Raw genomic sequence first — 72,089 nt, forward strand, 5'->3', positions numbered from 1 at the left:
ATTAGTCAAGACTCTGTTTTGTCTCTTAGTCGGGACTCTGTTTTGTCTCTTAGTCAGGACTCTATTAGTCAAGAGTCTGTTTTGTCTCTTCGTTTGGCTTCTATTAGTCAAGACTCTGTTTCGTCTCTTAGTCAGGACTCTATTAGTCAAGAGTCTGTTTTGTCTCTTAGTTGGGACTTTGTTTTGCCTCTTAGTCGGGAGTTTGTTTTGTCTCTTAGTTTGGCTTCTATTAGTCGAGACTCTGTTTCGTCTCTTAGTCAGGACTCTATTAGTCAAGACTGTTTTGTCTCTTAGTCAAGACTCTGTTTTGAGTCTTAGTCAGGACTCATACTGTCATACACATACTGTTAGTATGGAGTCTGTTTTGTCTTTTAGTTGGCACTCTGTTAGTCAGGAGTTTTATCTCTTAGTTGGGACTATATTTGTCTCTTAGTCTGGACTGTGTTTTCTATGTGTAGGTGTGAATGTGAGTGTGAATGGTTGTCTGTCTCTACACGTCGGCCCTGCGATGGACTGGTGACCTGTCAAGGGTGTACCCCGCATCCCATATCTTGCACTAAAACGCATCATAGTCTCGAGTGCTACCCCACTAATTGTATATTTTTGTCCTTTTCCAGAAGCTGAGAGCCTGCGGAGGTGGGCTTGGTGTTCTTGTCTTGTCTGATGCCTGTGTACCCCTGGTTGGCCTTCTTGCTGCTGGGGTGTGAGTGTGCCTGCTTGCATGATTGGGGTCACCCTTTTTTGGGGCCCTTATTCTCGGAGCCGCCTCTCCCCTATGGGATCTCAACTCAGGAATTCTCTTGCCCCTTTTGGAGTTTGGAGTCTTGCCCCTTGTTTCTGTAATATTGTTTGGATGGCTTTTGATACAAATAAAGGGTTTATTTTTTATGTCGAGAACCATGTCTCCTGCCCATTAGTAGACAAACCTAAGTGCCTTAATTGATAGTGGTTTGGAAAAAATACATGTCCTTGGGTGAGTCCCAATGTGGCGTTGTCACAATTCTAACCATGTAGAATGAGACCAACTTATCACAATACACCCAAAGATGCCAAACAACTATTAGCAGACAGACGTCCAGTTTACTTATAATTGTCAAGTGAATTGTAAGCTTATTTTAATTTTTTGCCCCAAAATAGGTGAATTAGGTGTTTCCATCAACTGGATGGAGTGAATAAACTCAGAAGCCATTAAACAGGATAGAAGAAAGCAGAAACACGGTACAGAGATCTTCTCTGGAGACTAGATGACAATAAATGGCTCATTTGTCTCTTGCAACAGAACTTATTTGTTATCCCTTTTTGATATGTTCTCTGAACGCAGCTTGACAAGATGTCCCTCCGTGATCGTCACAAACGATAAACACCTACACTGTCTCTCCCCTCTCTCTGTCTCTCTCTTGCTTGCTCCAGCTGCTTTATGCACTGCGAAGCGGCAATATTTATTATTACGAATATCATTTGTAATAATCACCAGGATAAATGACTGGTTTGGCTATCTGAATGCCTCATTTAGAGAAACTTGGCTCTCATGTCATAGTTATAAATTACAGGCAGGCCTGTGTTTCACCTGAGGCTCTCTCTCCTCCTGTCTCCACTCCTCTTCTGCATGCACACACACACACACACACACACACACAGTTGTCGCATGTCGAACCTACGGACAAAGATGTGCAGGCGACATCGGCTCAAAGGACAGTGCTTTGTATGTTTGCACTAAAGTAAACTAAAAGTACTACTACAACCTAAAATTACACCAAAATTATTCACCCCAAAATGCATACTCTGGGCCCCCATAGGCCCACCATCCTATTGCGCCACGCCCCATCAAATACAATTTGAAGCCACTATATTACTCACCCTCAAACTAACAAATCTGGGGTCACACACATACTGTACATTCTGGGTAGTTTGTCTAAATTCTTTATCTAAAAATACACCAATGAAAGTTGTCTGAAGCAACAAATGAAGATGACCTAATATGTTATTACCAGTCAGATATCTCTGGAAACAGAATTAGAGCCAGTCATTGAACAGTTGTAGTAGCAATCAAGTTTTAAACTGGGTCAGAGCCCTCTTGACAACCAAACCCCACCCTGGTGGAGCTCAGGTGGCTAACTTGTACTTACACTTTTGGATTAACACATCTGCTTTCAGACACTGTCTCTGGCCAAAAAAGTGTAAAATGTCTTTTCTTTGACTTTTCATAAGCATGTAAAAAAATAAGGCAACACATTTGGCTTATTAATGAAAACACAAGTACCTTCAGATCCCGAAGCTGCCTCAGTACTGAGATACGTCTATTTGTAATTTTATCTCACTTTTTTACTTAATCACTATATCTAGATAATAGTTTTCAAATAGACTCATAATTTCCATTATTCTTGTCTTCAATATTCAACACAATGAATTACAGCGGTAAGTGAACTTACTGCGCTCTGCTTTGGTTTTGAGTTGGATTTTGTAGTTACTGCAATTATTATTATTATCATTATTTCTCTGAAATAAAGCAAAATTTAAATCTAGAACTTTGTCACAAGATAAAACAGACATCAAGGAGTTCAATTTTACACTGTAAACCCCAACAGTACTACTAACTTATAAGGACTGAGGGCACAATAATTAAAATCTGTTTAATAGTTGAAAGAACTTATAACTAATCAGTGATGTGAACGATTAATCTAGTTCTAATTTGCTGTGGCACAGCACTTATGAGTAAAGTAATCCCCATCAATGATCGCTTTTGAGTAAACGCTACGTACACGGACGTCATGATGTCACGACGTTGTGAATCTGCTGCCCTGACCGACGTACATTTTTTTGTCCAAGATGGCTGCCGTGTGCGAGAGTCCCCGTCTCATCTTCGTTCATGGATTAACTTGTAAGTAAACCAAACAAACTTGTCAAAACTGCTTTGCTTGTTATAACGTTGCATGGGTATCACAAATAATAAAGTGTTTGATTGTTAGACTGCGCTGTTTTTACATTTAGGGTACCGAGCAATGGCCGCGGTGATTCGCGCTCATTTTTGAATTGCGGCGCCTGTGCTGCCGTTAACGATGACTATGTTAGCTAGTAGGGCCTACCTCTTTTCAGTTAGCAGCCGTAGCGTTTCTTTGTGTGGCGCTGATATTTATGTGAAGCGCCCTTATCTGGTAAATATGTTTCTTCTTCTTACATGCACCCGAATGAACTAACATAGGCCCAGTAGCTATCTTAAGACGAACGAACGTTAAGTTGCAGCTAGTTTAGCCATTAGCCAACTCAGTAACTTTTATGCACTTCAGTGCTAGTTACGTCCGTGGTAATGCATGGACATGAAGTTGGTTAGCTTATGCAATCTGCAAGCTTACATTGAACCTCCATTTTTTCTTTCCTCATAGGCTGAAGTGGATGCAGAGAAGCGAGCATGCACACAAATCAAGGTAACTGAGATTTAGCTTGTGCTGCTCCCGCTCCATAAATGGGCTAACATTTTATTATTATTTGTAATAATCAAGTCTGTCTGTCTGTCTGTGTGTGTGCATTTGAAGATCCATGTAATTGACTGTATATGACCTACAGTCACTTATATCATCTGAGAACAACTTTATTGGTAAGTTATATTATACACTTGAGATTCTGGGTTAATAAATTGTAAAGCTGTTGTTGAGTAGCCTACATAATTTAACTGGTTTCTTACTGCTTATTGTATCTGTTTCCATAGGATCAAGTTGAGAATATTGACCAGCACTGACCTTTTTCTTTGGTAAACCAAATGATTTAAACTCACTTGTAGGAGAATTAATTTAGTTTGAAAGTAAGCACTTCAAATGACAGAGTGGAAGTGCAAGTTAGGTGCTGTGTCCTCAGACACCCAGACACAGTTATTTAAGCACTACATAGCCATTATTCAAGAGTTAGTCCTTTGCCATGTCTCTACACCTCCTGCATTTGTACATTTCTGTAATTAATGCACTGAAAATTAATTTATCGCGGTTTCACAAAGACACGTGTAGAGCTGGTGCAAGTGAAGGAGCACAAGCAGGACACAGTTTTTACATGTCCCTTGTGTGATTTCAGACCGCCCTTCTCAGAGGCAACACTGTCACACTGATGACTTTTGCCCTGCGTCGCCAAGAGATCGTTCAGGGGGATCAAATGGTGAAGGAGTTCCTACAGAAATGGCCGGCTCTTCGGATGGAATCGTAAGGTAAAACAGGCTCACTCTTTCTCATTTCTACCAATCTTTACACATCTTTCTCAGTCTGCCCTCTCTAAACATGTTTCATCACAATTAATTTGTCCTATTGTGTTTTTTTACCCTCCAGGTCGGGGGGGAGTTCCTGCCTCAAGTGGAGGAGTTTAAGTATCTTGGGGTCTTGTTCACGAGTGAGGGAAGGATGGAGCGTGAGATTGACAGGCGGATCGGTGCAGCGGCTGCAGTAATGCGGTCGCTGTATCGGCCCGTCGTGGTAAAGAGAGAGCTGAGCCGAAAGGCGAAGCTCTCGGTTTACCGGTCAATCTACGTTCCTACCCTCACCTATGGTCATGAACTTTGGGTCATGACCGAAAGAATAAGATCCCGGATACAAGCGGCCGAAATGAGCTTCCTCCTCAGGGTGGCGGGGGGATAGGGTGAGGAGCTCCGTCACTTGGGGGGAGCTCGGAGTAGAGCCGCTGCTCCTCCACATCGAGAGGAGCCAGTTGAGGTGGCTCGGGCATCTGCATCGGATGCCCCCTGGACGCCTCCCTCGGGAGGTGTTCCAGGCATGCCCCACCGGGAGGAGACCCCGAGGAAGACCCAGGACACGCTGGAGTGACACCCGGCTGGCCTGGGAACGCCTTGGGGTCCTCCCGGAGGAGCTGGGGGAAGTGTCTGGTGAGAGGGAAGTCTGGGCGTCCCTGCTCAGGCAGCTGCCCCCGCGACCCGGTCCCGGATAAGCGGAGGAAAATGGATGGATGGATGTTTTTTTATTTTGTTTTGTAGGTTTGTGCAGAGTTCCACCGCATCACAAACGTCAATCTACGGAACCAGTTTTATGCTGAGCTTGACCGGCACACACCACAACTGTTGGCCATATACAGACAGAAGGCAGAACACACTGGCAAGATAGCAGAGGCGCTGCATGACATCCTACATATTTATGACCTCCAGGTGAGTTAAAGTTGAACTTGGTCCAAATCAAGTTATACGGACAACAGTGACACACAACAAAGTTCATCATGTTCAATTTGCTTGTCCTTTCAGCAAGAACAAGATGTCAACATGAGACGCACTGCAGCCCTACGTGCCCTCCCGGTATACCTGTGTGAGGAGGACCCACCGTTCTTCAAGACGTGGAATGTAAGTATGCACTGCTTTCGCAGAACTGTTTGTATCAATGAGGTGATATTGCTTGCTTTGTATGGATAGCATTATTTTCAACACTAAAAGCTGCCTAACTATACAACGCAACCACCTTCCAAACCCTGTGTGGAGGTGTGAGTGTGGATGCATATGGATACATACAGTATGTGGTATAGAAGCCCTGTAATCCTTAAGTTTAACTTCCCACAAAGCCCTGACCTCACTTTGCCCAGAGGGCTAATAATTTGGTTGACCTTTTGACCTTACCACTCATGAAATAACACACACACACACACACACACACACACTACTTTCCTACCTCCTCTCTTCCTTCTTTCCTCCCTCCCTGCCCCTCCCTTCATTCCTTCCTTCCTCATTTTTTCTTCCTTCCTTCTTCCCCTCCTTCCCTTTTTCTTTCCTTCCTTCTTCCCCTCCTTCCCTTTTTCTTTCCTTCCTTCCTTCCTTCTGTCCCTCCATCCCTCCTTACTTCTTTCCTTCCTTCTGTCCCTCCATCCCTCCTCACTTCTTTCCTTCCTTCCTCCCTTCTTCCCCCTGTCCTTCCTTCAGCTTCCTTCCTTGACCCGATGACCGCTGGAGGGTTTAAAAGACCTATATGAGACACATTGACATACTTACATGTAAACCTACCTGTTGGATGGTGACTAGTAGAATAATCAGTTGAAATACCTACCTAATACTTAGCTGTTGCGTCATGACCTGTGAAATAGTAATATAATGCAATTGTCTAGTTCCTGAAAGTTAACCTTGTATAACCTGCATATTCCAGGAGGACGACTCGCCTGAGCCAGACATCACTGACACGCCTGTTGCCCTTGTCACGGTGGTCTCCGAGAGCACTACAAGTCCAGTTGACTTCAGTCCTGCATCCATTGCTTGTGGTAGAAGATGGGCTTGTGATGAGCAACATCCCCAGGTTGGCTAAAGCATTTGCATTGTTGTTTGGTTTGATGTTTGTATTGCATTTGGACTACCCCAGGAACTCATTCACACTTTTACCTTCATCCAGAAAGTGCTGATGGGTCTTGATGATGGTAAACTACTCAAACCCTGCCTACTCAATCTAAAAAAATGACCTGTTACTGAAAGAGTAGACCACATTACACTTTGTTTCTATGCACATGCACACGTCTGTATGCACATACAGAAGCGTGTTTTTGGTGCCACGTGTCTTAATGTGACAGTATGTTGAATATGCTTTTACCCAAAGCATCTGAATGGAAGTTACACCTGGTAGGCTGTCTAACCACAAAATCTACCTGTTCATGTTTGCACTTTAAAAAAAGATTACAGTTTTAATTGTTAGCAATTGTATATTTCTGTCATTTATTCACTGAAAATTCCTTTATAATGTGTAGAGCTGGTGCAAGTGAAGGAGCACAAGCAGGACACACACTTTTTACATGTCCCTTATCCACCAAATGGTCATTCGTTCATGGTTGCATTTTTAAAAAGTTAACAACTGTAGATCGGAATAGTGTGAGATATGCCCTTTACAATAATGTATTTATTTCTTTTTTATTTTATTTTATGAAAGAGCTCTTGGTCCTTTGTTGTAAGACTAATGCTGGTCCTTTGTTGTAAGACTTATGCACAAAGGCCAGTGGTATTATTTATTTCAGTTTTATTTATAAAAAAATAAAATTAAAATTGCTTTGCAGTTTGATGAGCTGTAAGATCCTTTTAATTTGTGTACAAAGTCTTGCCAGATGTTTTACTTTAAGCACTTTAACATGCTCAGTCATGTCATGACATGTAGATGGACACACACACACACACACACACACACACACACACACACACACACACACACTCATATACAGACACCTTACCCGTTCAGGAGGTGACTGAGCTGTTTAATGTTAACATTTGCAGCAGGGTTTTAAAGAAATATTGCTGTAATTGTTCATACTTGTTTGGATAAACAATGTTAATGCAAAATAAAAACAAACTGAAATTGTACCTGAAGTTGTGTGTGTGTTTAATGTAAAAATTGAGTATTCAGAACATAAATCAATACAACTTTCATGAGCTTATGAGTTATGTACAAGTATGTTTTTTTGAGTAAGACTGAAGTACAATTTTAAGTTTGTATACATACAAGTTTTAATAACTGCTTAAAATACCTTTTAAGTACAGTGCACTTCAATTTAATGAAAGTTAAATTTAAATAATTTAAGTATGAAAAAGACATAAATATTAAGTTAAGGAAAATTAAAAAAATTATATTGAACTTAGAATATAGATTAAGTCAACTGATTACATAGTTTTTAAGTATAATGTAACTCAAAAAATTGATTAGGTTAACTTAAAAGTTTTTATGTAATCAGTTACGATATAAATTTGGAGTTTTCTGAACTTATTCGGGTTTACAGTGTAGTTATAACTCAAATTTGGCCAAAAATGTAGTTACTGCAGTTAGGCTTTGTAGGGCAGAATAGCTGAAGGGTTCTGCATTTGGGCCAATGCGTTCCACCTTTTTATCTCTCCACATGGACTCTTTACCTGAATTCAACCAAAGCCTGCTTGACCGTGATTGGTCAATATACTATTCAGAACACAAACCACAACACTTTCCACGCCAATACCCTCCCATGTTACCAGTCCATTTTGTTTGTCTGTCTGTCAGCAGGACTAAGGGACTGGCCCAATTTTCACGAAACTTATTTGAAAGGTGTAGCATTGGCCAAGAAAGAACCCATTAAATCTTGGAGCCGATCCACAACACAGGGTATATACACTCATTATTTTTCACTTAAGGAAACGGCCTTGGTGGAGGTCTGCACTTTTCAGGTGCTCTTCTAGTTTTCATTTGAACAACTCTACTGAAGAAATAGTCCCTTTTTAAAATCAGGCCACATTGAAATATTGAGTAAAACAATAGTCATAAATGGCAGAAAATATATAGATTGTATTTCACAGATCAATCTGTGTAAAGTAACTGTTGCAAAACAGCAATGAATGTAAGGGGATAAAATGCTTTACAAAGCCCACAGCCAAAGCTATCCTGGACCTGTGTTCCAGATAAAGAAAAAGAAAAGCTGAACTAAATCAGGAGTAAAATACTGTATAATAGACTGGCGACCTGTCCAAGGTGTACCCTGCATTAGCCCAATGTCAGCTGGGATCCGCTCCAGAACCCACCCACCCCCCCGACCATGCAGCCCAGGATAAATGGTTGACGATGGATGGATACTGTATAAAATTAATAAAAGTACAAACCATAATAAGAACAGAGAACGTTTGCAGTGAAGAGTGTGGATCAAACATATTTACTAAAATATAATTTTCTTCCAAATCCTCCATTGCAGCCACATGTTCTACAAATCTGGTCCAGTGACACACACACAAATGTTTTATTTTATTTTTAGTTGCGTATACTTTCTCATCCATCCCATCCATGCGCCAAATTTCCATGTGATTAAATTATTCAGTGGTACAAACTACAATTAAGCTTTATTAAAAATTATTAAAAATTCTCGCCAGGCTCCGCAGTTGTGCAATAATTTATTGCCTGCTTGTTTTTCTAATTTGCATCATTGATTCTGGTGGTGTTTGAAAAGCAATGATGATCCCTATAACTACCCTCTCTCTCTTTCTCTCTCTCTGTCTCTCTCGCGCGCACTCTCTCTCTTTCTGATAGGGATGGGATGTATTAGTGCACAAGGAGGGGGAGACGAGGGGGCTGGACGAATGGCGTTTTCCCCCCATCGATAGATGTGCAAGCATCTGATTTTATTTGCATGTGTTTATCAGCTTTATGAGTCATGGGAATGTGTTGTTGTTTATTTATTTACTGAACCTTTGAGAAAGTCCAGAAAGTAGGATAAGAGAAATTCATGCCTCATTATCCCCAACTAAAAAAATAAAAACCTCCAAAGTTATGAACACTTTTGAACACTAAAATAAGGGATCACACTCGTATGCACCATTTTGCTTAAGATGGCATTTCCATATATTAAATATACATGTGGAATTTACACTTCAAAGTTAGGCCCATTACGTGAGCCATTAGTTGTACTTGTAACAGCAGATCCCTATGCCCAGGTTATGAATGATTTAACAGCAAGTTAGTGTAAACTAGATTACATATTTTGTCAAAGCACACGTCTCCTCAGCATTTTGGAAACGAGGGGGTGTCGAAAAAGGAGAGATGGACGGACCGTTAAAAGGAAAACAGAGGGAAGGGATGACACAGAAAGAGTTGGAGGGACAGAGAGGAGAGAAAGACAGTAAGTGTATTGCCTCTCTCCCTCTCATTGCGTCTTGAATCCTGAGCAATGACTGGCTACTTTAGCAATTAAAATCCAGGGCAAAGACACAGCAGCTTGCTTTAGCCCAGAGACTGGCCCATTCATCATCCCAACTGCCATAAAATAGCACTAGATGGATTCTTTGATTTTAGCTTTGGAAGAACATAAATCAAAATCTAAACCACGGCCTGTCACAAGCATCACCAGAATTATCCATTTGAGAGAGAGTAGAGCTTGAGGAGGGTGGAGGGAGAGAGAGAGAGAGAGAGGGAGAGAGAGAGAGAGAGAGAGAGAGAGCAGGATCTAGTCTCAGTTTCTCCTCCTGTTTGCAGACAGACCTTCACACCCACCACCTATCCCCCTGTGTGACACCCTGGGTAATCTATAAGTGTCTTGTAATGAGGCTTTTTCTACAGTCCAACACCAACATCTATCAAGCATTACGGAGAGGAAGCCTAATCTGGGAGGCTTTGTCATTTTTTTTTTCATGTTATTTTGTGCTATCAACAGAGACAATATGTATACCAAAGCAGCACTGCGTTTGCAGGAATTCCTGTCAATACTCCAATTAGCACAAATGCATATTTAAACTAATTTAATGTATTTTCAGGTTTATTAAATATTTCCCATTAAACAACTCTAACTCACCACAACTGTAGCTATATCAGAAAAACTAAATCAAACAAGCTTAACTAATATGAACAAAACATTACCAAATAATCTAAATCAATTAATGTTGTGACAAATTATACTCCAGAAAACACCTGAATAACTCAATGAAACACAAAATTACTAGCCATACAACTAAACTGCAGTCTCAATCACATTAATATGTGATATGTGAACAGCAAATGTGGGCCACAACAAAATATATTGATCGAAATGTTATTCATAATAAAATTTATTTGGAAATGTATGCAAACTGGTACACTACATGTTGTTTATGAAAATGATGTGGATCATATGCTATGGCCGTCATAGTCTCCAGTTATCAAATTAATCATCTGTGGGTGTTTTAGCATGTTAAACCTGTTTCTCAAAACTTAAGTTTAAATACAAATAATTTGCTTCGGCAAAAACCTCAACATACTGTTGACCATTTCAATAATTAACCAAGGCCACTATCTCCACAATGACATGCTCTAAACACCTAAACTCAGATGCGTTCTGTATGAATGTTTTGTGACTGGGCAGATTTGTGAATTTGTTCTCACATTATGTTGATAAAAAAACAATGGGGTGGTTTAATATATTAATAAAAGAGCAACATTTTTTAGACAGTGATGTTTAGTGAAGTCTTGTCACTGACCCACCACTCTGCTTCTTATTACTCATGACTCATTGCTTTTGTTGGTTGGGTTGGTTATGTTTAGGCATTGTAAGTTAGGTCTACAATGAGAATATCAGCCAACCAATGCCTTTGCCAATGTAAAGGAAACAAAATATTGCAACACAACGTCTTTTGAATAATAATTAGCCATTTGCTTCTGAGAGTTTGTGTTTTTGAAGTAATGGGTATTCAGAACAATGGGCGGATGGCGTATTTTGTGGACGACTGAGGTTTCGGAATAATGGAATGGAACACCCACCAAAAGACAGAAAAAGTTGACCAACATCTACCACACATGGTACTACGAATGTCAAGGTCCTGCTCTTCGCACAGCCAACCTTCTTACAATTGCCATGCAGTCCATAAATGTAACACTTAAGCGTAAGAAGTTGAGTTTGATCTATACGGCAGCATTCTCTTCGAAACATCAACATGGTGTTTACCTCATGGTGGAACAACACCTTGCTTCCTTTCCCATTGTTTTGATTTGTTGAAATAGAAATCTGTCTGCAATCATCAATTCCACCAAATTAAAGGTAAGTCGCTTCAAACAGTCATTGTCAGTGTCCAAATATATCTTTATAAAAAAATAAATTATATGAGAAACATTACATCATCGTCATTAGCTTCATGACTGAAAAGCTTGAGATTCTGAAGCAAAACTGATCTGAAGATGTTGAAATGTGACCAAAATAGACCAAACAATGGGGCGTTGGAAACTTGTCTGGTGTGATTCTCTTCGGAATGTAGGTCACTCCATCAATTGATACTGAGAAATCAAACAGTGAGACATCCTGACACAGGATTTCCAGTTAATGAACGATGACTGTTGTTTACTGTAAAAATAGTTACATTTCATGAAACTAATAATGAGCCACAGGGGGAAGAGTAGCTGTACTTCATCCTCTCCAAACCTGATATGGAGTCTTGAATCCAGTCATGATTCCTTGGTTGGTGTCTGCTGATTCCACATTTCCACATTTAGCTTTTCACTATTAGGCCACTCATTTGTAACCTCAGCACACAAGCAGACCTCATGGGATACTGCAGAGAGAGGTCAAGGTTTGAGAGAAAGAAGAGGAGCGAAGGAGACATTTGTCATCTTCTCATCATGAGGTGTTTTTCATTAACATCTTCCCAGGAATGTTCCCAGCTTCATTTCAGTTCTCTAGGGTTAAGGTGAGCTGTCTACATTCAGGTAACCGTGAGGCTCTGAAAGGTCAGCGTGGCATACATTCACCAACTGCATATGTGTGAAGCTTCAAGATGTTTTTCCTTAATAAATGTATGAACTCAGCAAATATTCACTGACTGTGCATACATAAAAATGTGCAAAATGCAAAATGTGCAACACTTCCATACTTGATGCCATTTGGTCAGGTTGTTCAAAGTCCTGAGTCTGTTTGACACATCCACCTGTGTGTTTACATCACGGTCAATACACACATGGTGTAAAATGACAAGCAGAAAGCAAGAATGTCACTGTGACTCCGCATCGCTTGTGACCGTCATTTACCCATTCTCAATGTCCCATTCACAAAACATAATAAAGCTCAAACCTGCGTGTTTGTGCTTTATTACTTCTCATAATAATATCACTACCAACACCAAATGCAGATGGAACCCAAGGGCCTGGTCTGCTCCTGATTTCTGCCTAAAAGTCTATTAAGGCAGTTTTTTTCTTGCCAGTATCGCTGTAATGCTTGCTCCTGGGTGATGTGGGGACATAGCATGAGCATATAGTCCTGCTCTATGTGTAAAATTTCCTGAGATAACTTCTGTTGTGATTAGACACTATAAATACAATTTAATTGTTTTATCTATTCTTTTATTTGCCCTCTTTTGTCTGATTGTAATTTATGTTAAATTCAAAATTCAAATGTTATAGAGAGAAACCTTTTTGAACTCACTTGAACAGTCACTGAATATTTGCGCCCCTAAAAATGGGTGGACGTTTATTGTGACATTATCTTATGTCTTTTGTTTGTCCTGGGTTCTCCTGCCTAATCACTAACTCTCCTGTCCATATCCTGTTACTCTCATCTTCCTGCAATGAACATATTCACCTCATCTGAGCTTCCACGCCCATTTCCACACCTGGACCCTTTGACCCTCATCAGCCAGCCTCTTATCCGGGCCCAGATTGTCTAGTGTTCAACGCCGAGCTGTCTACCTGACTGCATACCTGACACCTTCCTCGTTGAACACTTTAAAGTAATTTGCCTGGCTCGGTTTTGTCTCCTTGCAAGACTTGGGTTTGTTTGACCTGTCCACCAGCAGTGGTCTCTCATATTACGTCACTGGTTTAGAGCACAGAATGGTCACGAAGACTTGTTTGGATTGCAGTCAGTACAGACTACATGGCGTACAAATGACATGCAAAAAGCAAGGAAGGTGTTCTTTTTGCACGCAAAATGACTTAGAAATGATTGTGTCATTCATACGCCAAAAGGTGAAAGTGTGCTGTGTATGTTGGACATATTACATTTCCTCACCTGAGTGCTATACTGATAGACTTGCTATTCACATTCGGCTCTCCACAGGCTTCACGACATCTGAAACACCTGATGATTTTCAGCTCAAATTCCTGTTGTACAAGTCAAATGTGAATGAGTGTAAAATGCTGAGCTTACTGTTGGATGACGATCATTTTACCTGTCATTGTGGTGCTGTAATGTCTGTTTGCTGTTTAGCAGACGCACACTCGTTCTTCCTATATGAACGAATGCCACTTCCTTTAACTCTGATCTTAAAGTGTTTGGTATTGATACAGTTTATCAAAGTCGAAAGATCCATCCGCTTCCATCAGTCCACAGTCCTGCCAATTCCTGCCGAGTGCCTGCCGGGTCCCAGGATTAATCTTGGAGGGATTCGTTTGATTTGTGGTCCTCATTTGTATGTCTGTCTGAGAGAAAATGGAGGACAGCTGTCAATGCAGAGACATTTGTCTCTGTCATCTCCTCCCCTCCTCCATCCCCGTTTCTCTCTCTCTCCGTTTTTTCCTCTGCTTCTTTTCAATTCTCCACCACTGAGCACAACACTAAGGGATCTAAAAAAAACTGATAACTCCACTGTCACACCCACTTAAGAGCCGATTCAATCAAAAATAAAGCAACACATAAAATAACCTATTTTAATTCCCCCAATGCGATGAGGACATTCAATTACCTCTTCGAAAAGGTACGTTTTTCACGGTGGCGGCAATTAAAGTCTTATTTAATGTTTAAAGCATATATTACTTTCCTTTATTACAGATCTCATAACAAAGTCAGCAGTCGTCAAGGTGCAAAAAGCCCCCCATCCTTTTGTTTTGCATTTTATTGCAAAAGCTCATCAAAGTGGGAGATGATGAGAAGAATGTGAGGAACTGAAGACAGAGTGTGTGTGTGTGTGTGTGTGTGTGTGTGTGTGTGTGTGTGTGTGTGTGTGTGTGTGTGTGTGTAAGATTGTGAGGGGCCAAGAAGCAGCTCCATGGTACCATCTAATGTTTTTAGTTTAAAAGCCTGTTTTTTTTCTTCTAGAATGAGCTCATGTATGTTATATTATTACGGCAGTTATACATGCCATATTACGTTATTAAAAAAAATGCGTGTAAGCAAAACATGTTTGTTCCAGTTGCATATGCTTTATACTTCACAGCAAATACATATGTGGCGGAAAATAATTATTTATAGAGCAATTTTCAAGCCATAAGCATAAAGTGCTTTCAAGGGCAACAGAAGAGAAACAACATGAAACATATGTAACTCTACACAATGAAACATATGTTACACACACATATCCATATTATATGTGTCTGTGTGTGTGTGTGTGTGTGTGGTGTGTGTGTGTGCTTGTGTGTGTGTGTGTGTACATCCATGCACAACAACCCTCTCAAAGGAAAAGCCATTTTTTAAAAGTAAGTTTTAAGACAAGAACTTCAGGTCGACATTAAATAATAATTACACATCTTGATCGATAATATAGACTTTTGAAAAAACAAATCTCAATATACTTGAAAGTGATTATGTACTTTAAGAGTAATGTGGTGCCTTATACAGCTAATCACTTACAAAATTTACATAGATAAAATAAAGTGAAAATAAATACTGATGAACAGTTCAAGACAATATGATGAAAACACTATCTAGTAAAGTGCATTTATATTCATGTAGAAAAAGTTGTGTCTCCTTTGAATCCTGAGACTACTGATGAAGAAATGTTAAAAAAAGAAAATTAATTAATTAAATTAAATAACAGGATAAAAAAGTATTGCTGTTTTGTCCACAACCTTTTACAAAAACACACAATTATTTTCCCCAGGTGCTTTTATTTTTAAGATTTTAACAGGATGTAAAAGACAGGTGCACATGGACATACAATCATGTGAATGAAGTTTAACACACTGAGGGCTAGATTTACTAACACAATTGTGCCCATTTGAGGCGCAATTCTTTTGCAACAAGCGTGCAAAAACATGGAACGATATTTACAGACAGGGCGCACTTGGGTAAAATCACAGATTACCTGCCACATGAATGGAGAGAGGCAGGTTGTGCTTTTTTTTATATGCGCTCGTGGGAGGGTGGTGGGGAAAGTAGGAGTTCCCCGCAAAAAGATGGGAGGATAAACATTAAATTCACAATGTGAAACAGCACATCTTCACACTAAGACCAGAGGCTTTAACAGCCAGTGGAAATGGAGGGCCAAATCTCAAACACCAGAGACAATTATAAAACATCCTTGACATGACAAATATAATACGCGTCAAAAACTGTAGGATTCCAATAAAATGGGGAAAATGTACCTTTTTCCCTCAAAAATGAGTTGGACAATGGAAAATAAACAGTTTCCATCAACATGAAAAGTTTAAAAAGAGCATAAGAGAGTCAGAACAGATAACAAAAAGTCCACGTATCAAAACTGGGAATGTCTTTGAAGAAAAAACAAGTCTATTAAAGAAGACAATTCTAATATTCCACAAAATATGGCCAATATTTTGAAGAATGAATAGAGGAGGTTAATGTAAACAAGTTACATGATTTAAACAAATGTAATAAAATAATGATGCATGGGTGATGTTGGAATGGAATCTAATCTTCGGATGCCTGCTTCTTTCTTTGGCTATGTCACTTATCAATTTTGGTTTGCTCTCCCTTTGTCCAAACAAAAAGTCTAAGATGATAATAAAGTAAGAACATGCTCAAAGTTATAAAACAATGAATGATATAAAACATAATCTGTCTTTATCCCCCCCCCCCCCCCCCCCCCCCCGTTTGTGCCAACACAGCAGTGAAATCGCAGCATTTTAGCAAAGTGTGAAAGTGTTTGTTTTTTAGGAGGAATCGCTTCTTTCCTTGGCCCGGGGAGCAAACACGGGGCTTGGCTAGCACCTCTCACTTCATTGGCCCAATGAAATACAGTGTTCATTAGGCCATTGATCAACTAGTCTCATCCTGTCACAAGATTACAGCTGGCCAGCGCACCCACCTACACACACACACACACACACAAACACACACACACCTCTGCGGTGAGACACGGGGCTGGTAAGTGGGGTCAGAGGTGGCTTGTAGTAATCCATCTAACCAGCGTGACAGCGGCAGCTAATAAATCACTTATTCATCGTTTAATCCATCGTCTGTCTCCACCAAACTCCCAGAAAACAATGCCTTCACAAAACAGGCTCGCTGCTGCCGAGCGAGCCAGCATCCATACAGACAGGTGCACCGTGGCTCTGGGCCTGCATACACAGCACACACAAAGGGCATACAGAATTACTCAGAAGCTTTGACTTTTTCACCAATGGCATCAAGTCTCTAAATCACAGCCCCTCTTGCACACGAAAGTAAGCTGACGTAAATTAATGATAATTTGTCCTGAGCTGATCCTTTGGTTGTAAAGTGTCTTCAATAAGCCACAAATCTGCATTGTTTTAAACAATCGGAACATAAATACTGGTTGATGGCCGATTGAAAAGCTGTTTTACTGAACATGAACAATATTGTGCTTGTTTGAAGTGACGTTGAGGATTACCATCTGTTAAATACCCTCTGGGATCTTACAGGTAATTGCAAACAGATGCCTTTTTCTTTGAAATTGCAACTTTAAGCGCAGAAAAAGACAGACAGACCAAAATAAATGTTGCACTGCCATGAAGTTGAAACACAGACGGCGCAGATTTACTTGAAACATGTGCGCCGCAGGTTTTATTCAATTTTTTTATTTTTTAGAATGCGAAAGTTATGAATGAAGCTTTTAACAATTTGGTGTGGCCCCGCCTTCAATATAAGTGGTGTTGAACGTGACACACCAGAAAAAACAACAACAGAAAGGCATACTGATCTACTGAAAGAGGGAAAGGACTCTGTTGGTGTGTTTAAAAAAAAAACTGTGTAAATGCACACTGTGTAAAGAAGGTATTATCACTTTGAAGTCTCATCAAAAGAAAGAAAGGTGAAGTTGCAGCCATTCATGATTTTACAGTTCATTGGTGGTCAACTTTCACTATCACACACACAAATGATCACCACCTGTTCAACTCCAGATGCGCCAAATGTTCTTTACCACCCTAATGTGTTCTTGCCCAAGTGTCCCGAAGGATGAATCTCACTTATGTGGCCGATTTTCTTTTTTTTAAGCAAAGGTAATGCCCTCTAAAGACTATATAAGGCCAAATGTATTGATGTGTGGAAATACCCTGGCACTCGCTCAAGAATTGGAGCGATGCAACCAAAGAAGGCTGCAAGAAGAAGAAATTCAGCAGTTGCCGTGTTAAATTTCTGTTAAATACACTTACATAAGTGTATGAACAAAAACAACATGCAGTACCTTGTACCCAAAACTGATTATATGATACATGTGCTTGTTTGTATGTTCTCAAATATAAAACTTTGCTTCGGACGAATAATTAGTGGATAGTGAAAACAATGAGCTTTTTTCCTATGTTAAGTGCCCTTGACCACTCATAAACTTTTAGCTCGCCTAAGAGCAAAAATGAGAAAATCCCAGAAATCTGTTGGTACTGAAAAAACAAGAACAACGGGAGGACACGAACAAAAGTAAGGAAATATCTTTGAATATCTCTTCCTGCATGAAACCCAATGTGTCACATCTGGGCCTTGACAAACAGACCCAAAGGTCCAACTAAATGTGTTTCTGTACTGGCGAAAGAACGCCCTTGAGTTAACAGGAATTATGTTTAACCGGCATGAGACTTGAGTTCGAGTTACTTCCCCTCACAGTTCACTCATGTATAAAAAAAAAAACCTCATCTCGAGACTTTTGAATTAAGGCTGCATTCAAAACCCATCGCTCCACTCCACCTCTAAAAACCAACCTCATTCCAGCAGCCTTAATTTGGTCTTCCTTTCTTCATCTCTACCCATCGCTTCTCTTAATTCACGCCTTTTTCCAAAGCATGTTGTCTCACCTGTCACGAGAGAGAAAGGGGAGAACGGACGAACGGGCGGGCGGACTGAAAGGGAAAGGATAAGAGAGGGAGGAAAGAAGGAAAAAGGAAGGGGCTGATCGTACAGTTTAATTACCAGCCCTGACTTGTAAGTGCTATGGTGGGGAACTACACGACCCAGCTACAAGAGACAGCTCAGCTCCATCCCATTAGAGTGGGAACAGAAGGGTACGCTGCTGCCTGTTTCCGCTCGCTGTCCTACAATCCTTCACTCCGCTCTGGCCTCCCCATTCGCTTCCTTTGCCTTCGTACTTGCCTCCTTTCCTTTCCTGTTTCTTGACACTCCCACTTCTATCAGTTAACTTTGTTTCACAGGCATGCGGAGTACATAAAATAATTGCTTGCGAGATAAGGTCTCACTGTGGCATCCCCTTGTCTCTGTGATTGAAAGTCACTGGGTTAAGAACATGAGTAAGAGGTTAACAGTAATAAAAATAGCTATTATGCATATATTCCCTTCCGACGTGTCACTCCGAGAAAGGGAGAGGGAAAGAGAGAGAGAGAGGGAGAGAAGGAGGGAGGGATACTGGCACCTAATTACAAGGAGCGCACTTGGCTGCTTTTATCAGTAATTGGACTATATAGCCCTTCATTATAATTTACTTTCTCCCCCAAACTGTGATAATGCAGACAAGCAGAACTGAGTGGGCCTGTTAGTGGCCCAGAAACTGACACCAGTTAATGGTTAATTATAATGACTAAATTAAAGGAGTGACGGTGAGAGGGCACTGGATAAAGCTCAGGCACTTAATTTAACAGGATCACTATCAGAGAAAACTCATGAGTTCAAGATTGGAAATGGAAGCGAGACAGCAAAAAAAAAAAAAAAAAACAGAGGTGAAATTGGTAAAAAGGAAAACAACGTAGAATTTATTTTTGTAGGTTTGTATTGGTCTCTTTGTCAGAGCAGGGAGCTGGAGACTTGAATGTGTGTCCAGGGATTAAGGGACCATTAATTGTCTGGTTTAGACTGTGATTGAAAACAGGAGTGAAAACATATTTTCGTTTAGGTGTCCACTCGACAGAATGTGTCTTGCTTTAAGCAATTACTGCTCTGGACAATGTAACACGCAGACAGACAAAGAGATGCGTATGTGTTTGTGGCAGGCGGGCAATAAACACACTTGCAATCTAACTTTATTGTAACCCATTGAACTCTTGGCTGTTTTTTTCTTATAGTTAACTCCCTTACTTTTGAGAACTGTGGCAGTTACCATGTTCTACGGGGACAGTAATGATATTATTATAATGCATAACTTTAAAACCTTAAAAGTGATAGTGCAGTTCCAAAAAATGCCTGTTCATAGAGGGCCGCATTCACTGATCGCAGCTTTCTTGAGAATGGTGCTTTGCATCAAAAGCTTTCATATCGGCAGTAATGCAAAATTGCAACAGTTGCAGTCCTTTTTTCAATAAAAGGTTTAAATAGATTTGCACAGGCAGTTTTGAGTTGTTTAGGGGTCCCCTTTTCAAGAGCTCACCCTGGACATTGAACTTCTTTGGTTCTTCTGGAATACACATGCTAAGCTTGAAGTCGAAAAAAGTTGTCTAACTGAGATTAAGCCGACTGATGATGGTCAATGATGCTCAAACTCCTGAATGCATTGCATGTGTTGAATGGAAGATGTAACATCTGAATGTGGAGAATTTAGAGTTGTTGGCCTATTGACTTATTATGTCCCTGATCAAACTGTATTTGATAAACATGTTTAATCAAAGAAAGTCTTTGTTGGAAGAAGGTAAGGGTGTATGGTTGGGTCAAACACAAGACTTTCACTTTTCAGGAGACCAACGTTTGGTTCCTTTGTCAAAGAAAAATGTACTTCTTTGAACAAAAATCGTGATATTTTACTGAACCTAACAAAGTAGATTTGTTGCCTAAATCGAAACATCATTAAGAATGCAGTTCCAAAACAGCAAAGGCCTCAAGTGGCTAAAACTATAGTTGATTTATGCATGTTTAAAAATGTTGATATAAAAATGCCTTCTTGATTCTGAAATATTTCGAGTCAACACATCTGAAAAGTACAATACCCACATTTTATTCTGGCGTGAATGTTTGAAAATGATAAAATAATCAACATAATTATATTCATTCATTTAAATTAGTGTAACGTAAATGGTGTGAGATCAGGTTGTTTTTTTCACAAACCGTCATCTGATTTGTGTTTAGATTGAATACATTTTAATGTGTTACAGAAACAGAAGTCATACCGGCAATGATGAGACAAGACTGAATGAGCAGAGAGGGAGATGTTGACTGTTGCTATATGGAAAGATTGTATCTAGATTGCAGATGATGTGACCACGTAGATACCTTTTTTTCCATGGATTTTTATTGATTTTAAAATTAGTGTTTTTTTTTTTATTTGTTTAACAGGTGGAAAGTGAGACACACTTTGCCTCTGGTTCAAAGGAACCATTGATGGAGCCAAGCTTTACATTTTGATGAACCTTCACCATGGAAGGTCGTTGCAAGCACTTTGTCCGCAGTCCACATGGACTCCAAGCACCAGGTTTACTTTTGACACTGAAGAAAACATCCAATCTCAACGCTTCTAAGGAAATAGCTGTTAGTTATGATTAGAAGAAGTGCCTTTTTATGGGATTCCTTAGCAGATTAATGGACATTTATCTCCGATGACATCAGAGAAATGGCTGGAAAGGGCTGATGGCACTGATTCTTGCAGTCTGTGTTTTATATCTGTGTCGTGATTTGACTGAGTTATGCCTTTGCGACGAATCAAAGTTAGTGCAAAACCTGTTGTTCCCGACGTGGATCAGTTCAGAGTTGAAGTGCAGCCTTGTGTCACAGTTGTTCATCACCACTCCTCAATCTGTCCGCACGCAACGAGGAAATAACAGCATCCACAAGAGGAAGTCATGCCGTCCTCTCTTACACGTGCATGCTAAGCATTCTGAGAGTCAATAAGAATCTGAACTGTCAGAGGACCTGACAGGATTTTTACCAGCAACCTCACCATTGATAGCAACCCACTCAGACACGACTCCCTGTCACATGCGGAATATCAACTAAGATGACACTTGATGTGTATTATCATAATCGTGCGATTACATGTGTATTTCAGATTTCCCTGCTTCACATGTGTGACACCGTTAAACTCTCAGACACTCTCCTCTTCTCTCCTCTCTCTCTCTCACACACACACACACACAGTAAATCTGTAGCTTTGTGTTGCTGTCTCATGCGGTCCCTCTTGGCTTTGCCTTAGCCGAGTGGCTGCCCCGCTGATCCCTTTGCATCACACATCTTTGGCACACTTTGCTTCCAAGGTAATCATCATCATCAGCATCTACTTCAGCACCACACATCTTCATCTCCATCATTAAGCTGGATCAGAATCATCATTTTACACCCCTTGTGAAAGTGCAGCCCTCCTGGTGGCATTCACACACACACACACACACAGCGCAGCGGATCATCGCTGCAGCTCTTTGGCTTCGGCTCTCCTTCTAAAATCCCCTGCACCATCAAAGGGAACGGCCTGTCTGTCAGTCATGGGGGCGATTATGGGACTGAGTGACAGGGGACGAGTGACACTAAGCGGCCGGGCTGAATGCACCTCCGTCAGGCCTGGCAGGTCTGGGTGACACCGGGGGCTGGGCCGCGTCCCTCACGTACAGGGATTAGCCTCGCCAGCTGCCATCTCAGCGCCACTCTGCTCTCCATCACACTAAGTGGCAAACACACACACAGGCTCACACATGGGCAACAAACGAGGGTGAAGAGCACACAACAGTACAGCAGCTCAATATGGTAGGTACACAACTTCCTGTATGGACGCATGTGCAGGCATGTTACAAACAGAAAACACCGGGTGTAGTGCACAGTCACATGTACATGTACTGTAAGCGTACTTCACCTGTCACCCCAAAAACTATCCCAGTGTCAAGCTGCAACCATGCCCACTACCCTCCACATAATCCTTTCCCTCCTGCAGGAACGGCTTTCTCTCACTTTCAGTTGTGCGTTTCAAAACTTTTGCAAGAGCAGCTTGTCTACATGGATAAATACAAGCAGCTCACACTCAGCATGTGTCAAGGGTCAAACAAATATGCATAGCCTATGCACAAATACACCACGGGAGAAGAAGAAGGCAGCATACATTATTAATCCCTCTAGCAGAAATGTTTTTCTATGCTGCCTTTTTTTTTTTAAAGCTGTTGTTTTACACAGGTCTGAAATGCTCACATGCACAAACAGATGCATTCATGTATGGAGAGGTTACTACAATGCAGCCCTGAGCAGGTGGGGGTCCGGTGCCTTGCTCCAGGGCACTTGGTAGTGCCTATGAGCTGAACTGGCTGGTCTCCAGCTTCCAATATGCATTCCATACTCTAGCTGGATTTGAACCTGAAAACCTGCAGTTCCCAAGTCCCCACTGAACCACTGCCAGTCCGTTGATGTGTGGTTGTTCGGTCAAACACAGGACTTTCACCCAGGAGCCTGTTGTTTGTGTCCTGTTTGAAAGTTATGTTAAAATTTAAGTTATGTAACTTTGTAACACCAGTCATGTTATGTAAGAAAATCTACTAAGGGTATGTATTTACTGTTGCTACATTTATATAGAGCTTAGAAAAGCTCTATATAAATATAGTGCCAACTAGCTACTCACTTTCACCCATTCATACATTCATACACTGATGGCAGAGGAGCCACTTGCACATCAGGATCTAACTCATTCATACACATTCCAATTCAGTATCTTGCTTTACCTCTGAGCCACAGCCGCCCAATATTAGTGTTGTCATGTAAACAAAAACCTTAACCATGTGGCATTGTGCATTTCTGCAAGTGTGATGTCAGGCTGAAATTATGAAACATATTTTTGGTTTTGGAGTTGCATGGTGGTGAAGTGGGTGCACTGGGTCCCGGTTCGGGTTCTTTCTATGGAGTTTGCATGTTCTCACCCTGTCAGCGTGGGTTCTCTCCGGGTTCTCCGGCTTCCTCCTACAGTCCAAAGACATGCAGGATGGGGACCTGTCTGTCTCTACATGTCAGCCCTGTGATTGACTGGTTACCTGTCTGTCTCTACATGTTGGCACTGTGATAGACTGGTTACCTGTCTGTCTCTACATGTCAGCCCTGTGATAGACTGGTTACCTGTCTTTCCCTATATTTCAGCCCTGTGATAGACTTGTTACCTTTCTGGCTCTACATGTCAGCCCTGTGATAGACAGGGGGTACCCCGCCTTTTCCCAATGTCAGCTGGGATCTGCAACACCCCCCCCCCCCCCCCCCCACGACCCTGAAAACAGGATAAAGCTTGTCCGCTTGAAATGTCCACATTCGAAGTATCTGTTTGGGGATAAGTACCATTATTTTTCTGTGGACTTGCTTGTTCAAACTGTAGCTAATATACCGGTATGAAGTGTGAATGATTTCAGTTGAAGTCAGACACTTCATATACACATATATGAAGTATATTCACAGAACTGTCATATAGGGCTGAACGATTTATCGTTTTCTGACCGAAATTGCGATTTCAGACAACGCGATCATGTGATCGCCAAAGCTGCGGTTTTTGCAGTGCTCCTGACTCACCCAGGATCTGTTGTCAACTATTTTACACATGCCGTCTCCCGACCATCCTGCCAAGCTCACCAATCAGACTACTCATGAACAGGTCACGCTAACCAATCAGTATTAACCTGCTCCTATTTGTAGGCTAATTAGTCAGAAATTACTTCAACTGGACCAGAAGCGGAGTTAGGGGATTTAATCGCCAAGAAAAACAGCCCGTCCGTCATTGGGAGTATTTCTGGTTTGAGGCTGCAGACGTGCACCAGAAACGGGTACTGTGAAAAACCTGTCGCGCTAAAGTTGCAACATCCACCGGTGATATAATCTCCCGCGAGAGGGTGCATTTCACGGCAGGGGCGCTGATTACGGCACAACGCCGGCACTTGAAAAATCACCACAGACATTTGCATGACGCGTGCATGACGAAAAAGTCCGGTGAAAAGTCCGGTGATGATCAGGCCCACTGTAGCAAACAGACTACAATTACAGCATCTTTTGCCAGTGTAACTCCGTATGATAAGAGCAGCGGAAGACACCGGAAAGACAGATTTAAAAACCTCCTCCGCACGCTGGACAGATATACGATTCCCTCCCGCACCGACCTCTAACAGGTTGCCGTCCCGCAGCTATACGCGGAGTGTAAAGAAAAAGTGGTAAGCCATAAATGAATGACCCACCTATTTTAATTTCTGACATATTTTTTAGAAGGGTCATTTTATTTCAATAACAGTTTTTGTATTTGATTTACAATTAAATTATTACAGTTAAGGATTTTTGCAAAAAAAATTTAAGTTAAGACAGTCAAAGATGGCTCTTTTAGTTCATTTGTAATAACTGCCATTGGTCAAGGACTTTAAAAAATGAACATGCATGTTCCTTGTTAATAAATTCACTTGGAAGCAATTTTTTAGTTTTCATCCTTGCATTAGATTAATAGCATTCAATTTAATGTTACTGTACATTGTGAATATTGCACTGAAGCTTGATTTGAAGGAAATCGTGAATCAAATCGAAATCGCAATATCTGCCAGAAAAATCGCAATTAGATCTTTTCCTAAAATCGTTCAGCCCTACTGTCATATATTCCATCCTATTAATTTAGTGTCTTTCAAATGTCAGCAAGTTGCATATCAGTCTGTGTGTGTATATGTGCCTTTTTGTACATGCAAGCAGGTTATTGGTTTCCAGCCAAGTGCCAAGGAGCAGAGAAGTTACATCGAAAAAAGTAAATATACAGCTGGTAAACCATTTTTATTTAAGGGAAGCCTGAGGGACCTGTCATTCAAACCTCAGCTTATAATATATAAACTCTATAACAGTTCTCGCTCTCACCTCGTCAAATACCAAATGTTTGGGTCTGATACCAAATGAAATGGACCGGCTGTGGGTAGAGGTAGAGCAAGTCGTCCTCCAATCGAAAGATTGGCATTTCGAATCACAGTCTACATGTCGAAATGTCCTTGGGCAAGAAACTGAATCCTAAATTGGCTGTGCCATCGGCATGTATGTTGTGTAAGGCTGTATACTGTCCATGTTTTCCTGAAGATCTTTTTTTGGAAAAGACACTATGCATGTAACAAGTGACGTAGTATACTGTTGTAATGTTCATGTTGCATTAAAAGAACTTTATTGGAACCACTAAAACACAAGCGAAGAGGTAGAAGATGCAATAAAAAAGTCATGGAAACAGATGTTGTGATTACCTCCTTCCTCTACTGTCGACATACTGCCACATCTGTCAAGTGTCTCTATTCCACCGCAAAGTTAAAAAGAGCAGAGGTGTCAGGCACGGTTGTAACTGCAACGTCCCCGGTTTAAGTCCAGACAGGCTTTCGTGTTGAATGTCACCCTCTTTCCTGTCGTGGTAGGGCCTGATAAGAACATCACATTGTACAGGCGAATCAGAAAGGGCAAATTCATTCATTAAATGCCACAAACAACACATCTGTGACAATGTATCCAAATGACTTGTTGCTGCAGATGTTTTCTCTCAGTCGCGCTCAAAAAAAGATGTTACCTTGATGCTAATATTGCTTTATCCTTTTCACTGACATTTGGATGACACTCAAACGAACACTGAAGAGTGCTTGAGTATTGTTAATGGAGTTGATGAAGGTTTTTTTTTCTGTCATGATTGGACAGGGATGACACCTTCCACACTGAGCCATCAGCAAGCCTCATTTCACCTCTCAATGAGACGGACCATAATGAGCAAGGTTGGAACCTAGATCACTCCATCCCTCCCTTTCTCCCTGTCCTCCTTTACCTTTTTCGCTGTACGCCTCACATCCCTCATTAACACCCACATACCATACAGTACACAGCCCTCTCCTTCTTCCTCTTCCCCTCCCATCCGTAACCTCTCTAACCTGGCAGACTGCACACCTTGGGCTTATTCAGCAGAGTCAAATGCCAGTCCCTTTCTCTCCGACAGCCACTCTTCTGCTCCCGTGCACTCACATTCACACCTCGCCTAGCTCTTGGAAATGGGATCGTCTGGGAATCTGAGTCTGCCTTCCCCCAACAGGATAATTGAAAATGGGACTGCAAGGGCAAAAAAAAAAAAAGAGAGAAAGAGAAAAATGCCACGTTTTTTGCAACCCCTCCTTACTCACATCCTGCCTGTTGATGTATAACTGAAACCCAACCAGTGGTGTTACAGGAAAAAACATGCTTGTCAAATACCGATGATTGGTTAGTGGCCTTACGCTTCAGTATGACCCTCTATATACCCCTCTAGCATCGGATTTTGGATGCCTCAGTGACAGAGTGACAGTTTCCGCTCGTCACATAAATGTGTTGAATGTTTACTTAGATTTTAGGTTTACATATACACAACAAAACCACTTGTTTTTGAAAGGATCTCTGTTTGGGTTCAAATAAGTTTGTTATGTAAAATGACTGCACATTAGTAATGTCCAGAAGTTTTGCAACTATACTATGGCAGAATATAATTTACTTTGTTTCACATGTGACACGAACAGCCGTCTACTGAGTGAAAGTCCTGTATTGAGAACTGCATTTGCACCCAGTGTAAAGTAGCAATCTGTATTTGAATGTCTAATCTGCTTAAGGAAAAAATACATTTTTCTCCGTAAATTGCTTTTTTTTTCAGAAGTAAAATTTGGAAAATTGCTGCATTACTTTATTACAGTTAGCCAACGCACCTGGGATAAATTATTATATGACACTATGTAGCGTTAATCTTTGGCATCTAGACTCTGACCTCATGACTACCCAAAAGGAAACACTAAACTCTGCACAGCAGATCATAATTTCCCCCCAAGGGCAACTGAGGATTTAATATACACTCAACAAAAATATAAACGCAACACTTTTGTTTTTGCTCCCATTTTTCATGAGATGGACTTAAAGATCTAAAATTCATTCCAGATACACAATATTACCATTTCTCTCCAACATTTTTCACAAATCTGTCTAAATGTGTGATAGTGAGCACTTCTGCTTTGCTGAGATAATCCATCCCACCTCACAGGTGTGCCACATCAAGATGCTGATCTGACATCATGATTAGTGCACAGGTGTACCTTATACTGCCCACAATAAAAGGCCACTCTGAAATGTGCAGTTTTGTCTCACAGCAAAATGCCACAGATGCCACAAGCATTGAGGGAGCGTGCAATTGGCATGCTGACAGCAGGAATGTCAACCAGATCTGTTGCTCGTGCATTGAATGTTCATTTCTCCACCATAAGCCGTCTCCAAAGGCGTTTCAGAGAATATGGCAGTACATCCAACCGGCCTCACAACCGCAGACCACATGTAACCACACCAGCCCAGGACCTCCACATCCAGCAGGTTCACCTCCAAGATCGTCTGAGACCAGCCACTCAGACAGCTGCTGAAACAATTGGTTTGCATAACCAAACAATTTCTGCACAAACTGTCAGAAACCGTCTCAGGGAAGCTCAACTGCATGCTCGTCGTCCTCATCAGGGTCTTGACCTGACTCCAGCTCGTCGCCGTAACAGACTTGAGTGGGCAAATGCTCACATTCGATGGCGTCTGGCACGTTGGAGAGGTGTTCTCTTCACGGATGAATCTCGGTTTACATTGTTCAGGGCAGATGGCAGACAGCGTGTGTGGCGTTGTGTGGGTGAGCGCTTTGCTGATGTCAATGTTGTGGATCGAGTGGCCCATGGTGGTGGTGGGGTTATGGTATGGGCAGGCATCTGTTATGGACGAAGAACACAGGTGCATTTTATTGATGGCATTTTGAATGCACAGAGATACCGTGATGAGATCCTGAGGCCCATTGTTGCTCACTATCACACATTTAGACTGATTTGTGAACAATGTTGAGAGAAATGGTAATATTGTGTATCTGGAATGAATTTTAGATCTTTAAGTCCATCTCATGAAAAATGGGAGCAAAAACAAAAGTGTTGCGTTTATATTTTTGTTGAGTGTATGTTGCAGTGAAATTTTGCCATATGCGTGGAGCAACCATCACATTGACGGACTAAAAAAACAGGCACCATGTTTAAAATGATTGGTATTAGCTTTCAAAGCAAACAAAATATGATTTATTATATTATATTTGCTCTCAATCTACCAGTCAATCATCGTTCCTACTCTCACCTATGGTCATGAGGGATGGGTCATGACCGAAAGAACTAGAGCGCGGGCACAAGCTACCGAAATGGGTTTCCTCAGGAGGGTGGCTGGCTACTCCCTTAGAGATAGGGTGAGAAGCTCAGTCATACGTGAGGGACTCGGGAGAAGAGCCTTTGCATCGAAAGGAGAGCGCTGAGGTGGTTCGGGCATCTGGTAAGGATGTCCCCTGCACGCCTCCCTAGGGAGATGTTTCAGGCACGACCAGCTGGGAGGAGGCCACGGGGAAGACCCAGGACTAGGTGGAGAAATTATATCTCCACACTGGCCTGGGAACGCCTCGGGATCCCCCAGTCAGAGTTGGCTGATGTGGCCCGGGAAAGGGAAGTTTTGGGTCCCCTGCTAAAGCTGCTGCCCCCACGACCCGACACCGGATAAGCGGTTGAAGATGGGTATGATATTATATTCAATTACATTTTATTTATAGAGCCAAAAATCACAAATTTGCCTCAGAGGGTTTAACAACATGTACAGCGAACAACATCCTCTGTCCCGGGACTCTCCATTGGAGAGGTAAGATTATACTGACAATGAATCACTACTGACTACATGTATGTGAAATTGGTTGCTCCTAGTAGCAAAATATCACCAGACTCAGCAGTTCCTCTCAGCTCTACAAAATGTTCCAGTATCTTGACTGCTTGTGGTATCTTTCCTCTCTCAAAAGGATTGTTTTGGTTGCAGTGGGCACCCAAAACCCTCTTTACAATTCCTGCCCAGCCTAAAAAGCAGACAGTGAACACAGTGGAGCATTAAACATCTAAAGATACAGACATTTCCTTGAGGAGTTTGAGAGACCAAAGACAAAGCTATATATTGAATATTGTTGAGTAAATATTAATACATATTGGTTCATAAGCGCAACTCTAGATAGCTAGCTAATGTTGCTTCTTAATATTGGCTGGATGCGTAAATAAACATTTGTTTGCTAACACATTTCTCTCATTTACTTCAAAGTTAATCATCAGTGTTGCACTTACAGGTTCTTGCTACGCCCCCAAGTGTCTGAAGATCCAGAATGGTCAACTACCATCACCTGAGGTCACCATCAGAGAAGTCTGCAAGAGTGCAAAATATTTTGAAAGCATCAAACTGAAAACCTCTGACAGTGGCACCGCTAGCTCCAAGCTAGATGATTCTGAATTCAGAAACACCATCTGCCCTTAACTTCAGGCCTCCCACCAGATTCCCTCGCCCCAAATTATCATCCGATTGTAAACAACGGACATGTTAGCACTTATAGTTGTCAAGCTAACAGCTTGCGAAAGACTCCAGTGAAGCACAGGTAGACCGGTAGACATGTAGGTAGGTTGAACAACAGGTAGCCCATCAAGGTAACCCAATCCTTCGGGCTTCATGAAATTATTATTATTAATGTTACCAGACCGTTGTATGTGTTTTGTCAGCGCATGTGATCTATTGATTGTTGTTGGCATGTAAGGACCATTTCAACATGTTTAACAAAATGGTTTCTACTTATACATTGCTGTAGCTTTAAGGTCCGGTCATAATGAAGGCAGAATCAAGGTGTAAATGCAAAAACCTAATATCCAGATGCATACAATATACATGTTCATACCAGCTTTATATGGAATAAAAGAGTCCAACCTGTTTGTTTTCCTGAAATTGCAGACTAGAAGAAGGTAGGGAGCGGAAATTAGCAAATATTTCAATTTTCATTGCAGACCGTTTTTTGATTTATATCAATTTTGCCTCCCATCAGGTGCCGTATCATAGAGGAAGGTAATAACCCAGAAATAACCTCGTTATGGAGACAGCACTGCGGTCTGGGCACAATGAACTCAGAGCTGAAGAATTAGTGACCTGGAAAGTGGCAGGGAGAGTTAATGGCATTAGCTACATCAGACACACAGAGAGAAATGGGGGTGGGGGGATCATTGCCGCCATCGCAAAGGAAGGACCCATAAAAATTAAAATTAAAAGAAAAGAAAGGATTCTCTGATGGCTCATTGTCCCCCCCCCCCCCTCACACACACACACACACACACCATGATGGTGCCTTTTGATATCAAGAACACAGCGCTGTTATGAGTATTTTACCATCAGCATTATTATTCTCATCTCTGTTTGAAATAGAAGTGTAGCTATTCTTATTTATTTTTTTTGTCTAATTAGTGGGAAAGGGGGGGGGGGGAGAAAAATGTAAAGTAGGCTGTTAATGAATTATTTCCTTTCATGTATTTTATAGCTCATCTTTTGTTGTTTCGCAGATTTGACGTGCACACACACTTCACATGTACACAGTGTTTTTACCTGCTGACAGGCTGTGTGTGCTGTGTAAATATCTGCGTGTGTGAGTCCACACATGTACTGTACAAGGCAGTGACAAGATACGAGAGGAAGCACGAGTGTTTGCTTGTTTCTTTGCAAGCCTCTCAGGCATTAACGAGGGCTTCTGCGCATCGCTAACGTGTAATCGTTAAGTTTTAACATGAAAAGACAAAATTGGGATAAAAACTGATACAGTCTGGGATGAGAAAATGATGATCCGATTATTAGCAGCTGTTCATCCTGCGCTCTTTTTGAAAAAGAAGATGTAAAAATAAACAGTCCCACATGTCTGCTGCATGTGTTATTTCTCCGGAAATGATTTTAGGACCAGGACGAGGACAATTAACAGCAAAAAAAAATCTGGATATTACAAAGTAATCACCTCTTTGATATCCGACATCAATACAACTTTGGACACTTTGATATATGAGCCTGCCTTGATGAGCCGAGTGAATACATTAAAAATATGTTAAATTAGCATTTCAAATCAGCGGCACTCAACTAAAAAAGAATATACAATAAAGGAGAAATACGGCTGAGGAGTGTGTGTGTGTGTGTGTGTGTGTGTGTGTGTGTGTGTGAGGTGGGGGCGGGTGTACAAATTAGTGGTGGGGTTGATGAACAAAGAGACTGGCCTCAGAACAAAGCACGTGTTTTAGCCTTGTGCCTTTCACCTTCTCCATTCATTTTGAGGCCAGCCGAATCAAAACGATCCTCCGGGCCTCCTTTTTTTTTTTCTTGATTTCTTCATTGCTCTCATGCAAGAAAAAAAAAATACTCTGTCTCTAATTAATATGACCTTATGAATTTTTAATAAAGCCAGATCCCTTCTTTGAAAATGCAGTGGGGAGCCTTGAAGTACATGTGTCAGTATTTGCACTTAGCTGCGAGGAAGAAAGAGGAGAAAATCTGACTTTGGTTGAACTAGTTTGTGATGAATAACTGATGTACATTTTATCCTATTTCCTTCATTTTGATTTTCTTCACTCAGCGCATTTGTGTGTCTTCAGATCAGATGATTGACAGATCAAGACTGTTCGGGTAAAATGATTGCTATTGCCTGATTTATTTATTTTTCGGAGATGTAATGCCATGCCAAGGAGGAAGTTAAGATTTCAAACTGTTCAAAGTGAATTTCAGATGAGGTGTAATTCAATGGAAAATATAAGATGTCAGTCTCAATTCTGGGCCGTGAGAAGAGAGGGATTCTCAACACTCTGTTGGCTCGTACGCGCTCACATCTAACTCAGGCTGCGCTGAGGCATCTCTCATTTCTCTTCCTGTTCGTTTTTTTCCCTGTGCTTTCTGAAAAAAACAAAACAGAATGCAGACAGCTTAAAATCAGCAAGCCGTTATCACTCTTTCCAGTTTTTTAATAATGTACAAATTTTCTTAAATCTACTTCAAGTAACTTTAAATGTCTGCTTATTTTGGCAGCCCCCACTGAGAAAAGTAGACTGCCTTTAGAAAACCTCTCATTTTGCTGGAACAGGGTCTGAGTTGCCCTACACAGTGCTGGTTCTGGTTCTCCCTTCCCTCTATTGGTCCCAGCAATACAACCTTGGCCTCTAGCCGTGTGGTGTTGGTGTATGCCCTTAGTGGGGCACAATGCTCTGCTCCTGGCCCCCTGGAGCTCCGACTGCATGTTCAAGATGGCAGTATCTCTGTTCGCTGCCCTGCTGGACTCTGTGCTGAAGGAGTTTCTTGAGAACCTGCATCATGACGCCTAATGCTGTGCAGAATCCAACCTGGTGGCACAGATGAGGAGCATTCAGGATAATTATTTAGAAATAAACTGCTCGCTGACGATTTTACTTATGGATCTCAAAGAGGCGTCAGCATTAAATCAACAATGAAAAAGTTAATCACAGTAATGTTGAGCTGATATATACTGCACGTACATGTCCTCCAGATAAAATAAAAAAGATTTGTAGTTTCTGTGTTTTCCACAACCGTTACAAATCCCTGTTGAAGAATGGATTTGGTTGGCAGGTTCAGGCACTTAGACAAGGTTTAGGGAACCATCGTGGTTTGGCTTGAAATGACAACTTCGGTTAAGGATGCTTTGTCGTCATGGTGACAGCTGTTACGACCCGGCTCATGTAGGGAAAAGGGAGGCAACATAAAACAAGTTGTGAGTGGTTCCAAAAGTTATTTATTAACAAAATGAATAAAATTGGGAAACAATAAATGAAGCAACTGAGAAGGGCCGACAGATGCTGTTTAAATCAATAAACAAGGAAAACAGAAAGAGACTCTAACTTAGAGGTTTTTTTTTTAAAGATTTTTTTGAGGCATAGACGCCCTTTATTAGCAGTGGATAGATCGGAAACATGAGGAGAGAGAGGGGATGTGACATGCAGCAAAGGACCACCGGCCGGGATTCGAACCGGGGTCGGCTGCGTATGTACGTTTGTACATGGTATGCGCTTAAACCACTCCGCCAACTGCGTGCCTTCTTGGTGAAACAAAATCAAAGTAAAATCTACCTTGCTCCCCTAACTATCCAAACCAAAACACAACCAAACAGCACCCCTAACCTAGTGTGACTAACAACGAACAACCTACGTCTAGTGTGCTTCTACATACAACAATAACCAACCACAGCAATACCTAGCCCAGTCTACGAGTGCCACTATTCACAACATACAATTCCCTGATGCACAGACAAACGTCTCTCTCTCAAGCCGGCTTCTCCACTACCGCACCAGCAGGCTTCTTGAACGTTTCTGTCGGCGGACATGCTCCGCGCCGATTGGCCACTCGCTCCCTCCAGGCAGTACCCCATTCGTCACCTGTAATGAGAGGACGCACTCCAAACGCACACACACGCGAGCCACACAAAAGGGGGCGGGCGCGGTTGCGGCCCTAACAACAGCAATAAACACATGATTAAGTTTAAAGAACTATAGTGAATAACTTGAACAAAAGATGTGTTGTATCGGGGCGTTCCCTAAATCTAAGAATGATGCTGTGTTCTCTGTGGGAGGATGGTATGATAATGATATTCAGGTTGAAATGTTGCTTTTTCAAATATCAAAAGCGCACCAACCACACAACAGTGGTAGGTATTTGGCTGATAGGGTGTTTAGGGAAGGACAGCAAGTGTCTTAAATCAAATTGATGTATACTATCACTATATGGTTATGGCATTCTATCTAATTATGATTATTAATAAATTGTTTTCTAGGTTTGCAATCATCACAACCACCGTCAAAGTCTCAATACTACTCATTTTTATTCCTGAACAATTAAATCCCAAAATGTGCAGTTGTTACGTTCTTGATGGAGTTCAGGCCGCTGTGCAGTAGTCTGTATTAAATTTGAATTCTAAATCCTGCTTCTCATCTCAGAAGTCTTAGGCATGTTCGAACAAAAGAGCACAAGCTCTTGTCACAATCACATGACAATCACATGTATTGGCATCAGCTTTGTAATTGGTGCTTCACAATCACTTTAGCTCATTCAAAGCTGTGTGGCCATCAGCTGATGAGTAACATCCAATTCTGTTGTTATTTCACACTTCTCATCATCTCTTTGTTGATAGCTGTTAGCTGCCTGCTAAAAAAGTCTGCTTCACACACAAAAAGAAAACTACAACTTTTCTCTCTTTGTTTGTGGAAACCTGTGAGGTCTCTGTCTTTATTTATAGTTCATATCATTATTGTTTTTTTTCACACTATCAAACATAACCATATGTGTTGCTTGTATTTGGGTGAATGGACCATATCTTTGATGGCAGCTTTACTACATTTGTTTAAGAAAATAGAAAAGAAAAATATCAGTGATCAGAAAGCTTTTAAAAAACACTTTCTCGTCAACGTTCTCTTTTTTCCCCTCTATTTTTCTTTGGGACCTGACACTAATGGTCTCTTACAGCAACAAAGAGTGTGTGGGGGGCCTTTGGCTTTGGAGAGTCTGTTAGGATAGCTGCCTTTTAAAACAGAAAACATTAGTAATAGCTAGAAAACCTCCACTATTAATCTACAGCAGGCTCCAGCGTGGCTGACTTGGCTAATGAACATAGCGCTCGGTTTATCTGTCCGTCTCTCTCCCAACCCTGACGGAGAAAGGTTAAAGGTCAAATGGCTTAATGCTGCATGTGTGGGAGGTGTGTGCCGGGCATCTGTCTGAACAGCCGGTCGTAGAGAGAGTGTGAACAGAGAAGGAGGGGAGAAGGTGTGATTTACATGTGATGTTAGCTCCTTGGCCACTGATGCATCAGAAGACAATGGAGAATCACACATTCATCCTGATACAGTGCAATACATCTTGATTTTATGATTTAATTAAATATTTATCATGAACCTGAAAGTAAAAATGAAAATCTAAAATGCTATTTTTTTCTCTTACCTGTCAATCCAGGTTGTTTTAGTGTGAGTAGTTGTGGATTTGAATTCAATTCAATTTCCCACATAGAGCAGGACTAGAATACGCTCATGATTTTCAGAGTTAATTCATTTTTAAAGTCCCAACATCACCCAGGGGCATGCATTACAGCAACAGTGGCGAGAAAAAACTGCCGTAAAATACTTTTTGGGCATGAGCAGTGCATACTCTCAGGCTCCATCTGCATTTGGTGTTGGTAGTAGAATTAACAGTGGGAATATTAACAGTAGTAATATTAACAGTAGTAGCCCATGGTGACATGCACAGGCATGTTTAGATGAATCCATCGCAACCATGTCACCATAGACCAGAAATCAGTCAATGATGAGTAGCATCTACACTGTGTCTCCATCATCGGGCCAGGCAGCAGTCGGTGTCAGTCAGGACTTCAGCGCTTACTGCCGGACAAGAAGGCACAGCCAGATTCACAGGAATAATCCCAGGAGGAGTCGAGTCAGTAACAGTAGAGATGCAGATTTGAATCAATTTATTGAATCAATAGTCGGCCGCCTTAATAATACTTGCAGTAAGCATCAAACAGGACCGGGCGGGAACTGCCAGACAAGAAAGCACAGCCAGACTCCCAGGAATAATCCCGTGAGGAGACGAGTGTAGAGATGCAGATTTGTTTTAGCCATTCTCTCCAATATAATGGAACTATCTATAGATGGCAACAAAAAATATATTTGAAAACTGCACAAGCAAAGTCTGTTTTCAGGACCCCATTAATTAAGATAACTTGCAGACCAAGTCTGAGCAGTTTCATGTAGGAAATATTTTCTTTCTATCGAGCACCAAAGGAAGCATCCCACCAAAAGACTCACAGACTCATGTTTGTAGTTTATAGCTAACCGATACACCTAGGTCACCTAACACCCTAAGCTCGCTATAATGTTACAGCTCGGTCGGGGAAGACGCTGTTAATGTTTACATCTCACGCTGTCATGGGCACAAGACTCTCGTCCATAAATTTCCGTAAAAAGTATGGTAAGGAAATAGTTCCTCCTCAAAACTGCCCATAATAACGTCTGTGCATAAACTTGAGTTACTGGGTTTTCTGGAAAGACACGTTGCTTTTGAGTTTTAAAAATACCGTAATTATTGATTCAATTTTATTTGGCACGTTGAGCACCACAAGCTGAGTATCATCTAGCTCCAACACATTCCAACTCGTCACATACACAACGCTTTGTCAGACTACTTGGCTTGGGGAGCTCAGTGTACAGTCACAGTAGGCATGTGGGTAATGTTGGGAATTCCAACAAATAGACTTCAAAAACACGTAAATCAGTCTCCTGGTTGAAAGTCCTGTGTTCATTTCACACATCAATCTCCCTCATTGTGTACAAGTTTTCTTGGTCTACATCCTACGGCATCATATTCAGGGAGCATTTAATCTGAGCATGTAATAATGGCAAAGATGAGTTTGCACTCTAGTTAGTTGAAAGCTCATACAACCTTCAGTGTCTCGGGCTGCTTGTTCTGTTACATTCAGGAGAAAGCAGACATTTCTATCTCCAACACTCAGTAACTGACCCCTAAACAATCTAGGTTGATAAACTGCACTACAGGTAAGAGGAACAAATATGAAGTTTTAAGTCTGGGGTTCCTTTAACATCACCTCTAGTGCACTGAAAACCTTGGTTGCCCTGCAGCTTCTTTTATATCACGAAAGGAAAGTACCAGTGAGATTTTCAGTGTGTGAGTTCACCTATAAAATAGAGCTTTAACTGAATGTGTGAGATAGAGGCATGTGTCAAACCCCCCACCCCATGCATGGTAGCGCCACACAACATCTTTTTGGACACATCAGAGCTTTTTAGTGTAAAAACAGGGGTACAAAGTACAAGGCAGCTTGGCACAGCTGGAATGGAACCCTCCCACTCCCACACACAGCCACCATCACCCACTCACCCCTCTCTGGCACTCTCTCTCTCTCTCTCTCCCTGGCCTTATAATTGATTTAGGGGGCAGGCGATAAAGATCGATGTCAGTCCGCCTCGGCTGCGACACCAAGAGAGTCGAAGTGGCATCATGTGATGGAAGATGCCAGACTATTACAGAGGCACAATCAAATATTTGTAGCATCCGGACACACTTGTTATTTATTCATGCTAATACAAGTATATTAAAGAAGCTAAACAGGGTTAGTGCTCCATCACTCACAAGGGGAATCAGCCGAAGCATTTATCAGGACCTCGGGTACGACTCCCCTCGGCCAAGTCTCCCCTCACATACAGCACGCTAACTGACAGACTGAGGTGGATAATGGGCCCTGATTTGTATGCATGGGGTTGCCACTGTCATTTCTTTATGGTTGGTTTGCAAATAATGCATGATTTGGGACATGAGCGAGGAGACTTTTCCTGTATGTGCGGGTAGCCACAAGCATGCACGCAAACACACACACACACACACACACACACACACACACACACACACACAGAAGGTATGTAACACACATTCACATCCATGTGTGTACACTCACGTTTTATGCACACCCCTAGTGGGATTCCTCTGTGGGTGTTTTTGTCTGTTATTGACGACACTCGCCGAGAGAGCGTCTTCATTAGGCAAACACTGATGCTGATGTGTGTGATGGATATTTGTAACTATGAGTGTGTGAACAGGAGCAGCCGCCATTTCTCAACTGTTTTACACCATTAACAGCGTCTCCCCACCCTCTGTCAGCGCATAAAACCAAGACTTCAGATATATTATGTTTTAATACCCGCTTATAAAGGAAAACATAAAAATGCAAAATGCAATATCCAGGAGCTGTCACTTTGATAAACAAAGCTGAATATTGATCTGTCTCTAAATTGGAGCGTGCGGGGGGTGGGGGGGTGGGGGCAATAATGTTAGATTCCCAGTAACATGAAATTACATGCTGAAACAGAGTGCGTTCTGCCTTGGCCTGTCACCATCCAGCCGCACAGCAGTTTCTCAAACGGAGTAAAGCAGAGTCCCACACAGCCAAAAGGAAGCTGCAGAATAACTTTACGCTGGAGCACAAACAGTAGTTTTCTTCACAAGAAATCCACGATGATGGACTGAGGTGTGTGGAGACAGATGTACGTGTGGAATAAACCAGTTCATTAAATTATCATTTCTAATCAATAGTGAAAATAGCTCCAGAGTTTTGAGAACATATACCTTTTATTCATCAATATACAAGATTGCCCATGACGTTGCAATGATTTGCAAATGTCTTGTGATCCTGTGATCTTGTGAATGCCAAACAAATGTTATGCATGAATTAATTTCACCTGGGTAATTGGGACACATAATGTAAGCATTGCACCTGGTCAAAACAGATTGATGATTCATTTAAATAGGAGTGTGTCTGAAAACAAAATATTAAAATTTCATGGGCAACAGTGTGGCAACTATGTTCTGCAGTATTTTTGGAACATGGCTACAGGGATTTGCTTCCATGCAGCAAAAAGAGCATTAGATTGATGCTGGACACTAATGTTGACCAGTTATGTTAGGATCTGCAGCTTTCCCTGTGTTTTTTCCCTTTGTTTTCCTCATGCTCCTTCTTCTCTTGTCTGTCTGTGTTCCTGTGAGGCTGGGTGGGGCCCATCTACTGCCACTCACCTGCCTGTTCAATCACCACCTGCAAGCCCTCAGCACTGATTGCCATCTCCTCCTGATGCAGTATTTAAGCTGGTCTCTTACTCCACACTTGTTCATCATTGTACCTCCAGTGGTAAACTCTCGGCCACAATTTAGCAACTGTTTGTATAGAATTGTGTAGAATAAATCATCCATAGTTTGAATCATAATTTGAAGAGTTTCCCTGGAATATGTATTTGCATTAATCATGCAATGCATCAGTATTTCCAACATGAGGTTGACATTGTGAATTCATCAAACAGTTGACTTGGGCAACAAAGCCACTTAATTAGCTTTAGGAATAATGTAATCATAAGCCTCAAACTAAGTACGTCAACCAAATAAAACATAAACAAAGTATAAAATAGGAATATTCCTTAAAAATAACTTGTTGGGACCAAAACACTGGTCTCCTGCTTGACAGTCCTGTGTTTGATTGACCTGCCTATCTCTTTTTGCTCCAGTCCAACAACTTTTCGGTCAGCAAGTGATGTCTATGAGCAACGCCCCTTGGTGGGGTCATAGGCCTACGTCACTCGACTGACCAATGGTTGCAATTTGATCAGTCAGATATTTACTAACTCAGTTATATGGCTCGCCCTCTGGTCCAGCCAAAAAGGAAGAAACGCCAAGGAGAGCAACTGAAGAGGGATGCCTTTCCCAGGATGAACAGAAGTGCTATATGATGTGTGTACAGAATAAACAACAATGACAAAAAATTACGTAATCAATCCTTATGACAGAAGTGATACATGCAATTATAGCAGTAATAGCAGTAGTAACAGTATTGGCAGAAAGAATAGTCGAAAAAAAATGACAGCAGCAATGGATAGAATATAATGGTAATATTATCAGAAATAATGATGATAATAATAGAGCAGGAATAAACCACTGCACTTACTAGGAGAGAATGCACAGATACTCTCAGAAGTCAAGTTAGTAACATGCATCAATGACGCATGAAATCATACAGAGGGAGAGGAGGAGAGGGGAGCTGAGTGTATCTAAGAGGTCTCAGCTTAACTAGGGGTTGGTCTGAGCCAGCCCTAATTATTAGTGTTATCTAAAAGGACAGTCTTAAGCCTACTCTTGATGCTACAGATTGAAGCTGGGAGCTGGTTCCACAGGAAGAGCGCTTGGTATAGGAAGGCTCTAGACTCTAACTACATTGTAGCTAAAGGGTGCCGTGTGCGGCGTATCAGACGCAGTGAGACATGACAAAGTCTTGCGAATGGGCTAGTTGGATGATGTTTAGATGAAAGCAGTGCAAGTTCTTCCTCCACCAAACTCAGAAAATAATTTCCTTAAAGGGGAACTCAAGTCTTTGAGCTACAAAATAAGTGAGCATAGCAAACCTTTGAATCCTAACCTTCATCTCAGCTTGAGGCAACCAAATTGAGGCCACGTAAGTCTCTGCAATCACTGCTAACCCTTAAATCTCGAGTTGCATTGTAGTGAATGAAGACACCAGGTTTTTGGACAAGGATGAAGAACGCTTGGAATTCATTGCAAAATTGGCGGAGTAAACTGTTTGTGATACCTTGTCAGTGTGTTTAATGAAGTGGGACATTTTGGTTCTATGTAGGTGTTTGTGTTTTTTATACAAAAAGAACATTTTTAATTATTAATGTCAGTTTTGCCTTTTCAAATGAGTTATTGGATTGAACCCCCTATGGGTGAGCTGCATTGTAGTACAAAGTTCCATAAAAGTTAGCCATGTGCAGCCTCCTACTGTCTTTATTGAACTCATTAAGCTTAATATTCACAAAGTCTCCCTCAGTATTAAATACTCCAGCATGTGTGCATTAGCCATGCTACCACCAGATTCAACACACCACCCTTCAAAATAAAAATGAGGAAAATTTTTGTGCAACGTTTAACAAAGCTTCATAGGATGTCACAGGTAGAGGCAAATCTTACTGGCTTTGTGAAACACAGATGTCCTGATAGATAAGAGAAAAAGTTTGCAAGTTTCAAAATTAGTTACCATTAAGACAACAATTCTCTGCCCCAAACTCAATTTATAACGCTGTTTTCACACTTTATGATGATCACTTTTCCATAATTTGAATAATAATTTGAAGACTTACCATGAAATATATTTGCATTAATCATGCAAATATGACAGGCATGCATCAGTGTATCCAAGCAGCACATTACAATGATAGCTCTGACGGTTTGGTTTTGCACATCTGAGCTTTGCTCAAAACTAACCTCCATGTATTTTGGTCTGACACCAGTTTTTGGAATGTCTTGTTCTGCTAGACTATCTGAGTCGATTTGTCAGAAACATCCGAGGTGAAGCGATAACAAACTGCATGCTAACTCCCATGCTTCCCTCTGCATGGAAAAAAATCTCCCTCTCTCTAACAAGGCGTACAGGCCCATACCTAGAGAGTTAGCGCTTCATGTCTTCGACAAATGGACTTACACCTCTCGCTCCATCTCCCGCTCTAGCAGAGCTCAGGCAAGGCAGGCACCCGTCTACTTCCCTCCGTCTCTCTCTATATTAAATCGACCAATCAGGGGGTGTCAGTCATGCATCCCAGCTCGCGGCTGACAAGTTGGCAGTTGCGATGCAAGAGCGGTTCATTCATTCCGATGACACACTGCCAATATCTGTATGGTGGAAGCCGCACATCTCTGCCTTTTTGCTCTTAGTCAGTGGAAACAGATTCTCAGGCAGACAGCGAGGGAGAGAGAGGGGCATCGAACCGAGCAGAATTAAAAGCTTTGACTGTAAGTTTTCAGATCCGGGGTGTCTGACTTGCCAGTTTGAAGTGTGACTGATAACGCAGGAGGAAAGGAAACAGCTTGTCTTCCTGCCAGCAAAGCTCAATCTTTAATGTCCGTGGCTAGCAAAGTGTAATAGCGTGCTTGTGTGTTTTGGCTTGTTGTAGAAACTTGGGGGCATATTGATGTAGCCAGGAGGGTGCTGAGCCAAAGCAAGGGTTGCTCACTGGGCTTGAACTGTTACCGGAGGGGGCCCTTTGGGGCCTTGGAGCATCACCAATAATCACAAACACAACCACCATGAAATCAAGTCAAAGTCTTTGGAATTCAAGGATAAGCAGCCACGCTTTACTCTCTTCAGCTTGTTCCAAGCTCTTTCACTGTCATATTTATTGACACTTCGAATGAGTCGCTATATTTCCTCAAAGCTGGAGTCACCTGATTTCAAACGATAATGGCTTCTTAATGTGAATAGCTCGTATAAAAACAGCACCTTATGTACGGTATAGGAACATCAGAAATAACAATCTCCTGCCCACATCTGGGAAGCACAAAAAAGTTGAAAGCCAGTGTCACCACAAGTCCATGCCGTTTTAGCTGTGAAGTTGTGCAACAAAGAAAACAACACCTATTCTAAAACGTCTGCGTCTAAATGCTGATAATTGTGTTTTTCAGCACAGTATGTTTTTAGAATCCACAATGAGTTCAGATGCTTTGCCTCTAATGAGAGACCTGTCCCTAGTGGGTCAAAGCATTCTGGGTAAAACAGCTAATTAAGTGGCAATTAACCAGTGCTGTCTGCCAGGAAACTAAACATAGTCGGGGCAATTTAGTTGGAACGTGCCCAAATGGCTGCTTGTTAATCCAACCACAGCAGCATTAGCTGGAAGAAATCACACATGGAGATTCTTCTCCTGAAATGAGATTAGAAAATTACAAAAGTACATTGATCTCTGACTATACTCTTCTGAAATGATAAATTATTATGAATCAGGTCAAGCAAGGATATTGGAGAAATGGAAAAGAAAGGGATTGGACGCAGAGAAAACAATGCATGAGATGCATGTTTTGTCTTAAGTGGGATACATATGGGCCTTAACACTGGGTGACAGAGTGTGTGATGTTTTCCTATCTTTCATTATCGAGCAGCGAGTCCCGGCCGCCAGGCATTACCTGTTGATGACCGAGTGGACCACCAACCTGATGGACAGATGGATGGGATCGTTGATGAATGTCTGGCAGGTGCTTTGTCAGTCTGGAAGGCAATCTAAAACCCTGGGAGAGGGGAGAAACCACTTAGACTCCAGGGACACCTCTAACGTCTCTTACACAACTCAAAATCCCACCTGCCCCCACCACCGGTCCCAAACCAATCAAATTACAGCGTCGCACTTTGGTCTTAATGAGGCTGTTTTACAATGCTTTTTGTCGCCTTTAATGGCAGGTCATGTCGCTCCAATATCAGCTGAGTCTAATTTAGAAAAATGCCCATAGAGGAGGTCAATCTCCTCTCTCATACACGATGACTGATAGATCCAATACCTCCAGAATCAGATAAAACTTTGACAAATGGCCCGACGCCAGCCTGAGCGGTGTTGGGGAGGACGGCAGGGAGCCGCTGTGTCCGTGGCCAGCCCTGTCCCTCTATCCCATCAGACTAGCATTGGCTTTGATCAATGGGGCCACAGTTCAGACACACACACACACACACACGTACTGAGACAGGTCCTGGGCCCGTCATCACATGATTAAAAGGCCTAAAGGATATTGCTTTCCCACCATTCACCCCCCCCCCCCCCCCCCCCAAAAAAAAAAAAAAAACATGACAAAAGTAAGCATCATTCCTGCACTACTTTCCCTTCTCTCCATTGTTTTCTCTGAATGCAAATTTGGATTGATTAGAAAGAGAGAGTCCGCTAAGTAATATGAGATAGATTTCACCTTCCCCCTACTTGTGTCCTCTCCCACCGAGCAAAGGGAGAAGAATCCCTTTACATGTTGTTGTTGTTTTGCATCTACCTACAGCCACAGGACACCCGCCACCCTCACCTTGCATTAATCACAAAGCCAGCTGATAAATCGACCAGCCGATTAGCATGATAGATAGCCCGAAATGTAAATACTATCACACATTGCTAATTGGCCCCCTCTACCTGAAGACGCACATGTAGTTGCTCTTTCAACTTGTAGGATAACTTTGGCCTGGCGGGACAGCTCTCGATCATTAAAGAGATGTAGAATTATCATCTGTTTGTGAATCTCTCTCCCCGTACAATTTCTCTGTCGATTTCTTTCCTCCAGCTTTCTTCCCCCCCTCTGTGTATGCTGATTTATACATTTGGTTTGGGGGGAAAGATGGCACCTGTATGCTGTCTGTTAATAACAGATGTAATGGAAGGTGGTTAAAGGGCTAACATGCTATTGATCAGGCAGGGCAATCAATTGAGTGCATACGCAGGAAACCACAGAAGAGCATCTTGAGTACACACCTATTCACAGCAGTGACAATACGCATGTGGCTGTGTTTGTATGTTAGAGTAAGTTACCCTCAGTTCAGCTGCACTGGGAGTGTGTGTGTGTGTGTGTGTGTGTGTGTGTGTGTGTGTGTGTGTGTGCGCGTGCATATGGGGTGTCCCTGGTTTCATTTCCTCTCACCCCCATTTGCTCTGCAAAAGAAAACAATGCTTCATAAACTGTGAGCTCAGCAGTGGAAAGTTGTCAGTGTCTGTTTTGGCTTTGCACTTGTTAACCACTCCATATAAATGTATAAAAGTCCCTGATAGGATCCTCTGAAGTAGGTGAAAATGAGATGAGATCATTATAGTTTATTTCTTGAATGTTAAGATATTTACAATGTTTCCTTTATTGCACAGAGCACATTTAACCTGCAATAACGGATTTGTTTGGGCCACTTAGGGGTAGTGAAAACTAGTTGTGCACACAAGCCTTTTCAGTTGATATAGTGAACTTTGTACTGCAGCAAAAAGTTGCTTATGCACATAGGCAGTTAGAACATCAGCATTGCTTTAGAGTCGTGTTTCTGGCCACCTGGCAAATGTAAGTCTAACATTTGCTCTCTTTTAGCTCTTCTTTTGGTCTCCACCAACTCCCAACTCTGTGAAATATCTGTCTCATTAGCTGTTTTTTTAGGCTACACACAACAAACAGCACTGTCCATGGAAACGATGTCATTGATAAACAAGGCATGTGGTAGGTAAATATCAACTTGCAATTGAGTCAGTGGGATTGGGGGGCAGTGACCAATATTATTTGGCTCGTTAACGGATGTTTGAGCAAAACTCGAAACAAAAAAGTTTTTCACACATTTGATTGTAAACATGTGCTTTAAAGAACAAGTTATTTTCAGACCTTTACCAGAAGACATTTCAGCTACATCCTGATAAGGTCATGACATTGTAGCCGACATGGAGGGAAATGTTCTGCAAAGTTTGGCAAAACCACCACACAGGCAACAGTTGTGTAATAACAGTTGGAGTAGCCTGTTATCCTAGTCCAACTATTATCACAACTAGCACCACATGCAAAGAGAAGTAAGGTAGCCAGGATGTAGCATTCCAGGGAGCAAACAAATTGTGGCTTTGTGGAGAATGGACACATGTCAAAGCATGAATCACTTCTCCATGCTGCGGGTGTGGTCTTTGATAGATATCAATAGTTGTGTGTGCTTTGATGCAATATGCAGTGCCATGCCACATGCTAAAAACTAGCTGGCTGATAAGGGAAATACATAGATGATATATTAGTGTAGAAAGAGTGAGAAGAATATTGTTCATATGGGAAGATTAAAATGTGTGAGCCAAATTTGATATGATTGGTTGTGGAGAATTATGTCTTCATGCTTCACTTACTCAAGGTGTAGTTGGGATTTGGAGGAGTAAAACCAAATATGGACTGGATGGAAGCATTTACAACTTTTAACCATCATATAAAATCTCTGGAGAAGCTTTGATGTAATTCGGAAAACATTTAACTTCCTCTTTGTCTTTAAGGAAATTGTTTAAAAATGTAAAGAGATATTTTTTTCTCCTTCCAATAGGAAAGACTGACATGCCATATTTTTCCTCTGCCTTCACTTGGTTTATTTGAAAAGATTTTTTATTCTGTTATCTTAAAAAAATATATTACATGTGTTTTCAATCACACCACAACTGACTTTTAATTTAGAATTAGATCATTTTTCTAATAAAAGTGTCTACCCCCAGGTTGTAACTACTTTATGTTTTTGCTATTGATTGTCCTCCACTTTATGTTGTTTTGTATTCCCTTACTTCTTGACCCCTTGAAAACAAGATAATCCATCTCAATACATTTGATGTGGGCATTTACCAATCAGGGAGGGTCAAACAAAAAGACGCTATCAAGTCATTATGGGGATCAAGCATTTCTGGAGCGTGACCCATCCTATGGACTAAATGACATGACATCTTGGCCTCTTCTGTTTTTTTTTTGTTGTTTTTTTTTACTATCCTTTTTTTAGTGCAATTCAAAAAATATCCATCTAGAAAACCATTGCTCAGTCCGTAACAATCCATTCCAACAATCTTTCTCGAAGCCAGGTTCGCATTTGGCATTTCTGACAGGTTTTACATGAGGATGCATTAAGTGTAAATGCCACACGAATGAATACCACTGACTTTCAAATTAACATAGTAAAATGTTACTTTCTCAACATGTCCGCCTGTCTTCCAGCCACAGCAGCAGTTAAATCCTCCGTGTGTTTCAGCCTGGTGAGGAAGCTCTTGTCTGTGACCACTGTATGCAAAACGTGGCATTAGTCACCAGCTAGCCTCCACTGACACGCCTGCAGTGTGAGGGAGATTAATGCCTACTCGGGACACTTTATTATTCTCTCTCTCCCTTCCTCTTTTTCTCAGTCTCTCTCTCAGTCTTTCTGCCCCTCCAACCGGCCACACAATTAATTGTCTGCTGCGTGCCTCCCTCCTCTCCTTCCATTGCTCTATCCCTCCCCCCTTTTTCTTGCCAGAGTGACAGATGTGGAGAGGTACATAATATGCAGGGGAGAGACGGAGGTAAGAGTGTGTGTGTGTGTGTGTGTGTGTGTGTGTGTGTGAGTGAGTGTGTGTGTTTTACTGTGTGTCTGTGTAGGTGGGTGTGGGTGGGTGGAGCAGGTCTGTGAACACGTGCTTTTGGCCTTGACAAGCACCTCCCATCCTTGGCCTACCCTTTCCTGCCAGCACACACACAAACACACACACACACACACACACACACACACCACGGCTGTCCTTAGTAAGGAAAAGCTCAGGCGCGTTGGAGGCTATCTATCGGAGACTTACTGAAATGATGTACATGTGAATGTTTATTTTGTCCATGCTCCCTTTTACTTTAGTAAAGGAGATAACACGTCTTTCTTTGAGAAGTCTCTTGTGAATAAAGTGACAGAACAGAGATGCTGAGTACAGATTGGCAAATAGATGTCACATTTGCACTTTTGCAGCGTTACAACACCGTTTACATTATACTTATTTTATTACACTAGACTCATGATACTGGCTCCCAGGCCAGTGGCTCCCAACCTGGGGGTCAAGACACCCCAATAACTTCATAAATCAGAGAGGTAAGGAAATGATGGACAATATGGGAAAGAGGAAGACCTTTAATTACTCCTGGAAATTTCACTGAGAGAAAGCTTCTCTTCATTCAGAACACTACATTTAACACCTGGAAGCTGGCAGTACAACCACACTGAACTGCTGGACACTGAGCAGCTCCACTGGAGCGGTTGGGGTCAAGGGCCTTGGTCATGGGCACCTCAGTGGTGGTAATGAGGGAGGAGCAAGTGCTGCTTTTCACTTTCCCTACCCAGATTTATCCTGCCACTCTGGGGGTGGAACAACCAAGAAGCAATCTGATAGCAGTGATCAATTAATAAGTTGTATGCCTCATTGTGTGGACGGGATCGAAATAAGCATTGTTTTCCTATACCTTCATGAAACAAAATGTAACACATAAATGAATTGTTCTTTTGTGCATGGACATATTTACCCTGTGTCTTTGCCCATGGGTGCTTCAGAGTAACATAAGCAAAGTGCATTATTTCCAAATAAATCACATAAACAGGCTTGCTATCTGTACAGTGTCTCGCCTGCCAGAGAAAGATTAAACAGTCTGATGTTACATCTGTACATGCTAAGGATAGAATAACTGCATTGGGCCGTCATCTGTTTGCCCCACACACTTAGCATACCTCTGTGTGTAGTAGTGATATTTTATGTCAAGTGGTTTGACAGAGAGACAAGACGAAGAGGGAGGCAGAAGACGGGAGGGGAGGTAGTTTAAAAGTAGCAACGGAGAAAACTGACAGGACACCACAAAAACTGTTAGCTATGAAAGCCTGTACATGACTTTCCGTTCTCACAGGGAGATGTTGAACAGATGTTCGACTCAACTGTGCATACACACCTACACACACCCCACTGATCAGGAAAATGTGACGCATTTATCAGCGACGGGATAGGGGGGAAAAATAAGAGAAAGAGCAAACATCCTTTAAGAGTTGACATTAGGTATTCAGACACCAGAGAGCAGAGTGCCGGCAATTAAACCAATCCATCTTGTTGTTGCTCTGGAGCCAACATCTGGTCCAGTGGTCCTGGTAGACCGCTGTCTGGGGTTGGGTGTGGGCATTTCGGGTGGACAGACACTTTGAGCTGTCCTTCACTGATTTCTCTCTCTTGCACATACATACACACTCACAAAGAGAGAAATGAATGAAAAAAATACTCATGCACACACACACACACACATCCCCTCGTCCCAGGTCCGTATGGGCCTGATGTCAGCCGGTTCTGCTGTGTTGTTTCCTTTGTTATAAATAACAACAGGCCACCTGGACTCCTTCAGCCCGTTACCACAGCCCTGGTGTGTGTGTGTGCGCGTGTGGCAAGGTCTTAATGATCCCCCAGGCTAGCTAGACTGAGCCGAGGCTCAAAGCCGAGCAGAGCGCCTCATCCCGGGCTAATGGGACAACGGAGGGTTGCTTGTGTGTGTCTGAGCATGTGTGTTTACGTGAGTTGACGAGTGTATGCATGGGGTGTGTTTGCGTGCATACACGTGAACACTTGTGCTGTACATATAAGAGTGTGTTTGTGTGTACGTGTGTGTGTGTGTGTGTGTGTGTGTGTGTGTGTGTGTGTGTGTGTGTGTGTGTTAATGGGACGGTGGAGGATTGGTTGGAGGACTGACTGGTGGCAAAGACGGATGGCCCGGGACAGAGACTGTGCTGACAACCAGTGAATACGGGGCAACGTTGCAGAAAGGTCAACACTGCACACACACACACACACACACACACAAAAATGTCAGGAGAGGAAAAATAAGGGAGGTGTGAAAAGTGTGTGTGTCTCCTCCCTGCTTATGTGACTTTGAAAGTTTTGTTGGTGTGTGTTTCTGTATGAATGTGTTTAGTGCATATTTGAGGAAAAAAGACAGTTACCAAACCTTTGTACTGTAACTCAAAATTAAATTAATGAGTAAGCTTAACAAGGGTCAATGAATGGTTTTGAGAATCACAGGCTTTGGCCTTCACAGTCACCACATTTCAACCCATATGAAAACCCTTTTGAGCAATGTGTTTGATGTCTCCCTGCACCATCATCAATGCAAGACCAAAGCATAGCGTTAGTTCAGACAGAGAACTGTAGGGACTCTTGAATTGGCTTATTGGCATCAGCTGTTTCCAATATGCTTCACAATGACTGGATCATTCCCATCTGTGTGGCAGGTACCATCCAATCATATTCAAGCAGGTGTGCAGTGCAGCTATTATAACCTGATGCTTCTCACTGTTACTCCAACACCTTCTCAATAACCTCGTCAAATACTGACGCTTGGTCAGTGGCCCTATGCTTCAAACTATGGCCCTTTAGTTACCTCTCTAGAGTCAGTTTTGTCAGGGACGGCGTGCCAGGTCCCGCTCATTACACGCACAGTGTAAAGTTTCAAAATAAACGTCCTTGTTAACACGAAGAGTACAGTTTCCAATTGTGTCATGCATGCATTTCAAAAATAATCTTCCAAGGTAGGTTTGCTTAGTTTTAAGATTTAGGCAACAAAAATACTTAAATTTAGGAATAAGTAATTTTGTTATGTAACATTACGATGCTTGGAATATGAATTGAGTATGTGGCTAAATGATGTAACAAAATTACCATTAAATAAGTGAATTTTTAGTCTTGGTCTCACATTAGACATGATCAGCCGTCTCCTGAGCGAAAGTCCTGTCTTTGTTTGGCCCGACCAACTTATACTACATCAGTTACTCTGAGCATCTAATAATGTCATGGAATGGTTTCCACTGGAATTAGTTGAAAACCCTGTGTGCCATATAGATATTAAACAGTGCGTCAGTATCAGAGGGCCGAGGGCCGCTGACCAAGCGTCGCTATGTGGTGAGTTGGGAGTGAGAACAGTCTGATTACTCTGATGACAAATCTTACCATTTGCTGTCTGAACCTACACTTTTTTGTTTTTTCCATTAAAATATACAGGAAATGGAAATCTGAAAGTCTGGCAGTGTTATGCTGCTTTCATGCACAAACCCCATGTATTTTTTGCCAAGATATAAACTGAACAACAGAAACATACTTAGCAGAACATGAAGGTATTATCTTGATAGATTGGTCATGTAATTTCACTATTCATGTCCCAAACCAGAGTTAGCCTGTTGCTTTGTCACATGTAATGAATAGAATACTTTACTTTTATAATGTACTAGAAACTACAACAGTCCCCCTCAGGCCACAGAGTCCATCTGAGTGTTTCAAACTGTGTTCTGGGATATTTCTTGTGCAATTTTCACTTCACTTCACTTTGTTTTCTGATCAACACTTAGGTCTTCCCGCCCAGAAAAACACTTCAGAGTATAGCCAGTAATAGTAATAGTCTTCTGAAAATCACAGCAGTTACATTCAAAGCTTGGTATCTGACAGCACTGTGCCTTTAAGAAAGCAAGCAAGCAGAGCACAAAGGATTTTGCCACCTGAGTCTTTTATTTCACTTATGTTACTGTTGTTTTTTTGTTTTTTTTACTCGAATGCAACCAGTTTTTGTGTGCCATTCAGGATAAAAAAGAAACTCTCCTGTACCACTTTCTTCCTTCCTGGCAGGAGAATGATACAGTCTACCTGATAATCCTGATACCACCACAATGCACTGCTGCATGCCCTACACTCTGTCATTAATTATACTATAACACCAATTTAGGAATATCAAGATGTTTGATGAAAGGCTGATCCTCATGATCGTGTGTGTGTGTGTGTGTGTGTGTGCCAGGGGGAAGTCCCTGTGGTCGAGAGCATATGTCTGGCCATGATAAAGTCACAGGGTTAAGTAGGATTCAGACCAGGGAATACACTGCTGCAGATCTGGCTCTAACACAGTGTGATTTCCAAGTAGCATAGTAGCATGGAGGCGTCACAGGTTGCTTAGCCCCTAAATGGCCACATTAAGGCCAAACCACCATCATCACTTTACATATACATCACTGAAATCAAAATAGTGGGATGTAGATGGAACAATCATAATGTTCATAATAGTAATGTATGGTGTGATTCATTATCAGCATCATTATTAGTAGTAATAGTTAAAATAGTATTATATTCTATACTATGTTATTCTATGCTTTATCCTTTGCAATCTGGCAGAAAAAAAAACAAAAAAAACAATGGTTAACCTCTCATATCCGACCCGCAAACCTCAAACTCTATTCATTATAGTAACACAACAAGGGTTTCAGACGTAGTTTAAGTGAGCAGGAAAGCAGTTGAAATGATCATTTCCTGATTAGTGCAAGTTAATTAACAAAGTTTAGGCTTCATGGGGCTTTCCTGGAAATGAAAGCAAGCAAGATTCCTCTCCTTCAGAAAACTTAAAGCCAGTGAGGAAACTGAATATTTAAAGTTGCATTTATTGACTTTTTAATCACTCACGGACACAACACATTTCACCCCAATGAGTCAAACACCTAAACTTCAAACCATGACGCTCTATGTACCCCTTAGTGTCAGTGTTGGACGTGTCAGGGACATTGTTTGAATATATGCTCGTTACATGTATAGTGTATTTTCAACTTCACAGGAAGTTAGTTTTAGACAGCAAAACCACTAAGTGATGGTTGATGTTTACTTGAAGAAAAGAGTATAATATATGTCCTACCAGCCATAACCCCTATATCATGAATTCTAATTACATGCTGTACCTGCTAGACTGTAAAAATAAAGGGATAGGGAAAAGCATTCTAAAGGTAGGAAGGTGTGTTTGTGTGCGTGCATGCTCGGAGTTAACACTTTTGGTCCAGCTCAGTCAGTGTCCGTCCTCACTCTCTCTCCAGCCCCCAGGCACTGACATCCAGACCCTTGATCTCCATTTCTTTCTGCCACACAAACACATTTTCTGCAACCTGCAACAGATGATGATTGTAATCTAAAATAAATGAAAGAGGAAAAACACAGGAGGAGGGGGGGGGCAACAAAAGAGGAGGGGGACCAGAAGGGACAGAAAGAGAGAGACAGAGAGCATTATCACCTTGGCCGAGCATCAGGAGTTAGAAAAAAAACAAAAGAGTGGGAGAGAGAAAAGAAGGTCCACGGGCAAATTCATCTTCCCCTGCTACAATCAATCTCTGGCCAAAAGAAATACACAATAACTAGGCAGGAAGAGGCCAAGATTAATGGGCCACCGACATCTCCACTGACCAGCATCCACCTCCACCCAATACCACCTCTCTCTCTCTTTCTCTCTCTATCCCCCTTTTTCTTTCTTCAGCCTGTCTCTTTCCCATCCCTCTTTCTCCCCTCACACTTTGCTCTTCCCGTACTTCATCCCCCCCCCTTTTCCTCATGACCCCCCCCCCCCCCCCCCCCCCCCCCCACACACACACACACACACACCTTGTCTCTGCCACATGCTGTGATCGATCGTTTCTGCTGACTGTTTAACAAGTGCATTAGCAAGCTTTAATGAGAGCGGCCAGTCACCGAGCAAATGCATGCAAGGGCAAACAAGGCCAGGCATTCCCACTAATTCTCAGTCGGAGCAAAGGAAAGGATGGATTTCCCCCAACGTTGAAGAGAATCTTTTGAATACTTTTGTGTTAACTGGATATACATGCACAAATATCAAATTGACATTATTAATTATGTCATGACAAAAAAGAAACAAGGGGTAGCGGGGAGCAGGTTGTCCCACACCAAAGTTTACCAGCTTTTCCAGGGGAACCTGAGGAGTTTCCAGGCGAGATGATTATATCTAATCCCTCCTGCGTGTTCTGGATCTACCCTAGGGCCTCTTACCTGTTGGATGTGCCCAGAAAGTGCCCGGATCAGATGCCTGAACCACCTCAGCTTGCCCTTTTGACACAAAGGAGCAGCTGCTCTACTCTCCAACCCTTACTATAAATAAAGGTTTAAGACAAATGATAATATTCACCCATGCACACCAGTTTGTAGACATGTATGAGGCTGACTTTTCACTATGGTTGTACTGTCTACAATAGTGGATTATCCTGTGGATTTTTTTTTCAGGGAGTCAATTTGTCTTTCAGAGGTAGGAAATACAACTAGAAGAACATCGGGAAACAGGTGGTGTGTGTTCACTGCTCCCCACAGTCGTCTGAGGAGGAAACCTTTCGCTGCAGAATGGGACCTGATGATACACTGTTTATGATAGATTTGGAAAATATCTATGCCCGTGGATGAGAGTGACCCCAGCTGTTTAAGTAAGTTAATTAAGTGTGTATGTGTGTGTGTGTGTGTGTGTGTGTGTGTGTGTGTGTGTGTGTGTGTGTATGTGTGCATGTGTGTGTGTGTGCGTGTGTGTTTAACCCTTATGGACCCTTTCAATTTACTATAGACTGTGACCCTGAGAGGACAAAAATGTCCATGTCAAAAAAGTGCCATAAAATAATTATATATCAACATTAAAAACAAAACAAAAAAAAAATTGTCAATTTTGTTAATTAGCATCAGTCCTGATCATAACTATTAACTATTACCATTTTCAGGGTTTAACCCTGAAAATGGTAATAGTTAATAGTTATTAGTTATTTAACTACTATTAATAGTTATTTTTCCATAATGCTAAATGCAAACTGGCCACAATGGTCACACAATCACAGTCTGGGATATGTCAATGATTAGCAAAAATATAGATTCTGATGCATTATTTAGTGTCAGATTTTTACACTGCCATAAAATCATGATATATTAACATTTTTTAATAATTTTTTTCAGGCTTTTTATTTTATTTCAATCCTTCAAAGACACATGAAACTGAGTGAATGACAAATAAAGCCATGAGAACCACTTCTAGTTCATATAGGGTCATGCAATGTACACAAAGATGCACACATCCTCACCACACACCCCCACACATGCGGACACACACACAAACACACACACTCTGACATTTTTTTCAACAACACACACATCATCTGAGTTGAATATATTTGCTCAAATGTGTAGCAGTGCTCAAAAACACATGGAGGAATATTGCACGTTATCCCAAAAATGGGAAATTGGCTCAATCTGTTGGAAATTTTGAATTCTTGACTTCAGAATGAAAGCCTCAAAAGAGAGATTGCATGATGATACGCTGTAATGGCAGTGGGATAAAAAAAATGTCTTTCTTGGTTTCAGTGGGATATTGTTCTCCTAAATTGCTGAGTCAGATTTGTGTTTACCAATCTAAAACTGCATAAAACAAAAAATGCATCACAGATTTCTCCAAATATTCATATACACCACTCTCTTACATCCATATCTACACACCCACATCATTTTTGTTGCAAACATGTACTCCACTGGCCTGCTATGATCTGTAATACAGTGAATCTTTGGAAAAAGGAGGAATTTCATCTGTGTTCCCAAAATAGGAAAATGGCTTTATCTGGTGGAAAATAGTAAAAACTACAATTCTTCAGCACAAAGAATGACGGGGAAAAACAGCATGACTGTATGCTGCAATGGCCCTGGGGTCAAAAATGACAGTGATAATGGGTTTCAATGAGGACATTTTTGTCTGTAAGGGTCACAGTGTAACAAATGTTTACACAGTGTATTATAGAAAAAGTATAGAAGGTTGATAAAAATATATATATTTCCCTAAAAATTACCAACCTTTGCATAATGTTATGCCATATGCATTAATACAGCCAAAATGATCGTGAAAACAAAAATTAAAAAAACATGTCCTCAAGGGTCCCTAAGGGTTAAAGACTTAGGGCCCTAGTTTCGTAGACCAGGCGCAGTCAGCTTTCAGCGCACCTGCGCCACGCCGACGGGGTGTGTCCGCCTGGACTTTGCAAGTTTCGTGCACCGCGCAGGCACACCTCCCGTCTCGCCCACCGGCGCAAGTGGGAAAGAGGGAGGAGAAGAAGGCGTGAGTGGGAGACGAGGAGGAGACGAGGCGTGGACTGGGATTAATACAGCCGATTCAGATCTCCACCAATCAAATGAGCTCCTCTCCTCTCCTTTAATGCGTTAGGGGAGGTTCAGTGCAAGTTCGGTCACTTGACAACCCGATGACAGAAGCAGCGCCGCCGCTCCCACAACGCGCATCACGCACTGTGCGCGTATCATAATAATAACAATGCCGATATTATAAAAAACAGGAGAGAGAGAGGGAGATGTTTTGGTGAGTTTCCGTTACGCGTGCCATCCGCCTTTGATCTGACGTCAGATGTGACGGGACAATCTATATAGATATAAATTCACGTGTTGATTCAATTAGTTGCATTAAATAGTGTTTGTTGTGATTATTTATTGCATTTAAATGTGCCTGGAACTGTGGAAACCTGCCTGTGAGGTCTCGGTGACGTGTGCGCACTGCGCGCCGTCACCCAAACTTCCACTCCGCCAGCTGTGATTCGCATTGAATGAATGGACTTTATTTACGCCTTGCGCCTTGCGCCGAAAGTAGACCAGGTTGGAGCTGGCGAGCTTTCAGCGCAGTCTCGGCGAGGCTTTTTGCCACGAAACTTCCGCTACGCCAAGCTGAATCTGTGACGCCTCCCCCTGCTGCGCCGCCACACCCATCTTCGCCACCCAGGCGATCCACCAAACTGCCAAACTGACGGTGCGCAAGGCTGCGCGGGTCGAAACTTGCATTGCGCCGGCTCCGCCACGCTGCGCCACGCTGCGCCGCCCTGCGCTGCACCACGAAACTAGGGCCCTTAGTGTTCACCAACATGGCTATTCCAGGGTTCTGCATTCCATTTGAAATTATTCATGTTAAATTGTGTCTATTTGGTAGGAGGCTCACAGTTTCCACCGATACAGTTGTTCTGTGCTTGTCTTCCCAAATCTCTGCAGCAAAGGTAGCGACGGCAAACCCCCTAGGTTCAGAGTGCCCCGAAACATGCAGATTTTTTTTCATGTCAGTTTTACATTAAAGCCAGTAATGTCAAGTGTAAAAGGTGATAGTTAACCAGAAAAATGTAAACCTCAAATAAGAAACTCATACAGTAAGGGGTTTTGAATTGTCTGCATTTGAAAGCACAGATTCACATGATGGAAACAAAATATGCGAGTAATATCAATTGAAAAGGGGAAAAGGTGGTCACATGATAAAATCAAAGAAACGAAAAACAACCCTTGTTTATTTTTCTCCAGCCTCCATTTTATTTTACCCCAGCTCCATTCATTGCCATTTTCTATCCATACACTGGATTCCCTCAAACTTTCCAACCGTTGCCCATCACATGACACCACCCGTTCACACACCTGTTGTTACTACTCTCATCAGCCCTGCAGTCAGCTGACCTCCCCACCATCTGCTCACCTGCTCCCACTTTCCTCATCAGTCCACTTGATCTGGTTGAATTGTTGTTTGTGCCTTTGTGTTAAAAATTATTTCATGAATTCAATTCAATTCAATTTTATTTATAGTGCCAAATCACAACAGAAGTCATCTCAAGACACTTAACACATTGAGCAGGACTAGAATACGCTCAAAATAAATAAATCACTGAAGTAATCTGGCCTCCCTCTGGGTCGGCATTTGGCTCCTATCCATGTTAAAGAGTATTTTGTGAACATATCCATCACAGTTCCAAAGAATGTGTTTTTCATTGACTACGACAAGATCATTTTAACCTCAGTTAAATTTAACGTACACTGAGAGTGAAACTATTATCATCATAGCACATCCATAATCACTTAAAGTACATCCATCCATTAGACTTAAAAAAAACATCCTTCTCTATCAGCTGTTAGTTAAATACAAAGAAAATATATCAGGCTTTCACCCTGACACATAGTAGACGCTCTCTACACATGGCTGTTTTACCAAAGCACCTAAAGGATTTTCGTCATTTTAAGTTAGGTGGAGAGTGTCACCGAAGGTCTCCCTGTTACTTAAAAAGTGAATAATCTGTTATGACACTAAACGTTTTACTAATATGTCCATAAAATGTCAAATATGGCATTAACTAGAGGAAGAACTATTTTGAGATGAAAAAGAAGGCTACTCAAAATGACATTTACAATTTGAATTGGATTTTGATATATTACAAGAACTAAATGCCAAACTGTGGTCACAATGCATTCTCACTCATAACCAGTGTTGGGCAAGTTACTTCAAAAGCGTAATGTATTATTTATTACTTGTTACTGTCATTTCAAAGTAATTAGTTACATTACAATATTACTGTCTTTGAATTGTAAGGCATTACACTACTTTACATTACTTTTGCATTACTTTTCGCCAAAATAAAAGGAAATATGGATTTTTTGTTCTCAATAGATCTTCTTGTGTTCAATGCAGCTCATTACACAGCAGGATGTGATGTTTTTCGCCTCAAAATAAAAGAACGAAAAACGGAAAATGACTCGTATCCCGTTATTCGTTTAAAAAAACGGAAAACGAGAAACGGAAAACGACTCGTTAACTGATATTAGATATTGTGTTCATGAATGGGATTCGGGGATGAAATAACAGTGCCATTTTTCATTCCAGATTTGCCGTTCGTCTTTTTTAATGACCTTGAAGGAGCTGTATGCTGTGAAAGCCTACCTGAGACATTTAGGGGGAGCTCTAAAACACTGTTCATTAACGCTCTGACAGCGTCTGACGCTCGCGTTTTGAAATAAACCTACTGTTTTAAACACGCACCAAAAGCGTTATGACGCGGACATAAAAGCGGTTCAAAACCGTCGGGGAGAACCGGAGCCGCCGCCCCTCAGCTGTTGATCCTCGGTGTGCTGGGTCGGCTGCGCTCTGACCCGCTCCGTGAGTCGGTGTCCAGCTCATGGAGCCTGCTAACAACAGCGCTTAGTTAACATAGTGTAGAGTTACACGGACCGGCTTTCACACTTTTCCAAAAGTGGAGCGTATGCCCATCTCGCGATCGCGAATGTAGAGTCAATTGATTTCGGGTTTAAAATGCATTGTAACGCGCGTTACTGAGATTTGTACCGAGTAAAATATTACCAGCTTTTTTTTTGTAATGCCTTACATTACCGCGTTACAGCAAAACGTAATGCATTACAGTAATGCATTACTTTTGTAACGCGTTACTCCCAACACTGCTCATAACTCATCGAATACCAAGGCTTGCTCCATGGCCCTCAAGCTATGATGCTGTAGTGTCACAGACACTGTCTGTTTCTGATTTGACCCGCCAATCCATCTGCTCCTCCCCCCTGCCCTATGCTGACTGCCTCACTCTTTATACTATGTCTATTGCTCTGACGATCGAATCCTGACACGGAAGTGTTAACATTGTTTGTCGAAAACCGTTGCATCTCATACCAAGGCTGAAAAAGTCGCTTGTCACTTTTGTCATGTTGCACATGTCAACCATGCTAAATGTCATAACAGATTGTGTATCTGTAGGGCGTTAATATGTAAAGCATTCCTAATTTGGGCCACTGGAGAAAAAATATTTTCCCCACTTGGCACACCATATTCTTCAAAACCCATTAAGATAAAATGAATATTAAGACTGCCGGGAAGCAATATAGATATTCCACACCATCCACTCCCTCAAGTGAACTTTGTCAGCTTCCGTAAGCGTTTCTGTCACTGATGACTAGATGACTTTCGCCAGAGACCCATCGGTCGAGGGTGTAACCCATCCAATCTCTGCTACCCACGATTCTCCACCGGTACAGAACTTGAAGCACTAGGGGGGCTATGGAACTGCCAGTCTGCAGTCAAGAAAGCAGACTCTCCACTTCCTGGCCCTTGCGGAGACCTGGGCTGCGGTCGAATAGTCTTAGGAAGTTCCTAACTGAAGAAGTGACCCTGAAGTAAACAACTGGCCGCCATGATAAGAGCCGTTCAAATTCTCTAAATGCAAAGGAAAGGAGCTCCAATGATCCTTTCACAGCTCCTTTAGCATAGGATGCAACAGACCTTCCTATGCGAAAGGAAAGGAGATCACGCCGACCCACATTTCTTTGCGAGAGCAACATTTAAAGTGCCGCACACCTCGGCCCTTCATGAAAACAAACGATATGTCCATTTGCATATTTAACAATTACTTTCATGCAGACATGCAGACGCGGGTTCGAACCCCGGGTCGGCCCCGGGTTCCTTCTGTGTGGAGTTTGCATGTTCTCCCCATGTAAGCGTGGGTTCTCTCCGGGTTCTCCGGCTTCCTCCCACAGTCCAAAGACATGCAGGATGGGGATAGGTTCATTGATGACTCTAAATTGCCCGTAGGTGTGAATGTGAGTGTGAATGGTTGTTTGTCTCTACATGTTGGCCCTGTGATAGACTGGCATCCTGTCCAGGGTGTACCCTGCCTTCGCCCAATGACAGCTGGGATCGGCTCCAGCCCCCCCGCGACCCTGAATACAGGAGAAGCGGTAGACAATGGATGGATGGATGGATGTTACAAACAAACCACAAATGAAATGTAAATACAGCCAACGGTTTTAGTCCATTATTGTAGTTTCTCCAGCAAAGACGCGCGTCAATCGCTGGTGCTGATCATCAGCCAATCATCAGCGGCCGCGTTATAATGACGTAGCTTAGTGAAAGTCCGGTCGGGGTCTCTGAGCACCGCAGTCGTCTTTTCCTAAGTCCTTTTGAGTTCTCCTATCACCTTTCCTTAACCCTGTGACGTTTTCTCCAGAGGTCAAGGAATAGGAGTTAGGAATAGGAGTTGGGACCTTATTTTCTGACTATTCCACTGCACCCCTGGATCACCCCAGAAAACACTGCCACTCCAGCTGCCTTCTCAACTGCCTACTCGTTTTCACACTCCCCAAGACGAACAGGTCAAGGAGGAGGAACTGGACTCCTTATCTCACCCAAGTGGTCCTAATAGGTCCTTCCCCTAGACCACCTACCCCAATGCACTTGAATTCCACGCTGTCTCTGTCACCCTTCCTTTCAAGCTCAACATCATAGTGATCTAACGCCCACCCGGTCCTCTCCGTGACTTTAGATGAGATGGATGCCCTCCTAAGCTGCTCCCCTGATGATGGCACACCACTTTGTCCTCAGTGACTTCAACATCCACAGAGGAAAGCTGCACTCATCTGAGTTCATTGACTTCTTCTCCACATTTGACCTCACACTCTCCCCCTCTCTACCCATTCACCGGGCTGGGAACCAACTTGACCTTGTCTTCACAAGATCCTGTGGCATCTCGGCAATCTCTGGTACCCCGCTCACTGTGTCCGACCACCACTTTGTGACTTTCTCTCTCCCCATGAAGTTCACCACGTCCCTCCCCTTTACGCCTCGAACTGTCACCACCCGCCGCAACCTGAAATCCCTCACTCCCTCTGCTCTCTCCTTAACTGTTTTTTCCTCACTACCATCCACAGAAAAACTCTCCCTGATGCCTACTGAGGAAGCCTCCTCCATCCTGATGTCCTCACTCTCCTCTACTTTGGACACTCTCTGTCCCCCCACCTCACGACCAGCGCGATCATCTCCCTCCCCTCCCTGGCTGTCCGAATCTCTGCGAACCAACAGATCAGTGTTGCAAGCGGCAGAGAGAAAATGGAAGAAATCAGGCCAGGATGAGGACCTTGCTCACTACCACCACCTCCTGTCTGACTTCACCTCAACTGTTTCAGCAGCTAAATCTGCCATCTACCTGTCAAGGATCAACTCTTCCGCCTCCAACCCCAGGAAACTCTTCTCCATATTCTCCTCCCTCCTCACCCCTCCTCCCCATCCTTCGTTCTTCACTGCTGATGACTTTGCAACTTACTTTACCAAGAAAGTAGACGACATCAGCTCCCAACTCTCAACTCTGATGGCCTTACCAGCTTTAACCCTCTCACCTCTGAAGATGTTCATGCACTTGTTACGTCTATCCGTGGCACCACCTGTTACCTTGACCCGATTCCCTCCTCTCTTCTCCAAGACATCTCACACGACATCTTGCCATTCCTCACCACCCTGATCAACTCCTTCCTCACCTCAGGTGTCATTCCAGCGGCTTTTAAGACAGCTATAGTGAAGCCCCTCCTAAAAAAAAACACCCTAGACGCTGCTGACATCCGAAGCTACAGACCTGTGTCTCTTCTTTCATTCCTATCTAAAACCCTGTAACGTGCCGCCTACAACCAACTGTCCTATCTCTCACAGAACAACCTCCTTGACCCTACTCAATCAGGATTCAGGACTGCTCACTCCGCTGAGATGGCCCTCCTCACAGTGACTGAGTCCCTGCGAGACGCCAGAGCCTCATCCCACTCCTCCATTCTTATTCTCCTTGACCTAACTGCTGCATTCGACACAGTCAACCATCAAATCCTCCTCTCCACCCTGGCTGAACTTGGCATCACTGACTCTGCTCTAACCTGGTTCACATCATCTGACAAATTGCACCTTTCAGGTCACATGGAATGGCTCTTTGTCCAAACCCTGTTCTCTGGACACAGGTGTCCCTTAAGGCTCAGTATTAGGACCGCTTCTGTTCTCATTATACACCAGATCACTAGGCTCTGTAATCACATCACATGGATTCTCCTACCATTGTTACGCAGATGACACCCAGCTATTCCTCTCTTTTCCCCCAACCTCTGACACCCACATTGCAACTCACATCTCAGAATGTCTGGCAAACATTTCCGTCTGGACAACTGCGCATCATCTCAAGCTTAACCTTAATAAAACCAAACTCCTCTTCATCCCAGGGAAAGACTGCCCTTGCATGGACCAACGCAACTCCAGGTCCAAGCACTGGTCATCTCCCGCCTTGACTACTGCAACTCTCCTGGCTGGACTCCCGGCCTCGGTGACTAAACCATTGCAGCGTATCCAGAACACTGCAGCACGCCTTGTCTTCAATCTACCCAAAATGTGACCCCCCTCCTCCGTGACCTCCACTGGCTCCCTGTTGCAGCATGCATCCAATTCAAGACAATGGCACTGACCTTCAAGGCCATCAATGGAATGGCACCCATCTACCTTCAAACACTGGTCAAACCACACACCTCAACGCGAGCACCCCTCGCTCCTCTACTTCAGCGGGCTGGCTGGTACCACCATCGCTGAAATCAAACAAATGTCGCTCAGCAAAGTCGAGACTCTTCTCTGCTCTGGCGCCTCAGTGGTGGAACAAGACAGCAGAGTCCCTTGCCATCTTCCAAAAAAGGCTCAAGACTCACCTGTCCAGACTCCCCCCCCCCCCCCCCCCCCCCAAAAAAAAAATAGCACTTCTATGTTCTTACCTATAGCACTTTGATCATAGCACTGTTGTTCTAAAGGTATGTTTGCTGGACAGCTACTACTTTACTCAGACAGGGACCTAACACTTGTTATTTTTTAGCTCTTACTTTATCGGCAATGATATGTTGTCGTTTTTTTCTTTTGACAAATGTACTTATTGTAATTCGCTTTGGACAAAAGCATCTGCTAAATGTTCTAAATGTAATTGTAAATGATGACTACACAAGTGGCAGATCAAGCCCTGGCCTCCAGTTCACAGCCCATCCACACGTATTGGTTAGAATACCCATTGACTGGGTGAAATTGACATTTGTACTTTGATTAAACCCTCACCATACAGACGCCAGAGAGTAATGATCCCCCTTCAGACTAATGAGAGAGGAGTGTGAATACGAAAGTAATTTCTTATCATTGCTGCTAACAAGAAATTGTCACAACAAAGTCACTTATTGACAACTCCGCCACGGAGATGCTTCAGAGCCGAGTCTGGAATGCGGGGAGGAGGAACGTAAACCAGTTGTCATCATTAACATTGGTCAAACACTTTTTTTTCTTTTCAATAATTTTATGTCAAAGATTTTTCCAGCATGTCTTTTGCAATGCTTTCCTGGAAATAAGACATCCAGTTTTGATTTTTTTTTATTTACCTTTTCTTAGCTTTAGTCCGTAAAATAAACATTTGTATCATTACCCCAACTTTCCTCAAGTGAGTCAAAACTGCGACTCATCAGGTTATCAGTTATTATAAATACAGCATTGAATGTGGACCACTTTACCACTTGCCTTATTTATTTCACACAGCAAGACAATTTCACATTAAGCATTCAGTAATATCCATGTTCTCTCCGGGTTCTCCGGCTTCCTCCCACAGTCCAAAGACATGTCAGCCCTGTGATAGACTGGTTAACTGTCTGTCTCTACATGTCAGCCCTATGATAGACTGGTTAACTGTCTGTCTCTACATGTCAGCCCCCCCCCCCGACCCTGAATACAGGATAAGCAGTAGACGATGGATGGATTTACATAATCCATAACAGTCAGATTAGCCTACTTTATAGCTGCTAACATTGTATAGAAGTTGTTTTGGATGTATTGAAATAACTAAAAGGATAGGGTTAGTCAAGGTTCATTTAAATTTAATGGAGCAAAGCCTGCGAGCTAGTTCAGGCAGACAACTCGAGCTGCTCCGTCATACTCATGTGACATACCTCATACTCCAATAATATTCTTCCTTCACATCCTCCCTATTTGGCGGTCTATTTAAGCTAAGACACATCCCATCTCCCCCTTTGGGCTGTCAGTGCCACCGCTGCCACGTCAGTATTGCTGTTGCTAACCCTCCACCTCCCCAGCATCCACCTGTAGGCTCCGGGGGGGGGATATGGGGATATTGAGTCATCATAATTTCCAATCATCTCTATGTAATCACATATGGGGAGTGATGATGCCGGAGCCTAGACGCCAAACTCAAACTATGTTTTGTTGCTACAATAAACATTCTAAACGTGAGTTGTCTGACTGAACTGGTAAATGGATGTCAATTATATAGCAACATTCTACCTTACAAGGCAAAGTGCTTAACAAGTTAACTCTCATCCAGTAACACAAGCATACGCCAGCAACTCCAGGTTAAAACTTTTAACCCCCAGCCTTCTTCCTCCTGCTAAATAGTTTGCAGTATATTTCTAAAAAAGAATGATCTCATATAAACATTTCAATCTGTTTTCAATTTAAATAAAAAAATACTTAAGAATATTTTCTATTTCTTTCTGTCTTTTTTTACTTTTAGGACATTGCAGACTATAATGATTCTTACTCTATGCAACGAATCAAACTTTAAAAGCTGGTATGAAAATAATCAGCAAACTAGCTGTCGTAGGCCTATTAGCACAAGTATAAATAAGCATAAAAAGTAAATACTCAAATAAAGTACCTCACAGGAGTACTATAAATAAATAACAACATTACTACATATAAGTAAAGTAAAGTAAAGTTTTTTTAAGTTACCAAATACACCAAAACTAGCTTTCCCCAAAACATTACACGTTACTTTACTATACTACTCCATATAAGTATACTTTAAAATAGTTTTTTTCCCTTAAAAGATTTTATCTTCATAGAACTAGCACTATATTCTGTGATGTATGCCATAAATCCAGGTCATGATGATTTATGTCAGCCTAAAAAGGGCTGTAAAGTCCATTCCTGCATATAAAAAGGTAGGGAAACGGAATTTCACCGGGTTCAGCCCGCAGCCAATCTCGAGCAGGAATAAAAGTACAGCAGATAACAAGGATAATAAATTATTTTCTTTAGAATCTATCTGTTCCTTATCAACATAATGGGAAAGCAGTACATTCATACTTCCAGTGGCGACGGCTTTGGTTGTAGAAACTTGTTTGTGGTGTGGTGTGTTTGTGTGTGTGTGTGTGTGTGTGTTTGTGTGTGTGTGTGTGTGTGTGTGTGTGTGTGTGTGTGTGTGTTATATATGCTGTTTATCAGAGTAATCATATCGGCTTCATTGTTTTACAGTGCATGCGGCCAGCTCTGCTATAAGTAACCACTCATATCAGCAAACACAGCCCCGGCTGCCCTATGGGAGAGAATAACAAGTGTACATGCTGAGTGTGTTCACGACCACATTTGTTATCTCTGTTTTTGGATTTTTTATGTGCATGCCGAGTGTGTGTTTGTATATGTGTGTGTGTGTGTGTGTGCTTTCACCATGGGCCCAAGAGATCACAGAGAAGGCAAGGACTGAAGAGAGAGCAGGTCCCCAGCCCACAGAGGTAAAAATTCATTTCTTGAGAGCCATATATCAACGGGCATTTGTTTAATGAGCACCAGAGTGGAAAGATGTATAGAACATGTCAGGCGTCCACTTGCAATGCGTTGTGGGTAGCAGATAGCATCACAGACTGTGACCGCTCACTCTGTCTCCCTGCTCGCCTCTTTTATCTCCAGCCTCCCTCTCCCCATTATAAATGAGAGACAGAAGGGAACAAGAGGTATAAAAAACGAAGAAAATAATGGAGAAGAAAAGAGGAAAGAAAAACAGACACAAAGTCTGTCTGCGCCAGCACTTGTGTTTTTACACATAATTTGCAAAAACAGTATGGCTTATCCAAACACGATGCAAAGCAAGATACGACATCATGGAGATGCGCATGTCTATAAGAGTGAAAGAAATGTGAAGTTTTGGAGGGAGCCCGTCCTCCGTAGCAATCCGTCTTAGCCAGGTTATCAGCAGCTGATCTGCATTAATTTGTTTTTTTATCAGTCACACCTCAGCGTGAGGTTACACACACACATAGAGACACATTGGCATGCTCCCTGGCATGCTTAACTAACCTGTATTTCCCCTCCTGGCAGATCCCCTTGCCTTTTTAAAGATATGTAAATGAGATGCATGGGGAGGACGTGTGGGTAATTAATTGTAACTGGGGGGATAATGTTGCGCTGTCAGAGATGTCTCTGGTTTGTGTAACATTTTTTAAGAGTAATGTGGTTAAACTGGGAGTGTCTGTTAGCGCTCAGTCTTAATTATACCGTGCTGGGAATGCTAAGGCTTTACCTAGCCTGCTCCCCCCCTCCCTGTTTCTTTGTCTGTGTGTGTGTGTGTGTGTTCTTCTCCAGCAGCTGTAGAAATTATCGTTCTAATGAAGTTTCAGTGCGAGAAATTTGAGTGCTAAAATCACAATGTAGTGCTACTAAACAGTAGTACTGCTGAATGAGGAAAGTTAAAATGCCAGACTCAAATCACAATCACGCAAATGAGCCTGGAGTTAATAAAGAAACGTAAAGAACACCATTTATCACAAGACCTGTACCTTGGCAGGCCAGCCTGCCGTCCCAAAAGGTACGTCCCATTATATGTTATGTTTCAATGGAAACTTTTATTTTATTTTTATTACATTTGATTTTGACGTATTGCAAACATTTTTCTGATCACAGTGTGGGGAAGTCTGCATAGGAAGGGGGTCTGGATGCAGTTGTATTTAAATAACAAACATTTTAAGGCAAATTTTACTTTCAGAAACCTAGGCAAGAAATGTTGTTGCATTTTTACAAACAGACAAAGCACATTACATTTTAAAATGTATTTGTATTTAATATTGGGCTAATATTGGGAAACGGTCACAGTTAATGTGACATGTTAACTTTGAGAAATCGTGGTTAGGTTTCAGCAACAAAATTACTTGGTTATTGTTAAAACCCTGTAGATGTAGCTGTCTAGGGAAAAGGGAGTAGTAGTAGGTGTAATAAAAGTGTGTTTTGTTGTTCAGTACTTGGGGTGTAAGCAAAATAAAAAATAAAGTGTATAACATAAGTTTTTGTTGATTTATTTTGAAAATGTATAACAGTCAACAGTTGCTTATTGGCCATTATTCTTATTTAACACAGTTAAGATCCTCAAATACTGACATAATGTCAATAAATTCATAAGAAATATCACGGATATGGGTGTTTTTAGTTTTCCCTAGGGATAAAAGAAATACTTCTGATTGTGTCATCCTCTTTGATCAAGACCTGTTAAAAATGCCTGAACGGTGCCGAAACTTAAACTTGTCACTTAGACACAAAAGGCCAAAAATGTGATGGCACATTGTAGCTGCTCAAGCACTTTGATCAAAATACTTTAATTCTGCATCGTCTACAATTGAGTGTGGTCGCATATACGCAGCAACAAACACTGTAACATTAGTTACTTTGGCTCTGTGTGAATCTGCAGTGGGAGGAGTCTTTACACAGTTTTCTGGCCCATTCATTTTAATTAATCTAGCTAAACAGGTTAAACAATCTAGCATGGTACATCCAACTAACTGGCAAAATGTTTTAGGTAAAACCTGTGCTCCAGAATTTTTGTTCCTTGTGTCCGAGTAGTAAAAAAAATTAGCTGTTTTGGTCACAGGGCGGGCTGCACGGTGGTGTAGTGGGTAGCACTTTCGCCTCACAGGGAGAGGGCCCCGGGTTCGATTCCCGGGTCGGGTCCGGGTTCCTTCTGTGTGGAGTTTGCATGTTCTCTCCATGTAAGCGTGGGTTCTCTCCGGGTTCTTTGGCTTCCTCTCACAGTCCAAAGACGAAGGTTGTCTGTCTACATGTCAGCCCTGCGATGGACTGGCGACCTATCCAGGGTGTACCCTGCCTTCACCCAAGGTCAGCTGGCTCCGGCCCCCCGCGACCCTGAATACAGATAAGCGGTAGGCGATGGGTTACAGGTGTACCTTAAGGATGTCACATAGCCAACCGAACAACCTGTACAAACTTCAGGTACAAATACGTGTACCGTTACACCCCTATTCAGTACACTCACAATGGAAAACCAAAACCACACAACAGAAAATGAGCCGGGTAAAGAAAATAAAGGGTAAGACAGCGGGTGGCGCTAACTCACGAAATGAACAAAACGAAAACAAGAACAAAAAGGATCCTGTCTGACTGATCTACCACTTATCATCAATGAAAATACAATTACAGCAACCAGCCCTTATACACTTCTCTATACACTAAAGACTACCATGTGCCTACACAATCTATAACCCTGTTTGCCCAAACTCAAAGCCACCAAACGAGTGCAACAGAAGCTAGTGGAAGAGAGACTAGCTTGGCTTTAGATCTGGCCTCTTGATTTGGTTCTTTATGGTTTTTTGACGTCGTTTTTTATATTCTAATAGTAGCTAGATTCCTCATCAAAGTACAACCATGCAGAGATTGAGCCTGCAAGTACAACTCCGAACAGCTGTGAACAATGATTGGGTGAGACAACCGTTCCCATCGAATGCCACTTTCTCACAAGCAGCAGCACTTTCTACAGTCCCATCCCAGCAAGTCCTGTTGACCAGAACATGCTTTCTCTCTCACTCTATCCATGTGTGTCGCACGCCCTGTCAGCTGAAGCATGTTAACCAGGGTGAGAAAGCCCATCAGAGTATGTAGTAAGTCTGTGTGTGAAAGAGGGGATGACAGTGAATAATACCACACTCACACACACAAACACAATGTTTACACTATGTTACATTGGAGCTAAAAGCGTATTCTGGTTCTTATATATTGAGATTGAACATTAGAGTTGAAGTTGTCTTCAGCACCCTTGTACCTGACACCAGACTGTGTGGGGGACATGCCACAGAGGGATGCCATTTTTAGAAGGCAAGGAAAGCCTGCAAGACAGGGGACAACTGCCACATGATTTAGTCAGTGTCATTTTATGTCCCTGTTTTAATGAATTATCACTAACTAGATTTGTTTTCAATAAAAACAGTAAAAAATGTATCAATTTGTCATGTCAAAATACAACAAATCAGGAGAAAGCAAACAATACTGATTTTCATCATTCACATTTCTGTGGCTGTCACTGTGATATATTGAGAAATAGTCAGCCAAAAAGTTGGATTTATTTTGAAAAAAGGTGGTCTTAAAAGTTGCTAAATTAAGCTAGTGTATCAATAAGGACATTTTATTATTATTATTATTATTATTATTATTATTATTATTTTTGTTTGTTTCAAATCCAGGCTAAAAATGATGGACTGTTCAAGTTGTTCTGCTGGTACATTTATGGTGATTTATCTGGACAAAGATGTGAACAGAAAACCCTCTTGTGTCATGTTTCTAGAATACCAATGAATTAAGCTCTTTATTGCAAAAGCACTTTCTTTTCAAAGCAAGAAATGGAACAGAAGCCTGCTTCAAAATGGGGCTGGACTTCATCACTCTATAATCCTTAAACGACCCATCCTGTAACAATTAGTTTCTCCTTGAATCAAATCACTAATCTTATCCATCCTCCAATGGTAGGGACAACTCCCAGCAGGGCAGGCCGACTTAAGCAGTCAGCACTAAGAGGGTTCGTTTAGCTCACCTGTCCATCAAAAAACAGCCATCCGGAAGGACTCGCCTATTCCTGTCATCTATAAAGCGGCTCTCCCTTCTCAGTTTCCGCTGTTTTGATGTGCCCAGTCTCAACCTTTTAATACATGTCAGAGTGCCAGTCCTCGTCGTGTCAAGCCCATGCCCATGATGTCCCTCGGCCTCAGTCTGTCTCAACTTCCTTGATGTTCTTCTCTTGTCACCCTCGTCTCCCTCCACTGCCAGTTAACGTTGCCTGGAGATGATGGCAATGAGAGCTGATAAAAGATAAGGTGACACGATGGCGGTGTGTGTGTGTGTGTGTGTAGTGCTAACTTACTAAGCAGTGGCCAGTCAGGCAGTGTGCTGGTGGCCTGATCACAGCAGGAGCTGTCCTCTGTGTGACTCGTCTTCTTTAATTCTTTCATCTGTGAGCGCCCTTCACGTCAGGGGACAGTTGGGGGAAAGATGAAAGAGACTGGCTGAAAAAAGGTGGAGGGGAGAGAGTGTAGGGTAGGGGCAGTGGTTCGACTTCAGTCAATAATCAAAGATGGAGTTAAAACACTGCAGAGACAGCTGTTGCCAGCACAACATGCAACATTCTGCACAAGCCCACCATTTTTAAAGAGCCATGTTGCCATCACTGGTGCCCCATTTTTTTAATCACTTGACCCAGATTTTTTTTTTTAAATGCCAGGCTGCAAAACCAAATGTTTAATTCCTTACAGCAAGTCACCAAATTCTCTGATCTTAGCAATTAACATAGTGAATACAATATTATAACCTTTTCAGAATGGCTCGAAAATTAACAAGCTTTAACGAACAAGAATGACATACTAATCATGATCAAAATTTAGACAATAGAAAAATGATTAAAGAAATTAGCCTGAAAACTGGTTGATAGCTGCCAACTGCACTGGGTGGCAATAGGTGACACTTTGTTTCGAGGAATGATTGATGATTAATGTGATAAAATGTCATTTACTTTTGCATTGTACAAGAGCAGTGGTGTCCTGGCGAATTAACAATGTTGAGGCCCAGGCCGTATTGCTGTGTCTGCCAGAGAGATTAGACAAATTATATCCAGCATATTAATTGGTTAGCTGGTATGGGTGCATTTAAATGTTGACCAAGCCTGCTTTCAGTTTCCTAGGAAAAGGTGAAGAAGTCACTGCTTTCCTCTTTGATGTGGAAACACTACAAGCAGTCACTCTCTATTGCTTTCATTTCAGCTATGTTTGTAGATTAATATTCATTTGTTTCGTGTTCTTTTTATAGTCCAGCCTGCTTTTATTTGCTTACTGTAATGATGTTTGTTCATGGCAAGTTGCAATTTTTTTTTTAACAGGAAAAAGCCTCCATACCCCTTAAAGACACGTCACTGAGACCGTTTCAGTGGATTCATGTCCACAGTCGTATAGTCCAAGTCTAGGTCAGCCAGGCCCATAAATCTCTCTGTGTATTTACAACACTTTCTGCATCACTCTCCTTGTCCCTGCCCAGGTAGCTGTTTTCCACCAAATGAACAATCTTTATAGACGTGTGGCCGCCATAACAGGCCTTATTTCCTTGCACCAGTGTGGGCTGTGTAAGTCTCTGGGAATAGTCAGGGCTTCCCGCCCGACAAATCAGCCCTAACATATGATGTTTGGGGTGCAATTTTTATTCCTGTTTGACTGGCCAACTACCTAGAGGTAATGGGATGTTGGGGGGCGGAAAAGGAAAACTGCTGGTGGGAAATGCATCTGCGCTGCTTGTGTGTGTGAAGTCTGATTGATCGATGCAAAGCCTGCTCTCCATTTATATTCCGCTTATTTGGGATTGGTTTAGTTAAGGAAAAATTAATCTGGAGAAGAAAAAAAATGAAGAAAGAGAGCATGAGAGAAGAGATATGGTGGCAGATTACAGCGAAGCTGGGGCTTGGGGTGTCTGTGATGGAGGGGCTGTGAATTGTCTGTGCACGTTAAGTTATCTAAATGAAAATCAATATGTGTGTGTGCCAGTGTCTTGGTAGAGAGGAGTGGCCGAGGATGAGCCAGCAGAGCACGGGAGGTGGGCAACGAGGTGCAAGCATGTGTTTTTGTGTGTTGGCATGAAGGGAGTGAGCCAACATATCAGGGACAGGTGGTTAATCCGCCACCTTCACCTATGCAGTGTGTTGTTTTATATTACATTAAACATGCATACATGAATATGTACCCGCTAAAGAAAGTATATGTTCTTGCATGCAGGAATTTGTACATACCTTCTCACACACTGGCCACTGGAGAAATATTTTGCCAGTCATGGTTGAGCACCCTCTCACCTGTCAGCATCTGTAGAATAATTTCGTTCCACTGGCAATTAGCCCAACGCTGGCTGGTGTAATGAGTGTCACTGTGCTCAAGCTCACTAATTTGAGACGTAGCTAAAGCGTCATCAGGTGCAGCCCTGTACTCCTTTTCCTCTCTGGACAAGCCTCAGGAATTCTTCAGATCCTGAGGCTTGAGGTATTTTTAATCAGAGCCACATTTGTCTCTGAAACAGATGTATAGGTCTAGTGGTTAGAATGTGATGCCACAGAGAGGGTTTTATTCCCAGTCAGGGAAAAAGTTAGGTTTTGCTATAATATGGCTCAGATTCAAATTTTTAACATATTTATTGAGCATGGTTGGAAGTAGACTGAGATCTTAGATTTTCTGTTGAAACTAGAGGAAAACTCAGGGTGCCATCTCGTAAAATTGTCAGACACTCAAAATGCGACATTTTCAACGTCTGCATTTTTACAGCCAAATGCTTAAAATATTATAGTTCCTATAAAATTACCCTTATTAGTCAGCAAAAAATATGAATTTAGAAATTAAAGAGCAAATCAAATGTGTTTTAATAAATCAAGTGTAAGGATTTATTTGGTTATTTTGACACCCGAGTATGTTCCACAATGAGCAACTGGTCTCTTTGTATATGGATAACAGCTGGCCTATTAATTC

The 72,089-nt window shown here is 42.0% G+C and overlaps 1 protein-coding gene across 1 annotated transcript; it reads left to right on the plus strand.

Annotated features, from left to right (window-relative positions):
- Positions 1-3,775: 3,775 nt before the first annotated feature.
- Positions 3,776-32,579, plus strand: LOC311010473 (uncharacterized protein; the record flags this gene model as incomplete). Its single annotated transcript, XM_084004983.1, has 6 exons — positions 3,776-3,839; positions 3,873-4,184; positions 4,967-5,134; positions 5,228-5,323; positions 6,114-6,225; positions 32,449-32,579. Exons 2-6 carry the CDS (start codon positions 4,161-4,163, stop codon positions 32,577-32,579), a joined length of 531 nt encoding a protein of 176 aa, XP_083861109.1. The 5' UTR covers positions 3,776-3,839; positions 3,873-4,160.
- Positions 32,580-72,089: the final 39,510 nt, after the last annotated feature.

This window comes from Eutrigla gurnardus (genome assembly GCF_963514095.1).
Source record: "Eutrigla gurnardus genome assembly, chromosome: 1".
NCBI classification, from domain to species: Eukaryota; Metazoa; Chordata; class Actinopteri; order Perciformes; family Triglidae; genus Eutrigla; species Eutrigla gurnardus.